Consider the following 65,200-nt stretch of genomic DNA (forward strand, 5'->3'; position numbering starts at 1 on the left):
GCTATACAGATCCAAGATACTGCAGGCTGCTGCCGCAGATAACACTTTTTCTCTCTGTCTCTCTCTCCAAGCAAAGATGAGCAGATGCATATATCCAATCAAAGAAGAGACAGTAAAGAAAAATCAGAAGAGAGAAGCTATCAATTAAGGCGTTAAGTGTCTTCATTTCTCAGGAACCTTAAATTCATGTCTTTACCAGTATTAATCGGCTTGTACAGTGCCACAGAGTAATGAGAACAGCAAGCAACAAGTTTGCTTCATTTTAACATGGGGTAACAACTCTGGTGGCAGAACACTGCTCTAAATCAGAACGAGGGAAGTAGTTGAGATCTTTTGAGAGCATGCAAGTTCACTATGGAACACTGCTAAGGACTTAATCTTCAACCTTTACTTTTTCCCCAAGCTAAGTGTTTAGTTCTGCAACGTTCTCCTAACAAAAAGTCTAACCACAAGTCCTTTCTTTAAAGCGTTTAATAAATTAACATCCTGTGAAGTTAAAACAATTCAAAATCAAAGTTATCCCTGGAAAAGCTACAGAAATCCAACACAAGATGTATTTCTAAGACTGGCCAGCTATGAGTTAGTAGGATTCCTATAGTAAACCTCCAAACAATATCTAAAGGAAAATGGGCAGGACAGAAAAACAAATATTTGGAAGGAATGCTTATGATTAAGAATGCTTTTTAATGTTGTGTCTAGCAAGAATTCTACTTTTATTTCACAGCTGTTGGAAAACAGAAGACCATTAAAGGTAGCTGCTGGACTGATTTGGAGTAAGCATGATGGAAATATGAACATCTAAATTATCTAAAAACCCTTTTATGATGTATACTACTACAATTTTGACCCCTCAAAAGTGACCTGTAGTCCTTCAATATCCCAGTTAGCTATTATCTTCCTGACCTAACTTTTTAACATTTTATTAGATCTTTGGATTCTCAGCTTTAGAGGCTCATGAACACCTTGCCAAATATCTTTTAACTCTGATTTTTTGTGAAACAGCCTGAAGTACACTTCAGATTTGGGTTCAGAACAGAACCCACACTGCAGCAAAAGCAGATGTAGGAACTACCTGGAAAATGACTATGCTTGCAAAAATAGAAAGCAAAAAGAATTCAGAGTTCTTTTACTTTTCCTGGAGAGGTACAAAGCAAGTTTTGTACACAAGTGACTGCAAACTACATGTCTGACTACAACCATCCTTGCCAATAATTATCTTTTTGTCAAAAAGGATCAGCTGTATGTACGTTCTTGAGTTGCTCCATTTCTCAGTAGTGGATTGTTCCATAAATCTGACAGGTTTAAACCTATCTACTGTTGCTACTGCAAATCACGCTGCCATTCTCATATACAGAAGATGATGATGCCCAATATGAAGTGTGCTGTGGACGTGGCCATGTTAGCTTTTCTTGCTTTTTAGTAGACCTGCAAGCACTTAATGCTAATTTAATAGAACTGGGAAAATTCTGAATGAATATTCCACTGATTCTTCAGAGTTTGAGGTAGCCAAGTCCATTTAAACCTGACCCAATCTCACAAGTTATTTCAACTGAGACTAAGTAGTTTTAACTTTTGTAAGCTGTTATAATTTGACACTTACAGGGAAGGGAAAAAATAAAAAAGAAAAAAGGACTAGATTAGAAGTAGCCTTTTATATACTATCCAGCACTGCTAAGATATACTGAAGGCTCAATTCTTCCCAACACAGTCTAACTCCCTTCTGTCTCTCAGGGAAGGCAATCAAGCACTAGATTATGAAATTTTCCAAGAAAGTTGGTCTTAGCATTGCTAACAGTTTGACATATAATGAAGTACTTCAAATTGCTAAACTAGAAAGAAGTAATTTACAGCTGAACATTTTGAGCACTCTTTTCAGGAAAGGGCAGAGGAAGGTCTCTATTGGTTCTCCCACACCCCAAGTAAGTCCTCTGAGATCCCATTTTACAGGTTGCATCAATTTTGATGCACCTAGTCCACCTTCTGAAGGCGCCAAAATTCTCTGCTGTCAGTTTTGAATACTGATCATGTGACAGTTGTTAACTGGAAAATAGATTTGCGCACAGAAACTGTACAAACTAACTAAGCTGGACTGCATTGCTTTAGTTTATAATACAAGTACTTAAAATAAAGCTTTTTTAGCGAGAAAGCTTTTTGCTGCACCCAAAACAATTTTTTATAATAAAAAGCACTTTTAAAGACACTGTTGTACAGTTCTGTCATCAAGCTTAAGAAACTGTTTACTCAGTGCTTCGAGGAAATATTTCGAGGAATATAAGCAAGACTAAAAAGTCTTCATAAAAACCTCTTAATGAGGATTACTGTGTAAACCAAAAGCCCAATTCACTCTGCGAAAGTCACTGACACGTACCTGCTTCCACAGACACGCACCTGCTTCCACATCGGGGGAGCCTTTGAAACAGGAGGAGGTCCTCTTTTGAGCACTTGCTTGCCCAAGGGAATGTAGCCTCTTTCTCTCTTAAGGTATCAAGGTATGGAAAAGTGCCCTCTAGTGACTAAAAACATGACCCAGTTTAGGTTTCAACTTACTTATTCAGTAAGTACATTGTAAGGGTTTATATGTAAAGCTTTAAACGAAGCAAAATCCTGTAACAAGCAGGAAGATTCCTCAAGTTATATTACTTAACTTTTCTAGGTAGCTTATTGGTATCAAACATGTCTATACATCCCAGCACACAAAACCATTACCTTCTTTCACTGAACACTGCCAAAAGTACTCCCGATGCTCAGAAGCTCTTGATGAAACTCAGAAGCTTTTCAGAAGTTGATAGACAAGAACTAATCCTATCTACTAGTCCTTTGCTAGCATGCGGGTATAACGTAAGTAGCAGCCAGACAACAGCCTAACTAGTCTGTGCAAGATGCTAAGTACACTGCTTTGATCTCCTCAACACAGCACTCAAACTGGAAAGGTGAGCAGCGAACAAGTTTAGCAAGATAAAAACAAGTTTTGAAAAGGCCTAAAACTTAGCAGATCTTAGTTCTGTGCAATTCACCAAAGACCAGAGATAGGACATTAGTCAATTTTCAAAAGGATGTACATCCCTTCAACAAAATTTGAGCTGAAGTGTCCCTGTGCACTTATGCATGTGGCCGTAACCAAAGGCTCTCCTATTAGCATAATACAAAGATGTTAAAGCCTGTCCTTTACGCTAATACTGATCATTTGGATCAGACAATTTAGTTAAATTTAAGAAGGAAACGTGGAATCTCCTAACAGATTTAACAGATGGCTTATATGCCTCTCACAAAGCTATTCTTATTTGATGTACAATACCTAGAACCAGTCTGAAGACATCCACAGGACAGTTCACTTTGCATTTAACTAAAAGAATAGTTTATTCCTTTGCACCTAGAAATTTGTCTTAAGAAGTACATCCCAATCTTCACAGCAGAAGACAGTTTGCTTCCAGTACACTTCCCACTCAAAGCAGGATCACAAAAGAGCTCTATAACAAAGATCTGTTGAGAAGTGAGCAGTGCAAGGTCAGTGGATCTGCTTCTTTTCTGGGTGAGGTTTGTACAGAAGGCAAAGGAGAGAATTTTCTATTTAAGCATAAGCAGGACCCCTCAAGCTACTGATGACGGGCTTGCTGGCTTAGACTTCCTCAGCTGTAAGGTTTTTCTACCTCTCCTAGAGGCTTGGATCTCTCCTCTTTCCAATACCTTCAAAAGAAGGGATAAGCAGAACACATTTGCTCCCACTCCTCCAACTAGAAATAATCTAAATACCTGAGTGCATGGTCACAGCCAGCAATCCAGTCACAAACAAAGAAAACAGGAAAGGCAGGGAAGACGAGGATACACATTTCATGCCCACTGACCAGCTACTACTGCTACTTGTTCAAGGCGAGGGGGGAGGGCGGGGGCAAGGGAGAAAGAAATTAAAGAATTAATTATAGAACTAACAGGCTCAAGCCTACTGTCTCACAGAAAGAATCAGCTATGCTCAGTTCTACGTTTTATTAGGTAAGGGATGGCATTGAAGACTGATAACTGAATTGGTGGCAACACTTGACATATTGTCAAATTGCTCATAAACAGCTTATGAGGTTGTTTTCAGTTGCTTATAACCAACTTTCCAAACTGTTCAAACTGGAATCTTCCATGCTGAATATCTGCCTCAGCCAAAATATCTGAGAAAAGTCATTTAACTATAATAGTTCTCATGTTGAGATCAACAGAATTTCAACATAACTTGCAAATAAACTGTATAATGACTCTGGTATTTGTATGTTTCAGAACAAAAGTCACTCAGTTAAAATTTGCATGAGAATAAAGATCACTACAGAGGTTCTTCCCAGCTGACGTATTTTCATAGATGGACAGTACTGAGAGTCAGAGGAACTCCTATGATCTCAGTATTGCTACTGCCAGCACTTGAACAGAATGAAAAGGAGAAAGGAGTGCTCCCAAAAAAACAGGGTCAGGAAAAAAAAAAAAGTAATTGTAATCAATTTTGACTGAAAATGCACAAGAACGTGTTCAAAACTTCTGGGCTTATAAAGCAGACATGAAACTTGCAGAGTATTCTTATCCTTTGTGGTGTTTGCTCTTTATGTGATTACAGTAAGAAGTAACACTAATTCTCTACCTCACTTGTTTCATATATTCAATTTTAAAGCCTGGTTACTTAAAATGGGGTTCAACATGGCACCTAACATTGTTTTTCAAAGAATTCTTCCGATGAGTAGTCTGCAGCCAAAAACTGGTTAAAGAAAGCGAAGATAGTAAATATGAAAATTACTGCCTGTGCAAATTTTATTCGGTTCCCAAGTAAATGTATTATGATACTATCTTCAATCATACACTTGCACTGTTTTTAATTACAGGACTTCTAGCCCGTGCAGTGCTTCACTTCCCCCTTTTCTGTGGAAGTTAAAGCAGCACAGTGAACACAGCAGAGAACTTCTAGAGGGAAAGAACTGTTCATTAAGACAGCCGAATGCTCTCCAGAATTACATTTTCTTTCATATTACAGAATTTGTTTGCATTGCATCCTCTCTTATGTTGAAATTGTGCATATATTTTCTGGATGCCCAATTTGTAGTGTCTGAAAGTATGCCTGAGTAATGTCATGTAAGTGGGTATTGATGTAATGGATATTTAAAATTAAAATGGAAATAAAACTCTCTCTCAGAGGCTGCTGTGAAGACTGAAGAAAAAAAAAAAAACATAATTGTGTATACCACACTGACAAGGCACTATAGAAAATTCCATGGGAAAATTAATGAGTAAGACTGTATGGTCACAGGTTCTGAGGAGGAAGAAAAGTGAACCTGTACTTGAAGTGTATGCACAAAGAGGGCAGATCTACAGTTAGGCAGATGGTCTGCTCTTCATTCTTTCTTCCTTTTTCTTTTTTGCATTTAATACAGTTTTGCAGATTATAGCCACAGAAATACATTTTGAAGTTGTGTTTCAAGTTCTTAGAAGTCACTGATAAGAGAATGATGTTTCCGGTTTATGAAAGTATGGTCCATTGTATAATCCTATTCTTATCTCCAAGTTCCACAGGTGCAAATACTAATCTACTTGCTTTGTTTCTATAACATCCTTTCCATCTGCTTAATTTCAAAGACAGTCCACCTGAGCATATTCAAGAAGTCCCACCGAACCTTCTATCTCAGTACTCTACGTGACCATATAGATTGGAGAATCCAGCATTAAAAGAAGAGATCCTCATATTTATGATGTTTAAAGTCTTTTCAATGAAACAGCACCAATGACTGTGTGATCAAAAGCGTTTTCAGAGCAAGGTTTTCAAGCAAGGTTCATCTGAGATTAAGTAAATACCATTTTAAATCTGAGGTTCTTACAAATACCTCTACTCATCAGTAGTATTTCTTTTGTAGTTTGTGTCACTGTTAGCACTGGCATGTTATTAAAATTCTAAGATAAAGAACGACTGAACTTGGAATACTTCTACAGCCTAGTAAACTGTTTCCACTTCTCTGTGCCTTTTAAAGTTCTGCATAAATGTAGAGTCAGGAAAAAAAAAAGGTCTTGACACTCCTGGCTGAGGAAACGTGTAAGAGGAGCACGTGCCATGAAGGATTCCTCCTATTCAACATATTCAAGTGTTTTAAGTTTGGTCTGACATACTTACAAAATCTCTTCTTCAGCTTTTGTTATTTGTTAACATATCGCTCTCTCCACAAAAACACGATTAACAAAATCTAGTGGTTTTATAATGGGACCAAATACAACAACTGCCCTTTGCTTTAATTGCAATTCTTTCGCAGTAAATGCCTTGTAAGCATCACCACGTTCAATAGATAAATGATCCAAATACATTTTACACTAGTTTTTCATTATTCTTAAGATAAAATTTTATTATTTTACAGAGATCTACTCAGGATTATTTCTTATCAGCATTCTTACACTTCAAAGAAGTGTGCTGTAAATTCTTAGCTTTTTTCATGTTGTTAAAAAAAAATGGGTTTCATTACAGGGGAAAAATTTAAGCATTCAAAACCTTTTATGCTTCCAGCATCCCTGAAATAGCATCTGTTTTTCTTTGAAGCACAAATATTGTGTTATTAATAAATCATCTTTATTTTCAAATTGATTTCAGTTGTAAGAACCTATGCCATGCTCCTCTTGGACATGGACCTGTTGGATTTAAATTCAATTGTTACCTTCAGTTCTTGGAATCTCTCCATGGTAATGGTAGATTTTCAACAAGATTCCAGTGATCAGGTCCGTGGAGTTTATCTCCTCCCTCCTCCCCACCCAAAGCCCTTTGATCTTACTGAAGAAAATTAGAAAGAAAGTTCTCTTACCGATAACTCCAAGGTAACTGTCCCTTGCGAACCCCACCTAGCAAGTCGACATCATGACATGTCAGGTCAGCCTCAACCACGCTTCCCTGATAGTCAGGTAAAAGGAAGGAGTTAAAATACAAAATTGACACTTGCAGATTTCTGGACAACATCAGAAAATGTGATGCAATATATTCTGAACTGCCTTTCAGAGCTTCTGGTAACCTCCGAATTGTTAAAACATTTCTTCAGAGGGATTCTTCCGTTCTAAAATTTCAGGAGTTCCTGATCAATAACCAAATACTGCAGATATACCTTGACCATTTTGTTTGAGTGACATCAAAAGCTTAAATTCCCCTAAAGTAAATCATTTTTTCTACTCCACAGATTTTTATCAACTAAAAATATGCTAAACTTCATCACTCTGGATTTCAAAAGATGTTTCAAGCCAATAGATTACATCTCAAACAGCTTCATTCAAATTCTAAGTTAACAGAAGCTCTAATTTTTGGAAAAACAGGAAACATGTTGGCACACTCTTTCTATAAGGCTCTAAGCCCTTTACAAGTAGTTCACACAAATGACAGAAATCAACCTGGCAAGCCTTCATTATCCAAGTAAACCTTAATCACACAAGTACTCCCACTCAAGTCAAGCATGAACAACGACAGATTTGTAGGACCAGGTCCTTATTATTCTACATATGGACCAAGCTCATTTTTGGCTGACCGTTAAGTCTCATTAAAATTAATTTATCTGCATTAGGTGTAGATGACAGGTTGCCAAAAACACGCTTTACTAAGAAATTTAAGACTCTGGGGTCAACACCTCACATTTATTTTACTGCTAGCCTTATAGTAAGAGTGGTTTGTTTTGTTTTGTTTTCTCTCCTCTCTCTGTGTAGTTCAAAATACAGAAATGGGCTTTGTGTCCAAATCTAGAGTGGACAAAAACGGTCAGCTTTTTATACAGCCACCAAAATTATGTGGTGATCATCTACTTAGACTTCAGAGCTTATTCTGAAAATGCTTAAGCAATGCAGTTGTCATTCTTTCTATTAATCAGACTATAGAAGTTGACTGCTGAAAACAAACAATTGATAGAAAAAATTAATCCTTTAGTGCTTTAAAAAAATGCAAACTATGTTTAATGAATTAGTAAAATTAATATCTGAGTTTTGTAAACTGATATTGTTAATAATATGTTACTACAGACTTGCTTTCACAACAGCTTTAAAAATATTTTGTTCAAAAGTTTTTGAAATGCTAGAAATCTGGCAACCTATTTTTTTTTTTTTTTTTACTTTTAGTCAAACACTTTATCAATACAGACATTTAAGCAACTGCTATAAATGAGTGATCAAATGATTATTAAAATCCCATTTCATGGCTCCTCCTCCAACGCCAGCAGGACACTCATAAAAGTTTTTAATATTGGTTAGCAAGTTGAAATCCATTTTCAATATACTTTATTCTATGAAAGGATTTTTGCTAAGTTATACTGAAGAAAAGATCAAAACAGATGCACCAGAGTGAAGTTTAAATTTATTTTATGCTTTGATTATATATCAAAATTGTGCTGAGAATATAGTGTAATATTCTTTCCTTGAGTATCTGTCATCAGGCATGCTAGTATTTTCCACTGTGCTACAGTATCTGTTGAAGTTTTTTTTAAATAATTTTGGTAAAGCTCAAGTTCAGTGTACACCACTACTTGACTAAGTTGTAGTACGCGTTATCTTTAAGAATTCAGTAAAACATTTTTGCAAATTTAAATGGTGAATTTGAGTATCCACGAATCACATAAGTCAAAAGAACTTGATATAGCTTGTAAAGAAAACTTTAACTGAATTTCATTGTCAACTGTGGAAAAGTATGGTTCACTTTTCATATTCAATGAAAATATTAAGATAACTGGAGATTTTTGGCAGAAATAAATACAAAATGCAGCTTTATAATTCTTGAGGAAGACAGTTTTAACATTTTTGTTCCTTATTTGCTTTGTAAACATTATAATTGAAGTGTTAGCTTTTTCCCCCTCCCCCATAAACATGCATTGGCATTTCGCCTCCTGGGCTAACACTTGAAATATGAAGTAATACTATCTTCCTTCCAGGGTGCACAGTAATTTAAATTTGATTCCAATTAAGCCTATACCAGATATACCCTATACCAGATCCCCTTCACAATGATTACTGAAATGCAAATACTTATTAGGATTATAGTGTTTTGTTCAATGCCACAAGATATATATGGTAATTTTTCATTAAGACATAAGTACTATGAAGTCATTATTGATAGAACAGCAATCCCTTGCATTAAAACAGAATTACAAGCCAGATTCTTACTACAAGCAAAAGCCTGAAATATATACCCAGGCAGTAACCCTCTGACTTCACTGCTCAAGTAAGGAGCAGAGAAGACAGGATTTGGCCCATTATCTTCATGAAGTAAAAAAGAAAGAAAAAAAAAGCCTAACATACTAAAATGCTAGTTTTGAAAAGCACTTTAAGCTATTTTATGGCCAATTACATTAATTTGAAAAGAACAGAGCCCGACCCAAGGGCAAACCCATTTTTGAGAACCAGCTATATATCCTCACTTCAGGTCAAAACTCAAACCATGCACTTATATACCAAACCCACAATAATAAAGTGTGGGAAGGCTAACTGTTATCATTCTGATAAAATACAATTTTTATGAAAGACACCAGACAGGAATAGAAGACAAAGGGAGGAGTATGACCACTGAAGTTTAACTTCCCCAATAGTCTGTGTTTAGAATGTTGTAATCAAGTATGAGCAACATATCTGAGAGAGAGATGTGTTAATTTGGATGTTTAGAGGTCCGGAAATAATTTTCTTTAGAACAAGTTTTAATCCTTTTGTTTTTCCTCTTTCTTGAGAAGCAAATGTTCTTCATTGGGGTACAGCATGGCTCAGAAGCAACAGAAGAGTACTGTCATGACTTGCCAGTTAAAATTGATATCTAGGATTGTCCAAGGGTCAATAGAAGCAACACATAATACCCCAATAATGTAGCTACTAATTTCCCCAAAAGTTAAGTTTGGGGGTTTGGGTTTTTGTTTTTTTTTTAAACAGCCTTTATTACAAGGCATGAGAATTCTAAGGCAAATTGTTCATCATGGCAGAACATCAAATCAAAATGTCAGTGACAGAATTAAGCAGAATATAGAGAGTATGTTTGTGTATCTGTAGCAAAAGTTTAGTCTACTGTGCCACAGCACCTAATTTATAATTCTCATCCCTAGACAAAAATTAGTTCAAATTAGACTAAAATGCTTAAGATTAAAACCATTTCCCTATGTGTTTGTACGCCGAATAATACAATAGGGCTGGATCCTAACAGAACCGCCTCTAGAGGGACTCCACAGTACATAATAAAAAGGAATAAAATTAACACCATTGTAGGCTCTGCTTCCTCCTCCACATTACATTAGAGGATTATATTTAAACTAGATCTCCATGAATGTTTGGGTACATTTCAACACTTTTTAAAAGCAAAAAAAAGTTTCAAAATTAGATGCTGTTAAGTTACTGAACACCAATTAAACAAAGAGTGCCCTTTGGGCTATCTGCAATTTCTCCTACTTTTCAGTCTGATGTCCACAATGCTACATGTTGGAAAGCACAAGAAATTTTGCATGAATTTGATCACTCACATAGGCAGTTATATTTTGAAAACCAATGTTTTTCGCAAGAATTACCAATGAAATAATGTTTTAGGACACAATTGAATTTGAAATAGGTAATGTTTTGAATAGTTTTTTGAGTTTTATTGAAATCTTACATGAACAAGAAATTGGAAATACAATCACATCAAGGAACAAATTGCCACGGCTTTGACGTTTTAAGCCAAACAAATTTTGTAGGGCAGATTTTCAAAAAGGTGTGAAGTTATAACAATTTAAAAACACAGTTAACCTACTTCTAGGAATGCAAAACATACAATCATGTTATTTTCAATACAAGAAAACTTAATTTGTTGTAATTTCTTAAAACTACTAAGACAAAGCACTAGCTTTTACTTTTATGTACAGCATACTCCTATGTAGTCTATCCCAAATCCAAAAAAAAAACAAAAAACAAAAAAACCTGTCCAAAACCAGAGGTTCTGCAAAATCATGATTGAACAGTGTGCCATTCCTGCTTTTAAACTGCTAAAATGAAGCCTAAAATGATAAAAGCATTGAAACCCCATATGGAGTTCAGGAATTCTGCAAGCCCAGTAATGTCCAAGTGCGTTTATGAAAAAGAAAACTAAGAGACTCGAGTATATACACAATAGAGTGATTCTTCAGCCCAATACAAATGGCAGCCAATCGCTACTGAAGGATGAAACATTAAGCCAATTTTGTTTTGAAGGATGTAGAGCTATAGCCAATTCTATGTTGCCAATATTCTCAATCCCTCCTCACTTGTCTACTTCCACTGTTGCCCATAAGTATCCTGATAAAATTCCTGGTTGTCATTATTGTAACCATAGTTACCGGCATAGTCACCACCTTGCTGGAGCGGCTGTTGAGCGATGGGTTGGGAGCCCCAGTTCTGCTGGTTGTTGGTCTGACGGCGCTTGGAATCAGGTTGGTTGTACCCATCTGCCTTTCTCTTGCCTCCTACGTTGCCCCCACGGTTGCCCCTGGCTCCACGAGCACCACGTCCTCTCTGCTGCTGTGCAGGACCCCCTCTCCCACCCCTGGCTCCTCTTGGCGGTCCCATGGGTGCCCCCCTCTGTGAATAGCCAGCTCTACCTCTTGGTGGTGGTGCTCCCCGCCCCCTAGGTGGTGGAGGAGCGCCTCTCCCACCCCTTCCTCCTCCTCCTCTTCCTCTTATAGCATAGCCATCATCATAGCCGTAATAGGGATCTTCATAGCCACCACGGTAGTCATGATAGTCATAACCATAATAATCATCATAATAATCTTCATAGCCATAGTAATCTGGGGGATAGCCATATCCACCTCTCCCTCCACGGCCTCGGCCTCTAATAGGAGGTGGCATGCGAGGCGGAGGGTAGTAATAATAGTCTTCATACCTATTAAGAAAAAGAAATATGCATTAATTTATCTTCAAAAGTCTCCAAAAATAAGCTACAATTTTTTCCTGTCTTAATTAACAAGACACAGTATGGAGAAAAGTGATTCAGATTCTTCTAAGCTAGCTCATACTGAATGGAATTCTGCTGCAAAGTATTTAAGCAGTGCAAAAAATGAACACTCACGCAGTGCTTCTAGAGGCTTGTCTGGCAGCCTGACGTTCCTTCCTTTTCTTATCAGGTGGTTTTGCTAACACTATTTCAATTTCTTCCCCTTCTATCTCTTTTCCATTCATTTCATTCATAGCCTGTACAAAAATTAGAAGAGAAACATCTAAAAATTCACTTCCATTCAACAGGAAAATAAGACTTACTGGAAGAAAGCAGTTGGGCTGCTGCAGATTAAACTGCTTTCTATGCTTTATTTCTGTGCTACTTGAATAGAATTTGACATATCGTCCTTTCAAGTCCCTCTTTATCCATCAGCTGCACTGAAGCAGAACTTATATATATTTTCTTTGTATCATAAAGTTAAATAATTGGATTAAGACACACTTATTTAAAAAAGCATTTCAAAGAAAACATCAGCAGAAGTTCTCACTACTCACTGACACAAAAACTCAGCTTACTTGTAAACCAGCTAGAAAGAGCGCACAAGAAAAGGAGCATTTATACATTTGGACTTCCTAACTAGTCAAATGGGCTATCTGAATGCCTCCAAGGACAACAAGTATTTTACACTCAGCTGACTCTGAATGATTTTTTTTTTTTTGGGGGGGGGGGGGAATTTGAGGCCACATGTTGAGGAAAAGACTACTGAAACTTGGTGATCTCATCAAGTGAGGCAAACAATCTTCCAGAAAAGTAACGTGTATGTGAAATTTGTAGCTATCAAATGCACATACAGAACTTAATACAGGTGGCACACGCACCAACTACAATCAGGACTCTACCTCCAATTCTGATCTTGGGTTATCTACTTTGCATTTAGTATTTCTGGGTAAAGTAAATGCATTAACAAAGACTTCACACGTCTGTACAGCTACGTGCCTCCCCAAAATATTAAAGATCATGGCTAATTTATTCCAAAGGAGGTATGAAAATAAGCTGGCTCTGAAATCAATGAGCCAATTCTGTTTTCCATGCATTAATATCTTAATAATGCTTTAATTAAATAAACCAAACACCTATTTACAAAAATGTGCAATTTTAAAAAGATTTATAAATCAATTTAGTGGCCATAAATCAGAAGGGGAGATGTGGTAATATTCCAGCTTGTTCCAGAGAAGAAGATTATTAGAGATGCTCTAGTACTGATTTAGGTCTAACTCTTCATAGAAGGATGTCAGTCACTAGCAGTGTTCAGCTGCTCAAATGCAACAGAGAATTTAGAATAAAGATCTACTGGGAAGTTTGGGAGAAAGGGGCTAATGCATTTTTAAGATGTACTACATTAAAACATGTCAGGAAATAAATGTCACTGACTTACCCTTTCAGGGAACATTCAGGCTTCCTTACCCTCTCTTGGACAGGGTCCAAGACTATCCAAACTGGCTTCTCAACTTCATTAAATATGAATGACATACATGCTAAAGCCATATTCATAAAGCATTTCTGAAAAGACTTCAAGATACATAACACCTCCCTCCCACCCCCACAAAAATCTAAGTAGGTATTTAAAAACAAGAGAGGCAGTGATTTCTATAAAATTCAAGCCCCTGTAATACAAACAGTAGAGACTAATGACTTTAACTGCTCTCAGATACAGAGAAAAAGATGATTTAGAACTCCTTTGAAGCTCAAAATAACCATCTTTAATGTTTAAGAATCTGCATAATGAAATGCTCAAGGGAGCATGTATGGTTAAAGAAAAGAGATAGATGCATTGAAGGAGTTGCTAGCATCATTCCTCTCCCTTTCACAAGTTATTTGTTGAAGTACCTTGCAATTTCTGTTCACTATTTTGTCATCCTAAAAACTACACAAAGCCTTTAAATAGGGGTCTTTGAGAGACAACTGATACCTTCTGTGAGTGTTTCCTCAGAAAAACTGTCTAGGTTGATTTTTTTTCCTCTCTTCTCTAGACTCTCCTGCATTGGTCTAGATCTCTTTTCCAGTCTATTTGTTTGCTACAGTTTTGTCCTTTGAAAGTTTCACATCCTCCTAGCTACTGAAATCACAGGAACAAAATCCTTACGATTAAAATTCTTGCAATGGGAACGTTATTAAATGTGTTCTACAGATTGTCTCACCAAGTTATATATTGCAAAGAAATTCTTAAAAACATTTGCAGAAAATAAACTGCTCACATTTGATTCAGCTAGGGGAAAAAAAGGATAATCAACCTACCTTCACTGCTGCACCTCTGTCCTCAAAATGAACAAAAGCATAATCCTTCAACTTTTTTACTCTTTCCAGCTTTCCAAATTCAGAAAAGGATTTCTCAAGAATTTCTTCCGTTACAGTAGTGGCCAAGTTTCTTACAAATAAAACTTTCACCTATTGAAAGATTAGTAAGAAAGTTGCAAACTTTAAAAATCATGCATCGAAGGAAATGAACATTAACTAAGATGTTATTACTCTCTTCTGTTCATTAACAATTTTTAGTTAATCCTATAAATTCAGTGCCTGCTTCCAGAAAAGATAGCCTTGTAATTATCTGCATGAAATTTCTACAACTTCTGTCCTTCCACACTTCCCCTCCATGATCAGTAGAATATCCAACATTGATCTTCTGCTTCTGGGATGCTACAAGTCCCAGTAAAGTTTTAGTAATAGACTTCAAGAGCAGCAAAGAGTTATCCCAAAACATGGTGATAAAGAGCATAATGTCATTTCCTGTGCTGCACTTCACCAAGTCATCTCCCTCTGAGAAGCGCTCTTTCAAAATATTCACCTACTATTCATTAACAGGAGAAGCAGAATGCTAAGGAGATAGACTTGTGTGCCAATCCAGCGGCATAATTCTGTATACTATTAATTTAAATGTGAATAGCCAGTTAGAACAGCACGTTCCTGATGTGTTACACCGTCAGCTGATTTGCAGTACTTAGACCATGCCAGAGTCTAGTGTGATGACTATGAAAAAGCCCTCAAACTGCCTGCAGCTCCCCGCAAACTAGTATTGCTTCCAAAACACAACAGCATCCGACAAAGTTTCTAATTACCTTTGCCATGACTTCTGGATCAGGTTCCTCTACTGGGTCAGCCCATTCCACTGTCACAACATTTCCCCAGACTTTTACTTTCCCACTCATCAGGCGGCGTCGAGCTTGTGCTGCTGACTTGTGATCTTCATATTCCAAGAAGCAGAATCCCCGATTCTTCTTTTTATCATCAGGTTGGTGATAGAGGATTACATCCACCAAACCCTCTGAAAAACATGCCTTTAGTATTGAGCTTTAAAAAAAATAAAATAAATAAAAAACCTCCTAGATTCTACTCTACAAAGTAGAAATTAAATCATTTTAATACACAGCCTCTGAACTTAACATCTGAAGTGAAAGAAAAAGAGATAGTGTGAGAAAATGAAGTAAACAAACCAAAACTGGATATCCACATACAACACATCCAATTTACCTACAAACCAGTTGCCTAGAAGGTGAAATTCTCCAAAACAGACTTACCTCAAAACTAGGCCCTGCAAGACATCAGCACAAACAGTTCACACAGTGACAATTTGCTATATATTCTTTTGCCACTTTTACTTTTGTGAAAAGCAGTCAGCACTACTACATGGTATCTCCCCTGCCTCCAGGGGAAGCTGGAGAGAGTTTCTTCCACATCTCTCCAAAAAGAGGAGAGATAAGGAAATGAATATTCACCTTCTGTTTTCACCACTTCCCTGCAGTACTTATAAATAGCAATCCTAAAAAAGAAGCAATAGATTAAAACTTTCCTACAGGAAGAAGAGCAGGTGATCAAGATTTCAACCTCTCATATAAAGCAGAAGCATCCTTCCAGCGATGAGCTGATTGATTTCTTCCTACCTGCTGCATATACTGGGGAACAGTAAAATTCCCTCTAACCCGATTCAATATTGCCTCTCAGCTGGTTTCTTTGTGCTGCTTCCCTGTCATTCTTCAACATACTTTTTTTTGAGGTTCCTCAAAAGCTTCTCAGACAAGAATATTGTAGATCTGATGAAAAATACAGATCCTTAAACACTAAACTAGAACAGATAACAGAACTAGGACTTCCACATCTTTTCCAAGTTAATTCATGCTGTTTCCATCTCAAATTGTAATCCTACAACATCAATAATTTCACAAGCAGTAAGACAAAGCAAACTCACAACATAGCTAGTCCCTTTATACTCCATCACAAAATACATTTGATATATAAAATCTCTACCACAAATAAACCTGGAATCTAACTTGAAATAGTTTTAAATGATATCTGAAAGCACCTGTCACATAGCTAGAACTACAAAAGAGAGACCAAAATGGTATTTTGGAATCAGTGCAACAAACTTAAGACGCTCTTTACCTGTGACTTTACTGAACTCTTCCAGTATGTTTTCCTTGGTCTTGTTCTTTGGAATTGACCCAACAAATAACCTGTTGTTTGCCACAGAGATGCATACTCCAAGGTGCTTCCCAGGACGAATTTCATAGTTGTCACACTGCAAAAACAAGTCGCCATTCATTTGCATTACTCATTACAATATGGTTGAAAAGAACCCAAAAAAATCATAGTCAGCTATTCCCTTCAGACTCTCTAATCTTTATACATTGATACTGAATTCACATGGCAAAAAAATTATTACAACTGCAATTTGGTCTGCATTGAATTAGAAGAATGTTGGCGAGCTTAGGTTTTCCATTGAAAACTTTGAATATTCTGTTGAAAGGGAAGCTACAGAAATAAACTGATGTACAAGGAACAGGACCTAGATACAAACTGTAGGGGGTAGACTCATTCACATACTGTTCATCTCACACTTGAAAGCTACTTCTAGACAAAAAGGTGGCTTCTTCCTGTATTTGGGCTGAATACTGATCACTGCTGCTGTTGCTGAAACACAAATGCATAGCATTATAGATACTGTAAGTACTTCCACTTTTTTCAGTTTGTCTTACTTTGATAGCTTCTCAACACAAAGCACATTTGCTCAGCAACAGTCATAAGCCTAAATTACAAGATGCTTCCTTGTTTCTTCCCCTCCCACTCTTATGGCAGAGATTTTTTGGACCCTGTAAATGGTATACCTCTATTGTTTTAACTTTCTGTAAAAAAAAATTAAAATGCTGTCATTTAGCCCATTTCTTCATATCACACTTCTAGCCACAGTTAGATTGTTCTGTGGACAACAACATTCCTTGAAAGATCTTTAAAGACCAGAGAATTCAACCTTTAGAAAAAAAAAAGGTTACTAGAATTCAAGACAGACATCATCATCTTTGGCTTAGATAGGATTTTCAAATGGGCATAAGTTTGATCACCAGCCAGCTTCTGAAAATCCACCCAATTTTTTAAGAATAAGTTTTCAGCCATTTTTACCCTGAGACACGTCATACACATGACAGAGCAATACCCTCAATAACCTTTATATTCATTAAGAATTAAAACAAAGTTAAAGTACCACAAGCTATCAAATAAGATCACTTTGGGGAAGACAAAAACATTTCAGAATTTTGCCTCACATAACACAGTGCTTCATAACACAGTAAAATTTTGAGCTTTACTGCCATGAAGTTAATCTGAATCTGCCTTTCAAATTATAGTTCATAAAGCCATTTTACCCCAAATCAATCTTATTCCCACTGGTACATACACATCTGAAGCACAGCATTCACATGGTGTAAAGAAGCAAAAAAACCCTTGAAATTTCAACTTATTTTCAGTATTGGAAAAACCTCATGTTTCTATCAAGGTTGAATTAGCACCAAAATTTTGAATGGGCTGGCCCCCATTACTTTTCCCCTACTAGCCTGTAGAAAACCTTTGACAAGCCTGTCCCAGATAATGAAGGTTATTAAGGCTGGGGAGGGGGCAGGATGGAGAAGAAGTTTTTCTCCTTCAAAAGTGAAAGTAACTCAGTATCCATCATTCCTCTTCAAACACTGAAACCAGAAGCAATCAATTTCAAATGCATACTTCATGTGACTTTAAACGGGCATTCAAGCATGTATTAACAAGAAAAATAAAATAAAAACAAAACAAAAACCCAACACCCTAAGTGGGGATATACAAATCCTAATCTTAGAGCCCAATACAACAATTGCAACTACATCTCAATACATGAAGTATTTGAGGGAAATGAACACTGGAACATTTAGATGCAGTGACTCTTTCTGAAACCTTTACATTGGGCTAGTACCACTTCTTAAATTTCTTTATTTTCTTTTTTCAGCTTGAATAGATGTTTGGGGTCACATTACACTGCTATGCCAGTGAATAACTTCATAAAGTCAGACCTTAACTATTCAAACTCTAGTACATTCATTTTAAAACTTCTGGCAGAAAAATATGCCAGCATATCAACAGCAAGCACAAAACTCATCTATGGCTGACATCTCTTAGAGACTACCTTCAGAGGCCAGGCTAAGCAAACAAACCAATCTGATGGCTACCTCTCATTTTTCTTTTCTGGGGGTTGCTCTATGTGCTTGCCAAACCCTCTAGATGCACACCAAGTCAGGTTTGCATTTGAGCTAACTGCATTGCTGTTATTGGAAAGAACCAAAGGCCACCGTGAACCATAAGGAGGGAAGACACGTAGTCAGAGACCTCTTCCACTGGAGCAGGAGGAGGACAAAGCATCTCCAATTAGTTCTTTATAGTAGGAAGGTGACGGAACTTAAACACAGTGAAGCTTAAAGAATATCTTTTCAAACTGTAACCAAGTAAACTCTTATCCTAATCACCCAAGGACCCTAACAGATGGAGGGCTACAGTTCTAGAAGTAGGGCTTTATTTGTATACATCAAATCAAATTGGGAAACGATTTTTAAGAAAGTCAAATTCTGAGTCTGTCAATAAATGCTTTAATGAAACACTTCCTTATCTAACAGATTTTCAACATGCTTACTGTTTTCATCATCTTGTCCTATCTGAAAATGAGTTACTCACCAGTTTGACCGCTTCCTGTGCTGCATCTTTACTACAAAAGGTAATGAAAGCATAACCTCTGTTTTGACCAGAAAGAGGATCCATCATAAGGCGCAGATCCCAAATTGGACCAGCCTTCTCAAAGAGCGGTACCAACTCATCTTCGTACAAGTCTCGGGGGATCTTGCCAACAAAAACCTAAAAAAGAGGACGCTTAACTAAAGATTTTGCAAGAATACAAACTTGCTTTTAATGTTTGAAAGTTCCTTGGAAAGTAAGTACATTGCAGCATAAATCATCACAGCAGAAACACTGTAGCCTTAACTGTGGACAATATTATTGCATCTCCTACCAAGTCTTCTAAATCTCCCACTTATAGTACTAGGTTTTGCATATGAAAAATGTGGTTTTGTTATTTATAATTAAAAGGTCAAATTTCTACAACTGAAGAGGTAAATGGGCCTTACCTGGTTACAATTTTGGCAATTAAGAACAAAAACCTTACAGATTATCTAGTAAAGTATCCTATATTACCCCAGGCCAAAGCACTTCCTTGTTCTTGCAGTTTTCCCAAATCATTTCCTAGTCCAATCTTGATTAGGAAATTACAGACATGGAGAAGTCTACAAACATCCTTAAGTAAGTTGCCCCAGTGGTCATTTTCACTTTTAATATACACTGTAATACTATTTCTAGTCTGGATTTCTATTTCAACTTACACCAACTGAATCTTATCATATTTGTCTGAGAAAATCTGAAGTCCTCATATTTTTGTTCCTTATGTAGAGCGATGACTATTCACGTTCGTTCAAGTTTTTGTTAAGCAGTTTAACCGGTTCAGCTGAGGTCTCACTAGAAAAGATTTTTTTCAATTGTTTAAACACTGTAGCTCTTCACTGAATTCTCAGTATCTTTGAACTGCTGATACAGGTAAGTTTTGCAAAAATCCCAGTAAGATCAAATTCTATTTATTTTAAATTAAATGCCCTTCAAGTGACTCTTTCCTACAGCAGGAATTTTGTTACCATGTCTGCCAAAGATGGATCATTTTAAGAGTTGGTAGCACTGAAAACATGGAAATAAGTTCTCTTTAGCTCAAGAGTAGGAAGGACTTTACAGATTATTGTTTTCAGACAATTCAGTTTTCTAAAACATTTTAATCAAAACTTGCAAAACACACACTTTTATCCACCCGAGTTACAGACAAACTATTAATAATTTCCCCAATATTTACAGACACTTGCTAAATTGACTGTTTTAACTACTGTAAATACTGCTACATCACACAGGGTTTTATTCAGTTGTGGTACTACCAATTTTACCCAAGCTTCTCTCCAAGCTGACTGAAGACATGCATAATTTTTTTTCTTCTAAAAATGTAGTCTAGATAGAGCTTCTAACAACATCTTTTTAAAGATTAGTTTGGACAATACAGTTTACCAAGGTAAAGTAGAGTTCACTCTTATTTTTGCATATTTTGGTTTTAACTCTATCATCTAAACATGAGTTAGGTTTCTTAACTTCAAACATTAGTCATAGTAAAACAACCTAGTAGAAGCCAGCCTTTCCCATCTAGGCAAAGCCTTGCCAATAATCACATCCTGTACTGAAGACTTGGCAGACAACACCAAAACTGAAGATACCCAGAATACCCTCATAAGCACAGATATGAACAAACCTCTGAGGACAATATCATGACTCTGATATAAAACAAACAAAAAAGTAGAATACAAGTTATTTTCCTCCAAAGGAAAGCTAGAACCTTTGGATGTTTGTATTACACATCTTCCTGAGATTCTGTTTTCAGAGATTCAGTTTCCAGAATGTTTCTTTCACGTAGCTTGGGCTCTCAGGTCACTGTGAACACCAACTGGCCAAGCATTATTTGCTATTGGGGAAAAAGGAACGGCACTCTCATACTGAACAAAAGTTTAATGCCAGAGCCAAGAGGCCTTTCTTAAGAAAGGCTAAGAAATTGCTGCAAAAAATGTTTCTACTGTCATTACATTATTATCATAAGCATTTCATTCCAAATCCCACATGCAAAGTTCAAAGACAAAAAATGGTACCTTCATGGAAGTGCACAAAACAGGAACTGCAACTGGCTATTAAGGCGGTGAAACTGTCAACAGAACAGTCAAACTGAAACTGGTCAGTCAAATGTAAAAAGTTCACACTAAATTCTTTGCTTCAGACTTCAGAGTCACTCAACAGACAATGATGTGCCAAAACAGATGACTACTCTGCCTTAGAAAGAAAAAACCCTACCCAAATACAAAACAAGCAAACAAAAACAAACCACTACTTTTCCGGCTATTTACCTTCCTTAAAGCTTCTCTATTTCCTTGTTTCTTTCCTGTCTCCTTGGTTCACTCTCTAAACTAAATATTATTCTCTCTACAAACTTCAGACCACCATCAAAGCTGTAAGATTGCTATTACAATTCAACTCAGGTAATACACTCCAGGAGCTGGGATGAACAAAATTAAGGATTTCACTTGAACAGATTGATATCTGACCTATACTCTAGAGTAGCTTCACATCTGTTCTGGGAGGACTAAATGTCTCTACGAGATTAATGATAATTCTAAAGTGAATTCACTCTGAACCTGTAAGCTTTATATACCAACTATATGATCAATACTAAACATGACAAATGCAACATAGATATCTTGCAAGAGTCTAAAGAAACATCCGCAATAACTTTCTTTAGGTATGCTAATAAGTTTGAAAAGAGTTTCTGAAATACCAAAAAATGTAAATATCAGATGTCTTATTTCATTGTACAGTTCTACCACAAAAGTACTATGGAAAAAATTTTGCAAATGGGCATTACTAGTGATGCAACACAGATCTGGTTTAAGTAGGATGCAACTGCCTCACCTCTGTGCCTGCACTGAGATCACTATTAGACTGACTTTTTCCCGTTTGGCTTCCTAAAGGAGCTGTACATCAAAGTACCCCATTTTACTTCTTTCTTATTACTGTTTTAGATTAAATAAGAAAATTCTTTCAACTAGGAAGGATTTCAATTTGCTTCATGAACAACGGACTTTCCAGGGCATTACGCATTATTCAGGGAGGCAAACCACTTCGGCATTCTAGATGACACATCTTTCAATTATTTTAACTACTGAGCTGCTTCTGTTGCCATCCCAAACCAATAAAAGCGTACATTAGTGTTGTAAGAGCTTCTTCAAAACTTCATCTCCTTGTAATAGTGCTTCATGTTCAGTCAATCCTTTTTAAATGACAGATTTAAATGTTAAATTAATGTAGGCCACATGACTGCTTGAATTCATCCAAATCTACAGCCTTCATAAAAATAAGGAAGTGAACAGAAATTCTGGTACTTACAGTGCAAGAACCTTTCAGTGGAAGAGAGACATTCTAAGGAACAAGAGTTTTAGCTAAACCTCCACATTCTTCCAGTATAAAAGTTACATTCTCTGTACACTAAATCCAGCAAAACCTTTGTCTAGTTCAACTCCCACCAAGTTTATTATACCACTGGTTCCTAAGTTAGAGAATTATTATATCGTCTGAGTCTTCCCATTCAATTTATTACTGACAAAAGCAGTTTACTTACTGCAACATCTTCAGCATATAATGTAACATTTTCCAGCTGACAAGTTAACCTCACAATCATTCTCTGACTTTACACAAATTCTGACCATGCACTCATATAGGAGCAGATGCAATACCAATTTACCATTCATAGAACTAAAAGTAATTCTGCATTTTTGCCAAACACATTCAAAGTCCATGGTCATCATATATTTATCCAGTAAATTTCAGCTCTGAAAAAGACATGTGGCCTCAATTTTATACAGCCTAAACTGTTTCATAAATTTATAACCTTATATGTGATCAACTTAGCATGTATCAGGCAAATAATCATCTATTAAGAAGTAGTTTCAAGTTTTCATTTCACATCACTGAAAAACGTTGAATTAGAAGTCTCCGAAAACTTTAGGAACAAAACAAAGCAGCACTGTACAAGCCTCTTGAGGATAAGCAATTACCAGCATTTTCAGATGTAAATGAGAAAGCAAGTGTAAGGAGAGACTAGGGAGAGGAAAACAAAAAGACCACATAACTGTTTCCATTCTCATCTAATAAACACTTTCATAAACATCTAAGTACCAACTTCTTATGACCTCACTATAATGAAAAATGCTTTACGTTGTAGCAACAAGTCTTAAAATAAGTTCATACTAAATCCTGTTTCAATTACATTTGCCTCCAAATTTCCACACAGCTGTAACTGCTTTGTCCTTTTAAGTTACAGAATCACATCCCCAAAAGATCCAGCTGCTATTAAAGCCCACCCACTTGCATATATACATTAGACAGCTTCTCCCACATAATCCTTTCATCAAAACATTCAGTGTGACAATTTTTAAACGTGAGTGTTTGACATGCTGAACATCCATGAAGGTTAGTTTTCCTAAATAGAATATTGAAGCAGATCTTGAAGGAGAGTCAGAAGTAGAGTTGCCATGTAATGAATTACACTTCGACGCTGAAGACTCATGACCCAATAGGTTGGTCCATGGAATTGTAGAAAAGCCGCATCATGCTCTGATGCGTCCATCTCTAACTGACAATGCAATTTACTTCTTCCACCTACTAGCTTCAAAATCAGGGCATGTTAACTAGAAGTGGAGAAACCCTTCCTAAATGCATACTTCAAACGCAGTTTCATAAGCAATACTAATATAGCAGCTCACGATCCCCATCATTTAGCCACAGTCTCCTGTTGGTTACCTTATGGCAGCTTTTAGGCTCAGAACCTTTTGTCAGCTGATTAAGCTTTAAAACTTTACTAAAACAGTAGAAAACCCAGCCAGCAAATAAACGAACAATGAAAAGTTTCCTGCCTGTTCGGCAGATGTAATCTGTCCGCAGAAGAGTAGCAAGCATGCATGCTCACACTGGAAAGAAGCGAGTCAGGCAAGACAAAAACTGCATCAGCGCAGCTCCCCAGTAAACCACAGTCTAGAGAAGTAAATCTGTGCATTTCAGGTTAGCAGATGCTTGCAATACTTGTCTTTAGCTAAACCCTATAACTAACCCTTTTCTATTAGCTAAGCCCAGAAAACAGAACAGCAAAAAAAGCCTACAATAAAATTAGCATTCATGAGCTAGAAAATTAATTATTTGATATACAAATATTTACAGCAGAAAGACTCCATAGGTCTGTGTAATTAAAAAAAAAAGATTACCTAACACACATTTAGTCAAAATCAGTTACAGTATTTGGATACCCTTAAGAAGAGGTTTGCCATTACTGACATCAGTGACAGTTTTGGCATTGACATATCTGAGCAGCTGCAAGCTGTGAGAGCTATAGCACTGTTTAAAATAAATTTCAGACAAAAGATTCACTGCCACAATCGAAAAGGCTCTATCTTGCGTCTTTTCTAATATTGTGGAGAAAAATATGAAAAGCAGCGTTTACACTCCTATATGATTGGAAGTGGTGAGGATAAGACAGAAGAGGTCACCATATGCTTAAAAGAAAAATCTCAGGCTGGGAAAAACTGCCACACAATAACCTCCATGCATTTGAACATGCCTTCCTAGTCTGCCAAATCTTAATATCAGGCTTAGGAGGTTGAGTACTATGCCTTGGAATCCAACAGCAAGAGCTAAGCCTAAATATAATAAAGCATATACCAGTTTAGGCAGGGTGTTCAGCATCTCAGCCAGTCAAACCAAGCAGTATTCCTAAAGTAATCAGTCTTGAAATAATCCTGCAAAACGCTAGGATTAATTTAATTTGGTAGAGGTATGATTTCTGTAAATTGTCAGTTCACTTTTGCTACAGACTCTAACGCTGATTCATCGGAGAAGCATTAATGTCCTTATCTTAGGGGAGTTTCCACAAGTTACCCGTTCCAGCAAACTTCATGAGACTTAAAAGGATAAAAACATACTGTTAATAGTATAATAGCCTAGCCAACTTCATACTCTTCCCTGTGACTTCCTAAAGATGCTAATCATCACAGACAAAAGAAAATACCTTCAGTCATCAATCCAGTATTTTCAGTTACCAGGCACAGTGCATTTAAGTAACACTTTTACCAGCACTTAATCACACTGGCACACAACACTCAACTGGTTAATGACTTCTAAACCATCTTTTAAAACACAGAAAAGAAAAAGTTTAAAAAAGAGTCCATGTAGCTTGTTTCTCAATTTAGGACATGGATACTGTTGCACTAGGGGCATCTGTAACGTGTGATAGTTTCAGTATCAGTCCAAGCAAGCTTCACAGATGTTTCTGTATAGATTGAAGCAAATGCAAATAAACCATTTACTAATAATTACTAATGCAAGCTGCCCTCTTCAAAACTTTGTATAAGAGTACCTTTATACAATACTGAAAAGTCTTTTTCACATTCAGCACACTGCATGAAATAATCTTTGCTGCTGTCCCTCAAATCGTACTTACATTATGAATAACAGCCAAATACTTTTTAGTTATGCTTTTAGATATACAGCTAATACCTACATTAGTCATTTTATTAAGCTATGTTAAGTTGGACCATGGAGTCTGACAATTTAGTGATCTAATTTATATTTTAGGAAATTTTGTGTAGCCTTCCCCAGTATACTCCACTTTCATTTTCCACCAAACTATTATACTGTTTTCCACAAACTACTCAGGAATAAGAAACACTTGTTAAGACAAAAACATAGAAGCACACTTTCCTCTACAATGCTTTAAACTTTCACTTGTAATACAGTTTATTTTCCAGTATTTTTAATATAGCACTTCAAACAAAAATACAAAATAACAATCACGTTAGTCTACATATACTAACCTCTGTTCCGATACCAGGCTGAACACCAGAATATACAGTATCTGGAGGAGGGCCTCCATATTTCCTCTGTCCTGTGGTTACATCCAAAGTGTAACCAGTCCTCTCTAGCAAAGCCTGAAAAAAAGAGTCACATTAGTTAGGGGATAGGGGTAGCAGATGTTAAAAAACATGAAGAATAAAATAAAATGTTCCAAGACAAACACTTTCTTATTTGCTCTTTGCCACATCTGAGAACAAAGTGCATACGGATCAAAAAATATATATATTTGGGGGATTTAAGAAGCCACACAAATAGCAAAATCAGTTTCATACTGACAGAGGTGACTGGGAACAACCCATTTTTCTTTTTCTTTATTTACTGTTTTACTCTAACATTGTACATAGCACCTTCAACACTCCAGAATACCAGGCAATTTTTTTCCCACCTAGTTTGTACCTCAGTTTTTGCATAACTGAAAAATTCTAATCGTTTCTTAAGACACTGACTAATACAGACTCAATCTTCTTGAATTGTCCAATTAGTCTCATAATAATTTTATATGCTCATATGAACTTTAATTTAAAAGACGAAAATGAATCTTCTCAGGCAGACCTCTATGTTTTCACAGTCCTTACACAAGATTAAGTTTATGTATTTTGGTAACTGTAAAATCAGGTAGATTTGCATTTCAAACAAGCAGACACTGTCTCTTCTGAATTTCTATCTTGCTTAAATTTCTTTAAAGCATAAGCATGAACATACTTATTCTGATAATACTGATGGTTTTTAAGGACATCCAAAATTACTTCAGTCTGTGTACAGGTAATATATTAATTCTCCAGTATAGAATAATATTTTTTTTTTTTAAATGTTACCTTGATCTTTGCTTCATCTGGTCCCTTCGTTGACTCCTGTACTTTGCTTCCTTGTTTCTCTCTTTGCCTGTAGGTCTTCATAACTCCACATAAAAATGCACTTTTGTTCTGTAGATACAATTTATAGAGTAATTCAATTGGGTGTATGAAAAGCCCTGGGAATCCACCGAATCTTACACTCCATACTGTGAAATCACTGTATCAAGCCAATACAATAAACAAAATGCCAAAAGAATTCTTTAGAAGTTTTCTAAAGGAATTAATTGAACAAACTTGTATGACTGAAAAGACTATCAGGTTCCAAGTAGTATTTTTACCTTATTTTCTCAATGGCACACTCATTTTACCACCTGAGAGTTTTTGCTTTGCACTCATTACCTACACATTTAAGGCAATTTTTAACAGGCTTGTTATTTGGGTCTGAAGTATTAGAATACAGGAACACAAATGAACTTTTAAGTAATAACTCTCCTGTGAGTAGTGTCAGAACACTATTTATACTTATGTGCTCATACTCCTGGAGCTCTCACCTTACCTGTACATGCGACAGGTCACTTTCTTTAAACTGCTGTAATACAGAGAGGGCTCCTTCTTCATTAAATTCCCTAAGAGCATCAATTGCTCTTTCATCAAGATCGACATAAGCTACCAACCCTAAAAGTTAAAGATAAAGAAGTTACAGATTTCTACTTAATTTCATACACTATGCAGTTTGCTTTTAAAGTCAAAAAAGTTACGTTCCATATCAATAAAGAGAATTATACATTTAATATCAATTACATATTCCTACACAAGCATATGAAAGAACATGAGTACAATGAAAAAGTTAAATTAAAATGTATATACCTAAGCACTAACTGAAGTGCAAGATTATACTCCAGTGTAACAGTTTTCGAACATTTGGGAATCAAATCTGCTGCACAAAAGCAGTATTACACATCAGGGTTTGAAATAATGAACTCTGGCTCACTTCTAATAGATTTATGAATTTCAGTTTCACACTTCCTTCTCTTGAATAGAGCTGTTCTAAAGTAAGCTAATATGTGAACATCACATGTATCCTATGTGAAAAAGGAGCCACCTGACTGAGGACCAAACACTTACAAAGCACTATCCCACAAAATATTAGGAAGTAGAATCGTTTATTCACTTTCCTCCAACTTCAAAAAGCAAAATCAGTGAACTTCTTACATGTCTATTTTTTAACTCGTTTTGTTGTCCATGCAGTTCAACAGCCAGAATTCAAAAAGGTATTATTTCGAGCCCTGCTATGTACCCAAACAGGCTAATGTTAATTTTACAGGTGCAGTCTCCCCCAAGAAACATTGGACCAGTTCTGAAGCACTTTTTTCAATTTAAGAATCTTTATAGGTTCTTTCTTTCCTTTTGTAATGCACTTGCATATGCTGTGGAGTGCGAGAACTATAGACATTAAGATTTGCACTTTCTAAACCACACAGTGAAATTTAGGGACAGATAATCAAGAACTCCACACACTTTACAACAACTCTATCTCCAGAATACACAGATTACTTAACTGCTGCTTGAATTCAAAAATGCACAGTAGCGCCAAGCCCAAGGACTACATTTCAGAAGTGATCCTGCATATTGGAAGGCACCTGCATCCTTCAGATAAGACCTCAGCAGATTAAAAAACCCAAAGTTCAATCCCAAATTTAGCTCTGGTGTCAAAAGTAGTTTGTTTCACTGACAAACCCCTGCACAATGCAAATATCTTCAGTTGGTATTAAGGAAATGTGAATAAATGTTTTCAGAAGTTGCTCATGCAATGGAATTATACTAGGCAGTCAGGTTCTGGGCTGAAAAGCTTTAACTCCTTTGAGAACTCCTCACAACACAACCTAACTGCAACACAGCTAGAGCCCCACGAGTTCCTCTGCTCAGGTATTTACACCTACTCTCAAACCATCAAGTGCACATTGTCATGATCACAGTTCAAAAGTGCATGTCTACAGCCAATAAAAGCTGGCAAAGGCTTGATGAAGCTCACTGTGAATGACTTCCAAAAGACATCATCCATGTGAGCCAGAATATCATACTGAAGATGGATAAGGTATTGTTTTTGAACTGCCTTCACTTAGTCAGTGGAATTTTGACTCTTTTCAACAAAAACTGTCATCTTGCCACCAAGGCATTCGAGATAAACACATGAAGCAGTTCTACTGCATCTTGTATATCTGTTCACAGAACACACTCTAAAGAGGAAAAGAAAGTTTCTGTTTATAGGACAAAACAATAAGGGCATTACAAAAACAAAATAGAAAAACCTTTTTCTATAAAGAAGCCTTCTCTCTAGCACTTGCAGAGACCACTTGCTACCAGCAAGGTATTACTCAAGTTGCTAGATAGCTTAGTCCTCAACTTTGTCAAAAAGCAGTCTGTGTCAAACTGAACATTTCAATGTAATAACCATCATGGATTCAACTGTCCACTCAGAACTAGAGAGAACACAAAATCCACAGGCAGACTCAATTCAAATGTAGTCCCAGGCAAGACAAGCTAGTTGCTTCCCTCACTAAGTCACCTATCCAGCCTTCCAGTATTTAAGAACCACTGTGAGGAGTTGACAGTAGAAAAGTAAAAGCAAAATGATGATTTGGACTGAAGAAAAAAAAAATGTACAGTTTAGTATGCTCAAACACACATCTTTGTTTGACAAGGTCTAACAAACTAGTGCTCTGTGCCCTAAAGCAACTAAGATATCACATACAGCACTAAGGATGTGTCAAGTAATTAGTCAGTGTCAAACCCAATTTGCCTTTAGGGAAGTCAAAGTAGCAAAACATTCAGAGCTACACAGATCAAAAACAATGAATTTTTAAACCTTAATCTATAAAAATTTGAAAATGGTATGCCCTCACTTTCATAACCAGTCAGAAACAAGAAATGCATATTATACCTGTCTGAAATATTTCATCAAGTCTCTCTGCCACCTTCTGTGGGAGGCCTGCCTCTATCAGTGTCTTGTAGTGTTCTGTGTGAGTTACACTGGAAGTATCCATTGGTTCTTCCTCTTCTTTTAACTGTACCGCATTACCATTCACCTGATTAGCCATTTTATTATGCTGCTGGAAAAAATTCAGGAGCTATATTACAATAAGCCAGAAATAACTAGTTTGTAGGACAATGCATGATTTATCTAAACTAATTTGTATACATGCTGCAAATGAACTGTATCAAAGTTTTATTTAATACTTTCTGGATGCAGCTGATCTAAATTTCAAAAGAAATTACAACCCTTAATACTTTGGAAAATGTACATGGAAGAATTCACATTTTTTTTTTAAATGTACTTCATGTACATAGCAATGTCTAAACTTTATCTGCTGATTGTCAGTAAGTTCACTGGTTACCATAGCAGCTGGAAAGTACTGGGATACGATATAACATCCTTTAAAGAAGAATTAGAAGAGCTAGCACTATTTTCATCTCCCATTCCTCCAGTTTTAAAACAACGATGTAAAATTTAGTGAACATATAACCCTGCAGGGTAGCTTAACATATCAAAATGTCAATACTTCTTTGCTAATTTTCACTTTCTTAGCTTGTTGCCATGTCTTCCTTCAAACCCAACATGTTACATAAGACTAGCCAAACACTTTCTCACAACACTGTCAGAACTCAATAAAGATGAGTAAAAATTGCACTCTGAAGCACATTATAATTTCAATCTACAACTGAGCTGTTTCCATGCTTTCAGATTTATTTGAATAGAAGCTCTACAAATCACAGCTACTTTTTAAAATCTATAACTTACTGGTTTAAAAGGAAGCCATGACTGCAGCGTCTTGAGTTCTCGTATATGTAAAAAAACTTGATGCGAGAATTAACAAACTGATTGCAAATACGTGCACTGAAAAATGCACAACTATCTTCTCAGACAATTCCAGTGGGCTTTGCCCAATTGATTAAAAACAGTTTCAATTTCTCAGTTAGCCAGCCAACAGATATTTAGTATTCTCAAATAAAAAGGCTGACAAGAGGCAATTCAACTACCCAGCAGAGAATGTTAGGATGACCAATTATTAAGCTCAGAAATGAAATGAGCCTCAGGCTTTAAAAGATAGGGAAGAAGTAAATGATCAGCAGTGAAATGATAACCAGAGAGACATATGCAGCATGGTAGGAGCAACGCAGTAAGTACTGGAATACAGATATGAAGATGATTCAAGAACAGTTTTTTTAAAACATTGAAGCCTCAAGCTATTTACTATGCTAAATAGTTCTACTGCAGAACAAGCCTCCAAAAATAACCACACCTAAAACAGTCACTTTGTATATCCACCCCTTCTGAACTAAAGCTTATGAACTGTTTGGGTGAAGATTTGCAAGCTTTAGAAAGGAGAGAGAGAGAGAGAGAGAGAGAGAAAGAAAAAAAAAAGAAAAAACCTTTTCTTCAGACAGAAAAGTAGTGGAATTTTCTAAAACTGTATTGACTTGAAGGGCAACTTTAGAATGCCATAACAGAACCTAATGTTGTTTCTCTATCAGATGTCACTCTCCAATATTCAATTGGCAAGGAAAAGATACAACGTCTTCCGTAGCTACATGGCACACGCACATATATGTATGTATATACACATATATATACACACACACATATATAGATATACATACACACACAGATACGTGCATACACACATACACACACATTCCGTTTTTTGACCAGGAGAAATTGCTTTCTAACCAATTCAGTTTAGTTAGAAACTGAAAATTAATTACTTAAAAGCAACCATGACTATATCCTAATTACAGGAGAAAAAAACGCTACCTGAAGGCTACAATCATGCTTACCTATCATTAGAAGTGTTAACTGAACTCTCAAAACACTAAATCAACATAAAGTTTCTATAGGTATGGATAGAAAAAAAAAAAATCAGGGAAAACAAGATCAGCTAGATGTCTACTTGTTGGAGAGCCTCTGCAAGATCTCAAACTTTAAACAACGTGGGGGCAGGGAAGTTTAGTTAAGCTGAAAGTGCTCAAGGTACAATACTATTCTAAATCCCTCTTCTTAAAAATGCATAGGATAATATACATAAAAAAAGATATACAAATGATGATACCGATTTTTTTCACCTGTTTACTACCTCTTATAAAATCAGTTACATATACATCTTCTCTGTACAGAGAAGGGGGGGGGGGAAAGAACCACGAGATTAAACAAACATGTTAATATAGAAAAAAGTTATTTGAAACAGTTAAGCACTTTTTAAACGACAATGGCTTATGGTGATGCTCCCTGAACATATTTGTGTTTTTTGTGAAACCAGATTAGTTTTCAAGTGTCAACATTCCTACAAGTTTAGTCTTGCTAAATATGTTCTATCTTGCTTATAACTGAACACAAGGTTGACAGCTACTGTTTCTAAGTAGAAAAACCTCATCCGCAGTTCAACTCAAAACTTATGACAGGCAAAATTTGCAGCCTAATGGCATGAAAAGATAGCTTTATTACCTTCATTACAAACATACATTAATATGGGGGGGCTACATGTAGCCCAAATATACATCCAATTACTATAGCACTGCAGCTGATCAAATGCTTTAAGTTTGTATTTTACTACATAGGTATGTAGACAATGTAAATTAAATTATCAGCATTTTAGTTTACTAGATTTTGACTTAACTAATTAACTAGTATTCTCACAAAGAATTTAAGTCAAATGCAGTGCATGTTCACCATTCCAAAGTTAAGAGAGGTGTACAAATTTTAGCTATTTCCTGTAACACAAACTTAACTAAAAAAAGTTTCTTAAAGAATTTAATCTGGAACATTCTGAAAGTGACATAGCTATAAAGAATACTTAAGTCCTAACAGCACCCAGAAGAAATACATTCCTTTTCACAGTTATAGTAATAGATTCTCTGCTGGCTTTGCAAGTTTGGCCTGAAATCCAAGATTAGAGTGATTTTTTTTCTTCGTGAATCATCACCAACAAGTAAAATTACATCTCTTACAACACCAGAATCTGTACTCCAAGTTCAGAAGTGATGTACAGGTGAAAATGTAGCAGAAAGATAATTTAACTCTCCCTCTAGATAATGTGAGCCAGATGTAGCTAATAAGAAAAATAATAATTTTTCCTGAATTTTATCAGTAAGGAAAACATACACAAAGATTTTTAGTATTTTTGCTCAATTTAAAAGGGTTTTTTTAAAAAGAAAAAAAGAAGAGTGATATGTATCTCTGTTTACACGTGCAGTATGTCCACGTGACTCAGCTTATAACAGGCCACAAAAAAAAGTACATATATGCAGACAAAATTGATATGTATACAAATATTGCACTCAAGACCTTTTCATGTACATTAAGTAACTCAAACATCTAGAGAAGAGGGAGACTGGTTGAACTGCAAAGATTTTAAGTGTGGATAATAGCAAAGGATCATGTATATATTAGTATGTGTGGGATATGCATTTGTTTTTAAAAACATGCAGAAGTGGATGAATTTAAAAGCATCTACATAAAAACGTGCTTACCAAATGAGCAGCAGTAAGTACATATTAGCGGCAACTTTAGATTGCCAAAAATGTGTTTTAAATGCCATGAATATTCAATGATATTCAAACATATTTTTAGCCTTCCAATACCTTTTGCTTGGAATTTCTGCTCATCCTACATCTCAAAAGACTAGTTTGCCAAGTGACTAGTCCCTCTCTTAAGAACTAATCATACAACAGGTAGCAGGTTAAGAACTACAGGTGCTTCTAAATTACCCAGAAACAATCCCCCCGCCCCCGCCAATGCTTAAATAACTCAAATGGTTCAAATAATTTTTTCTTGCTGGAAAAATACTAATTAACATACATCTGACCATGATAGCATATGGCATATGATCTCAGCTCCTATCAGACAACACTGAGGAAACAGCAGTGATGTTACTACTCCCAATTTTTAATACTATCCCTCCAACAGAGGTTGTCACCCTCAGACTATCTGAGCATACTTTCATCCAATTAATTATAAATTCAGTCTAATTAATTCAAAACATGTTTAGTAACAGCTTAAACAAGCAGAAATGGCAATTTCTGGCAGAGGGATTTTAAATTGTCATAACCAACTTTGCAGTGATTATCCAACAATACTGTTCCCAGTCTTCTGCTGTTTAACTTTGATTTCATGAAGAAACTAAACTGTACTTGTTCAGCTCAGGTGAACAGGAAGCATAGGACATACATAAAAACTCTGCCCCAAAGCCATTTCAAGTTGCTTATGTTACTAATCCTCCTAACGAATACATAGCCTGCAGGTCTAAAGAGAAAAAATAACCATTTGAGTTACACTGCATTAAAAATAGAATTTTGGGGGGGAGGGTGTTAGACTGAGTTTTTTTTCTTTTAATGAACCTCAAGAAAACAAATTTAGTCCCCAGAAAATTATCATCAGTCTTGCATTTAATGTTCTTGTCAAAGCATGAAGATGAGAAATATATAAGCAAGGGGAAGACAGGATCTTAGATTAGGAAACTGAACTGGGAGTTTATTAAAACCTCACTTGCTCACAAAAGTGATTAGCACATCCCTTAACATTCTTTGTGTAAGCATTAGAGCCATTTCATTTGTACCGTAGCCTACTTAACCACAGAAAATGTATTTTAATAGTTTAATTATGATATACTAAAATGTTCATTGGTATGGTATATGAGAAGACTTTTTTTGAAGTCATCACACTTTTAAAAGTAATGGCCTTTACACATTAGCAAAGTTTTCTTACCAGCATCTCATTGACAGACTACCTTTACAGCAATGAGTAGTTAGCACCCTCACCCCTCCAGCACAGAGTTTTGTCTTTCTCATTCCATAATGCCGTGGAAAGAAAAAACTGAGAACCTCCAACATTATCCTAATCAAAAGACTAGCACAGCCCCCACCAAAACTATGCTTCAGTATCTATGCAAGTATAAACAGCCCCTCCATCAAGAGATGACTTTACCACAACAGGTTAGCAATGTGCACAACAGCCATCAGTGCCATTAAAATACACATACGGACTGAATCAGTACCTACTACATTTTGCTAACCTGAACTATAAAATCTATATACCCTCACTTGTCCTGGAGTTGGCCATTTATAGCTCACCTGGTTGAGTTGTACAGAACAACATTCATGACATTCTAGTTCAAAACAACACTCCAACAAAAGTGAGCATAATTCTGATAAACTTGCCCTTTATAGAGTTTTGCAGATCTTTGTCTATGAGAGCAGAGAGTATTGCTTCTTCTGGCAAAACTATTAAGCTAAGTATTACTGGGAGGCTCAAATATTATCCCAATAGGGATCTCATCTAGACAGAAAACTGAGAGGTAAGGATATTAAGTACTCATGGAAAATACAGTTTCTAGGGTACAAAATTATCAAGTAGTCTCTGCTAGTTTGCAAACACTACAGTTTACATAGATAAGGAAATTATACTGTAAGATGTAAAACTCTGGTTAGATGGTCTTTACTTTTAGAAGACACATAAAATAATTCAGTGCTATACAAAGTGTAATCTCAAAAAAAAAAATACACACTTCATATAACCCCCTTTGCAGCACAAAAATATCAGTGCTGATGGGATCCTTTAGTGAAGTACTGGGGAGGAGGGGAAATCCAAGCAACTTTCCACAGAGAAAAGCATAGTCCAATATAGCTTAAGTATATGATTAGCTACATTCAAGAATTAATAGGTAACAAGGCCGCTAAGATCCAGTAACCAGAACCCCATTAAAAAAAAAGTATTTAAGCAAGACTTGGTTTAAGATTTGGTAAAGATCTTTTGGTAAGAAACATTTAAGAAAAACAATGTCCTTGCAACAAGGTTCTAGAAAATTTTTCCTTCAGAGTATTTGGCAAATGTTACTGTCTCAAGCAAAGTACTAAGTGCCAACCTGACAGCTGCGAGAAGGTGCAGTGCAGTTCTCCCTCCCTACAGCCAGCAGTATCAGAACACACGCTACACAAGATTTGAGAGACAGTTATTCACAGCGCTGGCAACAGCTATGCATTTTCTGTCAAAGTCTTTTCCAATCCCCGCACGCATAATGCGGGACAAATCGGAGAGTAACCATGAAAGCTGCCTATCAGGGCGTCTGAGCTGTTAAAACACTGCTTCTCCGCACTGCCCGGAAAGGGATCGAGAAGGGACTTGAATCCCAGCACAGAGGAACGCACAGTAGCCATCATTAGCAGCACCGCAAGAACAGCTCCCGCCACGCTTCCTCCCCAGCCACATGCAAGGCTAATCCGCGCGGCCGGGCGGAGCCAGGGCGGCCCCCAGCCGCGCTGCCCTCCCCATGCAGGGCCCGCGCCGGCCCGCCGAGCCGTCCTCCCCCCACGAGGCCGCAGGGCCCGCCCCCGGGCCGCTCCCCGGCGCCCGCTCCCGCGCGCGGCCTGCCCGCCCGCCCCGCCGCGGCCTGCGCAGCGGACGCCGCGCCCGGGCACCGAGCGGCGCCCCAGCCCCGCTGCGCCTACGCGGCGCGGGCGCCCCAGGCCCGCCTCCGCCAACGCCGGGCCTAGGCGGAGCCCGCGCCTGCCCACCCCGCCGCAGGGCCTACCCGCGAGCCCGCTCTCCCCGGCCGAGGAGCCCCCCAGCCGCGCGAGGCGGCCCCCCAACACCACCGGCGCCCCCGGAGACTCACCGGAGCGGGGCCTGCGCGGCGCAGCTCGGGCCCAAGCAGCGACGGCAAATGGCGCGCGCTCCTCCTTCTCCTCATGGACGGCGGCGCGACCCCGGCAACACGCGGGGTTTCCCGGAACTGTTTCCAGGGACCACTGCTTCACCCACTCAGGAACTCGCGCCTCAGACAGGCAGCCGGCGGCGCCTGTGAGAAGCGGGAGGCGGGTCGCGCCGCTACTCCCAGAGGCCGATGAGAGGGAGGCGCTGTAGCCAATCGCGCAGCGGGTTCAGCCCGGCGCGCCGGCAGGGCCGGCGCTGGGAGGATTTAAAGGGGCAGCGCCGCCCGCAGCCTCGCGAACAAAGAGAGCGGGACGGGCGCGCGGGGGCGTCTCGCCCTAGGCCCTCGCGCGGCGGCGGCCGGGCGCCGCCCAAGCGCTGCCCGGGGCGGCTCATCCCGAGCGGCGGCCGGGGCCCTGGGGCAGGCAGCCGCCGGCCGAAGGCGTTGCCCGTCAGGGTTGGTCCCGGGGCCGCATGTGAGGAATTCGCAGCGCGGCCCGGGGACCCTGCCTCGGCCCGGCGGCCCTGGTCGAGGCCCGCCTCGGGCGTGAGGAGCAGGGCCCTGGTATCGCCTCTCCTGGAAGTTGCCTGGTGCTGCTTCTCGTTGAGTTATGCTTTCTGTGCAAGCGCTGCTTTTCTGCCTTGAGGAATTTGCCGTGTGGGTGGGTGGGAGTACCCTGCTGCTCCAGTAGCTTTTCCTTGGCCGTATAGGTCTGTCTAGTAAAGTCCTGCAAGCTAGATAAGGTAGCACACACTTTAGCACAGCACTGTGTGTCAGTTGCAGAGTTTTTTGTTGCCAGGCGAAGCCACTGTGGGCCTCGGTCATGCCAGGAAAGACTTTATTGGAGCTGAGAGCCAGCCTGTATTGATAAATCCTGAGGCCATTAATAGATTTGGCTTTCAGGTCTGGAGTGAAAAGGGAAAGATGCGTAGCAGCAAAAATCCTGGTTCAACTCCTCTAAAAGGACATCGGTGGGAGGTATGCTGGTGTATAGCTCTGATATCAGATAATACCTCTGTGATTATATGCAACTTGCCTGCTTACCTGGTCTGCTTGATGGGTGTAGACCTGATGCATTAAACAGATAATTCTGTGGGAAGTCAGCTTCTTGGCAGTGATGTTGTTTTTCCTAGGCCACAAAGAGTTGTGCTGTCTTCCGTTTCCTCAGCCTACAGTTGCATGATGTGAAAATAAATGTTGTGTGCTTTATGAGGTCAAGCTGAGTCCCAGAATATTGTGTGAAAGTCAGTCCAGAGGATCTATATATATATAGACAGTCAGGTGAGCCATCCCCCTCGAGTCTGGTAAATAAAGAAAAACAGTAGCCTCTCATCCTCTGAGAGAAGGTCCTTCCAACAGCTTAACAACAAAGTGACTATTCAGAAGACTGCATGTATCTGTGCAATGTATTAAGTGTGCATATTTCCATCACCCTTACGTGGAACATGGATAAAAATTGTATGTGTTACCTGATGTAAATGAAAAAAGCTTTTTGATCCAGAAGTCAGAAGCAAACTCATACAGATATCGGAGGTGAGCAGTCTGTCTTGCTGAACCTGTCTCGTGCCAGACGTGTTTGTTCTCTTGTGAAATCTGCACTGGCTCTATGAATTCTGTCTCCAAATTTGGCAGCAGTGACAGCTTTTCTTTGTTGAATGTAGGGTCTATTGCATAAAAATGCAAGGGAATATAATTATTCATTGCTTCATCCATACAAGTTCACTGCAGCAGCTGATCTGACTGGGAGTCAAAAATAATATGTTTAAGAAGTTCTCACAGCACAGAAATTGAGAAGAATTGAGGGATGTTTACAAGCACACCTGTCACTTCAGTGGTGCTTAATAAACATTCTGCAAAGCTCTTCAAAATATAATGTAACATCCAGGAGTGAAATACAGAGTACTGACATACCTACTATCAGCTGACAACTGAACATGGTGAGACTATAGCAAAATTTATATTGAAGTATGTACACCTTTGGTAATGTAATAATTTCAGTTACTAAGCACTACCAAATCTTACAGCAGGAAGATTCTTAGGGTAGTCATTGCCAAAGCATTTCTGACACTTTCTCATCTGTTCTGTATGGGTATTTTCCAAGGTATTTTCCAAACTGTTGGAAGGACCTTCTCTGAGAGGATGAGAGGCTACTGTTTATTTACCAGACTCAAGAGGGATGGCTCACCTGACTGTCTATATATACAGATCCTCTGGATTGACTTTCACACAATATTCTGGGACTCAGCTTGACCTCATAAATGACCCCCTTGTGGGTAATTAATTGTATGCAGGCAGTTGTGAACACTAGCAGGGTGTGGGTTTTGGGGTGGGTTTTTTTTTTTTTTGGTGGTTCTCATTTCATAACCAAAATCAATATTGATTCTGTGTTAAGCCTGCCATGTCTTTGCCAGTACAAGACTCTAGCAAGCTGTTTTTCTGCTACAAGATTAATAATTTGAGTCATAAATTGGTGTTCATAGGATGGAATTTGTAATTAAACATGGATTAAGTCTAAACTGCCATGCTTCCACCCCACACTCCTTAAGAGGATCTAGCACTGTTACTTTTTCACTGGAACGTGATACTATTGATATGATCACTGAAACTATTTGCTTTATAACACTGGTTTCATCAGACAGTGCAGTTCATAATTTTTGCTGCAACAAAGTCTGTAAGCTTTGATTCACACAATGGTAAAACCATTGTTATTCTGAGAAAAACAGCATGAAAATCATCTGCAATGTGATGCACACTGCACATAACATTGGCTGTAACAGATCTGACCTTATTCTGACATGATGACACAACTGCTGGTATGTTTGTGGTTATTGGCCTATGCTGACTCATACTGGTCTTTGCTCCTGGTTGAAGATGGCCCTTCCCTCCGTTTTCACCCATGGAGGTTCTTACTTCAATGTTTTGGGGGTTTTGTCTTCTGGGTGCTTGGCTGTTACTCTCTTCTGATGTCCAGAAGTGTCTATCTTCTATTGTATTGCCATCTAGTGTAGAAGCACCAGAGGTTCAGACTGGTTGTAGATATCTCTAGCACTTTGGCTTTCAGACCAGATTCTGGTACGTTACTCCAGAATATCTGCAGCTACTATCACCCTGGTGTCTGCATGTTCAGCTCTTTGGTCTCATGCTCCATACAATAGCCTCAACTGAAAAAGTTCTAAACACTGAACATCCTTAGACAGGAACAAGCTATGGCCTGCAGGTAGTAGAGGTAGTCCAGTGCCAGCCAGCAAGCTGGGCCTGAAAGGAGGTCCTAGATGCTCTGGGACAAAGAATAATTTCAAAGAGCTGTTGCTAGAAACTCCTGGAACAATGCTATTTACAGTTCTGTCTGGTTGAAAATAAACAGATGCACACAAGACCTGAACTATCCCTGGGCCAAAGCAAGGCAGAACAAAGACTATCTTAGAACCAAGAAAAAGGTTAATCTCTGCTGCAGAGAGCTGGCTTGCATCAATCTGGAAAGGCAGGCAACAAATCTTGCTGCCTCATGGACATTCAGAAAGTTATGATGTCTTTGTGGTCATCAGTTGATAACGAAGTGGAGAGCTAAAACCACAGCTCCTGGTGGTAAGGCCATCTTTGCTTCTCTGGTCCTTGTAGCACCCTATAATCCTTAGGATTTTCTGCTGTGTAATTTAGGCTTCCTCGTGCATAGCAGGCTGGCTATAATGTGGATGCTGGCAGGGAACAGAGGTGGGCATGTCTGCTGCCCTTAGATGCAGCCAGAGCAACCTGCCTGCAAAGGAGGTGAACAGAGCATGCTGTTCAACAGCTGCATATATTTATGCTGCCACTTGCTGATATTTTCCTATTTTTTAACGGCCAAGACTGAAGTTTTGCTTGAGCTCAGCCTATTCCCATCAGTCTACCACTTCTCTTGCCAGGTTTACAGTGAAATTCCTTTTTTTCCACATTAGTAGCAAGATGACAGAGTGATTTTGCTGTAGCTTGCATGTGAGCTGTTAGCATGTATATGGAACATGACATTTTGCAATGCTTTAGATTTTTTATTCTGACCTACCAGGAATCATCTGTGCACCCAGTATGGATAATGAGCAGTGCATGTGCCTGCCTCCAGGAAACTTCTCATACTGTGGCTCTTTGCATGTAGCGCTTCTGCTGCGTTTATTCAAGTTGAGAGGAGGCCTGTCTAAAAAAAAATCTACAGCCATTATTTATCAGTGAGGAAGCCCCCAGCAAGTTCTGCCCCCTTAAAGCAGGGAAATGCTCACAAAAATTACTGCCTAAAGATGCCGTGGTGCCAGTATTACCATGCTATTTTCTGCACATAAGTTTATTTTGCCTTGCCTGGAGCCAGTGTCTTTGATTTTGGGGGAAAAAACACATCTAAAATATAAGCGTTTGCTTTGTCATACCTCCTTCCCCTTGTCTGTTCTGGAGTGGGGTGGGCTAGAGCAACAAAACAGCCCAAAGAAACCAGAATGGGTAACCTGGGGACCTTGCACTAAAACAAGCTTGTTGAAGATCTTGGATACATCAAAGGCAGGCAACTTTATTTGCTAGAATTCATTCCTTCATGGTAATACAAGTCAATACAAGCAGATTGAGGAGGTCCCATCAATTTAGAGCTATGGTTTCAGACCCTCTCTCCTCTTGTCACTTCTGCCCCTGCCCCACAGCCAAGGATTCTTTCCAATTTCCATCAGATTTGTGCAGAATGCAGCACAAATTAAGCATCTTGGGAAGCAGCTTGTGCTTAGATGCAGTGGTAATCGCCAGCTTGGTTTCAGCTGAAGGAGTGCATTTTCATTGCTTCTGCAGTAGCTGAACAATGTTTGGCAGTGATCTATAGGAACAAGATATGGACAGAGGATTTGGGGGCAGGGAAGGATATGCATCTCATTGGAAAGTAAGGGCCACTCTGAGAAACAAGGCTTTTTCTTCGTAAATCTGTGTTGTAGGGTGGCTGTTGAATATTTGGGTGTTATGAATGGAATCAGTCCGACCATGAAGAACAATAGAAGAATAACCTGGATGCACCACTGCTGGCAGGGTAAAGAGAAGAGAAGCCCTTTCTTTGACACTTCAGCATGCCTGCAGGACAGAAGGGAGGGCTATTCATGCCATCAATGATCCCAGTGCAATTGGGAAAACCAAGAACAATAAGCTCCCTATGCCCTGCTGTATAACTGCAGTTTGAAGGTGATATAGCACCATCTTCACAGTCTTACAGGTCTCAAATATCAGCTTCAAGTGTTGGTCTGGTCACTCAGCACCAGAATTGCCCCAAAACAGCTCACAGTTAGGGGCTACTGATTTCTAAAAGACAACTGCCCCCTGTCCTCTGCTGTCACACTGGACTCTGGAACTCCTGAGCTCCACTAACTCAGAAGCCAGGAATTTCTTTCTCCAGACCTGGTTCTGTATCCTCCTTGCAATCCCCCCCTATCAGATAAATGTTTGGTCCCCTACTTGTGCTTTTATTCACCACTAAAAGGAAATCACCCCTTAAAAGGGCAGCAGAGACATGTAGCCATCCTAGAAATACTTGATTCATACAGCCCCGGTGCCAATACAAATAGGATGCAACGTTTTAGTAGTCTGCAACAAACTACAAGCACTGAAGTGGCCACGGTCCATAGCAGGTATCTCTCTCTCTGCTGGCCCTGGAAGTAGATGACTGAAGCACTGATAAACTGCTTGCTCCTAGTCACGCCAGTGCTCACATAATTTGTCAGAAACCCTGCAGTGTTGCAATGCACTCTAGGATACCAAACCCCATCAGTAAAATGTGCATCCAGTCAAACAAATCTCTTAAATCATCTCTGCCTTCTAGTTGCTGAAATGCTTCTGGTAAGAGGCCTGTCTGTAACTCATACTCGGACAACTTTCACATTACCTGCCTCTTGTGGCTTTCATCACAAGCACTGTCAAAGGAGCTGTAGAAAAGCACGTTACAAGCTTCAGAGCTGGTGCTATTGCCTTATCACACTCTACCTAAGAGGAAAACCTTAGTAAAACACCCCAAATCCAGTATACTCACAGTGATTGATTACTACTGTATCTTAAGAATCAGTAACAAGCAACATACATTTATACCATTTAGTCACTTGCTGAACAGAGACTAACAGCATAAAGTTCAACAGAAGAAAAAACATTTTCTCTGAAGAGATACGCTGATCATGAAACTACACAAGATGATTTAACAACTCGTTGTTGCCAAAAGGCAGAGGTTTCACTTGAACTTTTTACTTTGAACCACCTTTGCTACTGGCCATACACTTCACAAACTCATTCACCTCACTAACCTCAGGGGAGAGGGAATGAGCTTTCTGCACTTAAATCAGTTCATTAAAGGTTTTAATGAGCACCAGAGTCAGTGCAAGAGAAGGTATGGGATGCTGTGGCCAGGACTGGGGCATAGGGAGCAGCAACAGCAAGCACTTGTAACTGCTCAGAGAACCACACTTTGGAAGGAATAGGTTTGAGGGGGCTCACTACTTGTAGAAACAAGGAGTTGCTAACTAGTCAAGTTTGAGTCTTTTATTAGGCAAAGATATTTGCACCTCCCAGGAAGTGAAACAGTGCTTGTGTCACTAGGAATGGCCGGAGTATCACCTGCATTAAAGTAAAGCAAATTAGTCTCAGGGAGATTCAGGTTATCAGGACTCCCTGGAAGTCTCCAAAAAGAGAGGTCAGTGGAATACAGTAGAAAAACCCCATCGCAAGTAAAAACTGAACAGTTGCTACCCAAGGCATTAAGGAGTCATTGGTAGTAAGACAGCTGCAGAATCTGTATCAGGCCAGTTGGTTAAAAAGAGACCTTTCTGATATAGTGAAGGTAATTTCAAGAGACAGACGACTGTTTGCATCCCCACAAACACACACCTTCTTCCTCAATTCTTCTGGCACTTGCTCAGCAGTGATTCTGGCATTTGTTGGACTCCACGAGCCATTCAACTTGCTAACCTAGCAAAAAAGTAATTGGGCTAGAAACGACAAAAAACAAGGTGCTGCTGGGTTAACAGGCTGAATGACTCCCACAAGTCTGATTCACTTGACACAGTGAAAGGGAGGGGAAGAGGTGGAAGCAGGAAGGAGACATTCTGCTTTACACAGCAGCATCAGTAAATCAGTTCAGTTTCTCCAGCACCCACAGTTTGCAGGCATGGCCTTATAATCATCTGCCAGTCCAGCTACTGCAGAAAGGGACTTCTGCTCTCCGCAGTCCAATCACGCAATTGTGCTGAATCCCTAGGATGAGGGAGGGCAGGACTGTGTTGCTCCTGCCAACATATATTTGCATATTTCCACCGTGAAAATAGATTGTTGGTTTTCTTTCATTTCTGTAGCAGTTTTTTTGTAAAGATCTACAACTGTCTGTTCTTACTGTTGTGAATGCTTTTGTTGCCATGAACTGATGGAAGTTAAGGATGATTTCAAGGCAGTGAACTAACAGGACACTCCTCCCCAGAGAACAGGATGGGTTTATGAACAAAGACACAGTAAGGGCCCAAAACACAATTCACCGGCATAGCACAGAAATCCCCCCAGAAGCTCATGCAAAGTTGAAACACAATGAAGAAAGGAAGAGATGTCTTTCAGCAAGCACTCATAGCCAGAAAAGCTCTCTGCTGTGTAGCAGGATATTGGACAGCACACCTGAACCTCAGGACTCTTCAGAGTTTGTAACACCTTTCCTGTAGGCAACATAGATGATAGTTTTCCAAACCACAACACTCTCCACAGAGCTTCCCAGCAGATCCCCCTCTACCATTACGGACACTCGGGCAAAGGCTCAGCAGCTGAACTAGTTTGTTTATATACCACCACTACTTCAACCTTCTCAGTCATTGCTGAATGGCTTTTACCCATTTCAAACACAGACTGCACAGCTGGAGCAAGTCAGAACTTACCCCCTGCTGGCATTCAGTTCAAAGGTAGCTCAAAGTACAGGCCGGATCTCTTCTGAGACATGGCTACAGCTAGTTTTCAGATGGGTTCTAGATATCCCACGGTCTGGGTTCTCCCTTCTAGGGAACCAGTTTTTTTTCCTTTGAAGAAAGAGCATTATAGGGCATCTACAAGACATAGTAACATTCCAGTGGTAACAGGGTGATGAATTCAGACAAACCAACTGATCCTGTGTAGAGATACATACCGCACCTAAAAGAACTCTCTGGGACTGGACTCGGCAAACAGCAGCAGTGGCTGGCAGCTCTTCAAAGAACATGAGTTTCACCTACGTGGGATGCCAGAATGCAACCTAATGCACAGAAGACTGCATAGATGTTAAAGGCAACATCACATAGATACCATCCGCTCAGCTCCTTCGATGGGAAATTTAAAAGAACTAGCCATTTCACACCCAGAAAGTGAGCAACTGCACCCAATAGAGTGGCCCTTATCCATAAAACAGCAGCCTTCAAGGAAAAAAAAAAGGTGCACACACATGCAGAGGAGTAGGATCACAAAACCATGAATTTAAGCCCTGATCTGTTCAGTTCAGAAAATAAAATTGTCCTAATATTAATTTCAACTATTCCATAGTCCACTGTAGCTGTGACGATAAGAAATTGCTCTTCAATCCTGCCGTCTCACTAGTGACCCCACAGCTTTTGCGGGGAGCCAACCAATTCACAGATTCAGGAAGAAAAAGATGCATCCTACTTGAGGATTTTTAAATGGGTAAACGGATCAACTGAAGTATATTCTATTCCTTTTCATGAAGGAGCTCTTCCCACCAGGTTTCATATTCCCAGGGAGGTGGGGAAGGGGAAGGTACTAAACAATGTTTCTGGCTCAGGTTAATCAGCCCCAATTAAAAAGAAGGAACCCCATAGATAGCTCCACATACATTCTCTGCACAACTCATCATAACACTGTCTCCCACAGACTGAAGCAAGGCAATGAATTATTTTTACAGGGCAGCCTTTCTCTTCCCCATCTGATCACTCAGATTAGGTTTTCCTTAAACAAGAGTTTCAGGGCATGGACTTCTCATTAGTACTAAAGGACACGGTATTATCATTTACTCTGCAAATAAAAGACAAAGCCTACATACACACTAGCTGCACTGTTCCTCAGGTGGAAAAGAAAGAGAGTGGCTCAAGAAGAGAACAGCTGTTTGAAGATGTGCCAGTTTTTAGAGAAATCTTTGGTTAAAAATTACTGAGTATCTACTACATAGCAGGATACTTTCATTAGGAAGGAAACCATAACAGAGGAGAATCTGTGACTGCATCCTCAAACAGCTAAGGTAGACCCTTGTCAAAGGACTTTCTATATCAAAGCTTTGGATTTGCTTTCTGCCATTTCAGAAAGATCAGTTCCAGCCACATAATTCCACAGTCAAGCTTTGACTTCACAGTGTAACAAATTGTAACGCAGGATGCCTTCTTATAAACCCTAGAAACACCAAGTCTCTTCAACCATATTTACAGACAAGGCAGCTAAGGTGAGTAAGGAAAGCCTATTTTCTTACCTGTCCATTCTTATTTCATACAATCCCCCTCTTTTCAGGGCTTAGCACCTTAAGGGCACACTATTTCAGTACATAATTTGACATATGTTTTTTGTTGGATTTCTTAAATCAAAATCTTAGAAGCAACTATTGCAGTACAAAATTCATCTTAATCCATCCCTCTTTGGAAAGGGACTTGGATAACAAACATCTAGAACTGGAGACAGACAAAACACAGTTTGGCAATTGAAGTCTTTTGTGAAAATGAACATTCTGGCGTGTCAGGATCTCAGCTGTCTTGCTCCAGAAACCTGCATCATTGCAAGTGAAATCACTGTGACTTAGGATGGGATTCTTCCTTCACAGTTTATGGTACTAAACATGAACTGCAATGAAAAAACCTTATTTTTATACATATTCTGCCAGTTCAACAGAGAACACTCTTCTCCCTTCACCACAAAGAGTGACAGTTTTCTTCAGACAAAGGTCTTTCTATATGAACAAGTCTCTATATAGGTACTATTTTTAACTTTTTTCCACTTTCCTTGCAGCTTCAACTGCAACAAAGTTAGCACACTAAGTATGAACAGTCAATTTTTTTCAAAGAAATCTAAAGAAAATAGTTATGTACAGGACTACCTACTCAAAGGTATGCTCTTATGTTGGAAGAACAATGCAGCTTAATACCAGACAGTGGAGTTTTTCGAGTAAACAGCTACTGAACAGAAAGGAGAGACCGAGTAGTTTATTTGACATTTTTGCAGGCCATAGTATAACAGGACAAATCTGGATTATATTGGCCAAAGTATACAGTCTTCAAGGCTGTTTTACACTGCGATCAGTATTGGCTGTACACGGCAAACAACATTCAGCAACAGCAACAGCTTAGTCATCATCTTTAAGCTTCTTGATCTTATACTTATGGCGCTCAATTTCTTTCTGCAGGCGCTCTATCTCTTTCTTGTGATGATCAATCTCTTCCTCATGGTGTTTCCTTAAGGCAGCGAGCTGCTCCCTCTCCTTCTCCCTGCGGGAAAGCACAGCACAAGAGGCTTGATGGCTCTCAGTCCCTCCAGAGCCCGCACGCCTCAGGGTCGCTGCAACCGCTTAGTGCGGGGCTCGGGAAAAGGCGCGGCGGGGAGGGTCTGGCTGTACAAGGAGAAAGCTACAGGCGGGGGGAACAGCCGGTAAGGGCCCAGGGCACAGGCCTCTCTGCGGGGCCGCGCGGGGAGGACGCGGCCGCGAAGCCCCCCGCGCCAGCAGACGGAGAGCAGAGGGCCCGGCCGCACCCGGGAGGGCCGCTGGGGCCGGGCTGGGGGCCGCCGCGGCCCTTGGAGTGCCGCGAGAGGCCTGGGGCGGGCCCGGCCCGCGCTCACCTGAAGTACCGCTCCTCCTCGGCCGCCTGCTTCTTCCCGAAGGCGCCGCCGGCCTCGCGGATGGCGCCGCCGCCGCCGCCACCCTTCCCGGCGCCTTTGCCCAGCTCGCCGAGCTGTGAGGGGAGAGACGGCGGTGAGAGGGGAGAGACAGCGGGGAGAGGGGGAGAGGCGGAGACTCCCTCCCTCCCGCCGGCCCCGGCCCCCGCCCGGCCCCGCACCTGGTCGGCGCCCGAGCCCGAGCTCCAGGCGCGCTGCTGCTGCGCCAGGAAGGCCCCGCGCAGGCCGCCGCGCAGCACGGCCGCCGCCATGGCCCTGCTGCCCTTGGATCGCGAGCGCCGCGGACGCGCCCCGGCCCGCCCCGCGCGGCGGGGAGGAGCCGCGCCGGCCGCCCCGCCCCGGCGGAGCCGCGTCAGTCAGCGGCGGGCTCGGGCCGCTGCCCGGTGGTGGGCGGGCGGCGTCGCGGCTTCGCCGGGCGCTCGGTAACGCCGTGCGGCCCGCGTAGGCCCGGCGGCTGCAGAGGGGGCCCTGGGGCGCGCTGCAGCCCTCCGCCTCTGCCGCGGGGTCCCCGAGCCTCCGGCCCGTCCCCCCCGGGCGCTGCCGGGCCGGCCCTGCCCGCAGGGCGCGGGGGCTCCTCCGCCCCAGCTGCGCCTGCCCATGTCACGGCCCGTGGGAGCTTTCCCCGGGCACGGGGGAACTGGCGGTGCAGCCAGACGCGCCGCCCTTCGTGGTGGCGGTGAGACAGCGGCCGCGGCCCGGGGCCGCTTCCTCAAGCCCGCCGCACCTTCGCGCCGGGACCGGCCCGCGCGACCCCGCGCAGGAGCTGCGGCCTTCCGTCCCCCCCGCGGCTCGTCAGCGCGGGCCGCCGCCGGGCCGGGCCGGGCTTAATCTACGGGCCTTTCTCCCGGGGGAAGGGCTGGGCCTGGGTGAGGGGTGGCCACGCACGGGGAGGGGTCTCTGGGGCAGAGCCGCGCTCTCTGCGCGCCCACGCGAAACGCCGGCGGCCATCGGCGTCCGCCCGTAGGCCGGATCCCCGGCGAGGCGCTGGGGCGGGCGGCAGGCCCGGGGGCGTGGCCTGTTTCCATGGCGCGCCGCCGTGGTCACGTGCCGGGGGCGCCGCCCGCCCTGCCGGGCCTCAGCGTCGCGGTCACGTGGGGGGGGGGGCGCGTGGCGTCACGTGGTGGTGGCGATGGCGGCTCCGGCGGAGCACGGGGCGGGGGGCGCCGCCGAGGAGGCGTTCCTCACGTTCTACAGCGAGGTACCGGCGGGGCGCGAGGCAGAGGCCGGGGGCGGCAGGGTCCGCCCCCCGGCCGGTGCTCGCCCGCCGCCCGCCCGCGCCCGCCGCCCCTGTCAGCGCAGCGGCCTGGCGAGCGGAGCGGCGCCTGCCCCGCCGCTGCGCGGGGGCCGGGCCGGGCCTTCGTGGGCGACCCGGCCGGCCTCGGGAGCCGGGCGAGCAGCGCGGCCCCCCGGGCGGCGGCGGCGGCGGCGGCGGCAGCGCGCAGGCCGGGGGGCTGCTCGGGGCCCCGGGCGGGGGGAGCGGGCCCTCGGGGCCGTGCGCGGCGCTGCTCGGGGAGAAACGTGAGCGGGGCAGGCGGCGAGCCAATAACTGAGCGTGCACAAAGGGCAGGTGCGGGGCTGGTGCGTTTTCAGGCCTTGGGGTGACTTTTTTTCCGAATTATTATTGCTGATGCCTGGGGTTTCTTTCTCCTTCATAAAAAGCTTCTGTTGTGGCTGGTGGAGGGGGTCAAATGTTAAGCTGTGCCTTCTCTCAAGAGGTAAATCTGGTGGGAATTGTGTGCTCTACAGCCTTTTTTGAAATCTCTGTGCATAGTGCTTTGTTATGTTACATGGCTTAGCTTTTTTGTGGATGAGCTACCGTCCTGGTAAGCTACATGAGGTCCCTTTCCCTTTCTTTCACCCTCTGTTAGTCAGTTAGTTTGTGCACCACTTGGATTTATTTAAATGAGCTTGCCCATAGCTGTTTATTCCTTTAAATAAAACTGAATGTTGAGTATAAATACACAGTTTGGTTTGGCTTAGTACTATAGAGAACAAAAAGTAAACTGAACTGAATCAAATAACCTTTGGTCAGAATGAAATCTACATTTGTATTTGCACCAGTGTGACTTAATGTGTTTAAGGGCCTGTCCCCAATACTGGGTTAAAAGCAATAGTGGAATAGGTACCTAAAAAATCATGATGATAGTGCTGGTAAAGTGTAGAAGTGAGGTGAGGGGAAAAAGGCACAGCTGTTGAACAGGCATAGGGGAGACATGTTTTCTAAGTTTTTGTAGTTTAAAGGTAATGTTGAAGACACTGTCATGCTATAGAAAAGGATGAAAAATGTTCCCTCCTAATGCTTGAGGAAGATAGTGTTACCAAATAGATAGCTACAGGCTTGGAATGAGCAAGATATTTTGTAAATTGTAGTACAGGATAATGATGACTGTTGTAGTAATCATTCAGGAAAGAGTTAAGCATGCTGTGATGGCCGGTGGATGAAAGTTTCTTTTGTTTTTCAGGTAAAGCAAATTGAAAAACGAGACTCTGTTTTAACATCAAAAAACCAAATTGACAGGCTGACCCGACCTGGATCTTCCTATTTCAACTTGAACCCCTTTGAGGTTAGTCAGAGCATTTTATTCTTCCTTTTGACTTGGTATACCAACTTCCTGGTTTGTCGGGAGTTTACTTCAGTAAAAAGACCAAACTTCAGAAAGAAAAAAATTCTCCAGCTGTAGATTACTATGATCAAGGCTTACAAAATACAGAAGAATAGAGTGTATGTGCTCACTCCCTTTTTACTGTTTATTGTGAAACAAGTTGTATTCTTTCGGCAAACTTCCTTCATGCAATAACACTGAAAGATTTTGTCAGATAAATGCCTAGTGCTTTTTGAATGAAAACATTAACAGCTACAAGTGATATGCTTGTCAGGTTCTGTTCCTAATGCTTCTGGCTCAGCATTTCTGATTGTGCCTTTTGTTTTGGATGTTTGTGCTACTGAATGTGTGTAGTGCATTGAATGAGAAAGGGACTCTAACTTTATAGACCAGAGAGCAATCTTTGAAGAGTCAAAGGAAGACAGACAGTTCCTTTCCACGTTATTATAGTTTCATTCCAGATGCAATTGGTTATAAGTCTGTATAAATCAGTATAAAGTCTTAAATAATTTGAAAGGCTGAGAAAGAGCAGTACATAAAATATAATCTGATGTTGCACTGGAGCCAGCTTTTCATGTGGCTATTTCTTCCTGATATCATCTTCAGTTGCCTTTTTGTATCCTCAGATGCTCAGCTTTTTGTAATCCAATATGAGGCTGGTCAGCAAATTCACTTTGACATGTTCAGTTATTTGTAGTATCTTATTGACTTGGAGAGTAAATTGTTAAGAAAGCCATTTAAAAGTAGACAGCTCCTTTCCTGCAAGGCGTTTGGTGTTTGTTTGTGGGTTTTTTTTTAATTACAGATTATTAGTGTCAGACCTGCATACATCTGCATTGAGTTAGCTCAGTTGTTCCTTAGTGCTTTTGGTTCAGTAAATTAATTCACAAAAGAATTTCTAAACTCTACCACATCCCTAAAGATCAGTACAGTGGGTTCATTCATGGAAAACAACCAGTAAAACTCTCCTGTCTTCTCTTAAAATGAATACATTTTTACAAAATAGTGTGTTTCCTGCCCTAAGTTCCCAGTTATGAATGATTCAACAGTGTCTCAAAGCTGTCCCCTGATCTGCTTCCATTTCTGCCAAACTAAGCATTGCTATAGAGCTGGCTGAAGATTTAGACCAAAGATTTAGACCAAAGGTGACTATTTAGGGATGGCAGCTGTCTATACAAAACTCAGGTGTGGAAAGGTCCCTGGCATAGTCAAGAGCAATGTATCATTGTTAAAAAGTAGAATGCTCCAACCTGGTGTCCTCTTAAAATGTTTCTGTGCCACCAGGTGAAAATTCATATCCTGAAGCAACTTCCTGATGGGGGGGAGCTTTCTGACTTTGTGTCTATATGCCAGTGAACCTGAAAAATGGAGCCTGTCATCAAACTTGCCCTGTTGTTGTCTCTTTTAGGTACTGCAGATGGATCCTGAAGCCACAGATGAAGAGATAAAGAAAAGGTTCCGGCAGGTATTTGGCTTTTGCACTGGAAGCCTTTGGAGGGAGAGTAGAAGCTCAGTAAAGATTAGGCAGCTGCATTTGCGAACAAGCAAAATGGTGGTAAAGCTGTATTTGGATTGATAAGTAGCCTTTTCTTTCCTTTTTTTTTTAAAAAGAAGAAATACATAGAACAATCTTTGTATCAACAATGTGAGAGCTGCAGAAGTGTTTCTGATCCATGCCTGGTGTGCTGCTTTGCCTGTAAAGTGCGTGGCTGGGCTAGTACAAGTTGATATGCCTATGTGTAATCATTTTGTTGAACATACTATTTTAGCCTAAAGAAAAGGTGAAAATTTATCAGAAATCAAGATCTGAAAAAACATATTTGTCTTGAATATTTGGACTGCAGTCCAGAAATATATTTTCTGCGAAGTTTCTTTAATAATTTCAGTGGTTGTTCTTTGTTGCTGGGTTACCAGTGACAGCAGCAGCCCTGCTCACTGACTCTTCTGCATTGTTCCATAGCCTTTTCAACACAGTAACTGGGGTAATCTGCAGAAAAAAAGAGTTTTGTCAGTGCATCCAGCAAAGAAATGCAATGTAAAGAGGGTTACAGACTACTACCTCAATTAGTGCAGTAAACGTTAAGAGCTGGCTTTAGACAGGGAACTGTGCTGGCTGTCTTGTGCTGACAGATCAACGTTCCTGGTGAGTTGGTTATGGGATATGGGCTGTAGGAATACTTGAGGAGTGGTAGGATAACTTTTCAGTCCTTTGCTGACTTTTCATTTCTGCAAATAGTAAATTGGGGCTGCCTTAGCTTCAGGGTGATAGATTATGTTCTGAAGACAATAAGATGAAATAAAGTTCATGGAACTATGTATTGAAGAAACCAAATGCCTAAATACAGAAGGTGGAACAGCTGAAAGAAGAAAAAGATACTGGCTATAGCAAATCACTGAATAAATCAGCAGCATGCTGCTGTTGGGGATGGGAGGCAGACCTTTTCCTGTGAACTAGAAATTGTCATGTGTGGAGTTCAAGAAGTAATTATTTTGCATTATTTAGCATTGATGCAATTTCAGTTCCAGCCCTATGTCCAGTTTTGAGCATCATGGTAGGAAAGAAGCAGAAAAACTAGAGTGCAGACAACAATAGCAAAAATAAGAGGTCTACAAAAAGAAATGGGGGAAAGTCTGAAAGAAGTTTCTTTTGCCCTGGAAAGGGAAGATGGTGAACATGTGCTCTCTAGTCCATTAAAGATTGCCATGAGGATGGTAGTGATCGATGTCCTGTCTCAGCTGGACAAAGAGTGCAGGATGGAGTTTTCTTCCCCTTCAGTAGAGGAGCCTAAGGAGAAATTTACCCGCTCTTTAAGTAGTTTAACCTCTGAACAGCCTTAGAGATGCTGGAGAACTTCCCTCTTCAGAGGTCTTTCAGTAAAAGGTAAACATCAGTGGAGGCTGATCTTTGTAGATTTGTTTCTACTTAAGACCAGAGACACGCAACTTGAGTGACCAAGGGTTTCATATCAGCCCTAGGCTACTGCAGCTCAAGGCTATTTGTATTGCTTTGTAGATCCAAAGCTGCAGCTTTTCTCAGACAGCATGTTTGTAGCTGCGGTTGTACTTGATTTTCAGTTAGAAATCTCTATAAGCCTTTGCTGAGGCAAACGTGTTGTCAGCTTATTTGCCTGTTTGCAAAGGAGTGTGATCCATTAAGGTTCCTTCTGTCTGAGACTACTTCCCTCCTCTCACAGAAATCTCTGGAATATTATTTATCTTCTAGAATAGTCTTGGTATCAAGATCCTTTCTCTTGCAGTTGTCAATATTGGTACATCCGGACAAAAATCAAGATGATGCGGATAGAGCCCAGAAGGCCTTTGAAGGTAATGCTCTCACAACTTCCTTATGGATTGCTGCGTGATAGTAGTTGGTCTGGTATTTTTCTGTAGCTGGTTTAAATGATTTATTAGGACTGGAGGCCCCACTGAAGGACAGAAGAATTGCTGTAGAGTTGTTTCAGGTGAGGGAGATGTGTGGGGTGCCATTTCAGCAGCAGAATTTCACTAGGTGGCAGTAATGGCGTTGTTAGAGCTCGTGGGGATAAACTGGCCCATAATGTTTATAGACTGAATAAAATCAAATGCATGAATTAAACAGTTTTTCTTGAACAAAGACCACAGGACAGAAAATGTGTTGGCTTATGCCTTGAATTACAGCTGGGAGTCATGCAACTTAAACCTACCTCATGCTTTGTAACTTGCAACACTTGTTAGAACTGACACTTTCACCCTACGAACTCCAAAAGGGTGGCTGACAGTCTCTCTCATTACTGTACTCCAAATCTCATCTGACTAATCAGGATATTGCTTGCCTAAATGTATTAAAAAAATAAAAATAAAAAAAAGCCCTAGGAAGCAAAGTTCAGGTAGTTACAAGTACCAGTCTTGCAACACCCTGCAAATGCGACTACGATGCTATTAATGTTGATGCTTTTCATTAGCTGTAGATAAAGCGTACAAGTTGCTACTAGATCAAGAGCAAAAGAAGAGGGCCTTGGATGTGATACAGGCAGGAAAAGAATATGTGGAACATACTGTAAGTATTCCATATGAACGGCCAGAGGTGGGGTGAGTGGGTCATAAGTCCTTTGTAATTTGCTTTTATTTGTACACATGCTGTATGTTTAGGTCATTAAAAGGTGGGCTGAGCAGAGCTCTTAACAAAGCTGTGCAATTGGACTGTGAGCGTGAACAAACATGCTTTATCCAAGATTACTATTGAGCTCAGCACAGGATAATTCAGTGAAATTCAGTACTTGCAATAATTAGGTTAGACCATATGATCCAACCTAAATATTTCTTTTGAATCTGTGAATGAGTGATGCAGATGAAATGTGTGTAGGTGGAAGAAAATAGGTGATGACAGCAGGAAACTGGGAAATTTTGGGGAAAATGACCTATAAGATAAGGAAAGGAGCTCGGATTACACTAGCCTAGAAGTTAGTTGAGTGATATGAGCAGACTAAAACGCAACAAGCTTGAGAAAGCAAATGATGTGGGAGAACTTGGGTACTCTAAACCAAGGAGCACTTTATGTTGCTTGATGCTGTTAGTCTTTCAAATATTGCTTGATGCTGTTAGTCTTTCAAATATTGCTTGATGCTGTTAGTCTTTCAAATATTGCAAAGCAAAATAAACTTCCTGCTAGTTTGGGTGCTGCATATTGGATATAAATATATCCTTCTTTAAAAAAAAAAAAAAAAAAGACTCAAACCAGAGGGATTGTGTTGAATGAACAGTACCTAACAGTGTTTTTAATTATTAGGGGTCAGGTACTAGTGATGTTGTATGTGTCTACCTGGACCTAGGGCCAGGTGGTTTGGATCTAAAATAAAACATGATCCAAATCAACATCTTGCTGTCATCTGTAGCTCTTACCCAGAGAACTAGGAATGCAGAAATACTTAGGTACTATGATGGAAGGCCTGTAAAACTTTTCAGACTCCTACTTTTGTTCTTAATCTTTAGGTGAAAGAAAAAAAGAAGCAGTTGAAGAAGGATGGAAAACCTCCCATTGTAGAAGAGGATGATCCTGAAGTTGTAAGTTGCATGGTGTTCAAAGAGGCTGGGTATTGCACTGGGGTTCTATAGAATGTGTTTCAAAAACTTAGGAATCAAAGCCAATCAAAAAGTTTTTATTAGATTTGCTAGAATGTTGTAAATCCTTTGACTTGCTGAAAAAGTGTAAAAAGTAAATTCATCATGAGATTCTGTGGATCAAAGTATTCAAATTCTTTTCACGGAGCAAGTCTTTGCTACTTGTGCATCACAGTTTTTTTCGAATTGAATTTCTTGTTGTAACTGTACATTGAATGCTGGAATTGCGGCATTTTTACTGCCAGCAACAGCATGTATAGAACCTATAGCAGCATGTGTGATGTGTGCTCTTAATGCCATTCTGTAATAAGAGCTGTCTGGGCTGGTTTTTCTTTACAGCATTTGAGGATAGATTTGCTATTCTGCAACAAATCATTTACTCAAAAAGGTATGACATGAGACAGCTCTTCTTTCCCAGTTCCTAGTCTGAAAAAGTCAAGTGATATTAGGGGATTAGGTGATTCTCAAACACTGACATCATTAGGCTTAGGGGCTTCACCCTTTTTTCCTATAAAGCAATTTTTTTTTCTATTGATGTCATCACAGTAACCCCTGAACAGTCTTTTTTTTCACTGATTTTTGGAAGTCTCTTGCTGTTCTTCAGTAATGAAGTTTGTTTTAAGTATACTCATATTTCCCACTAGAAACCTAGTTCTAGATTGTTGCAACAGCAAGAAGATCTGCTGGAAAATTATCATCTAAACAGTGACTGTCTCTTGTGTTGTGTCAAGTATCATGACGTTGCAAGACTCAACAGAAGAATAAGAGAATTTGAAATAAATGGTTCTGTTTATGCACAGCTTTGTGAATACCAAATGGAATGAGTCTTTAGTAGCATAATAAGTAGTTGTTTCTAGGTGTCAGGCCCAGAATTTATTCAGCAGTGTTTTATACCATTTCCTATGCCTCTGCTACTAGTTACTATGAAGGCAGGATATGGGCATACATATGCTTTACATTTTTTTTCTATGCTGCTTACATTCTCATGTAAAACAGGCTTCTCTAACTGTGTTAATGTGCATTATTTTGAGACCAGATTTGTGTTTTACAGTTCAAACAGGCTGTATACAAACAGACCATGAAGCTCTTTGCTGAACTGGAAATCAAGAGGAAAGAAAGAGAAGCTAAAGAAATGCATGAAAGGTATGAGCAGCATTCTGTTTCTGCAGTTCAGGCTTTTCTTCACCCCTCCTGTTTCCTCAGAGAAGATGAGAAATCACAGAATCATAGAAAAGTCTGGGTTGGAAGGGACCTCTGGAGATCACCTGGTCCAACCTTCTGCTGAAAGCAGAGCCTTGGTTTAGGTTATTAAGGTCCTTGTCAAGCTGTGTCCTGACTATTTTCAGCAAGGTAGATTCCACCACTTCTCTGGGCAACCTGTTGGTTGTAGAACTCTGTGTTTGAGAAATGCCTATTGGAAACCTGGCCTCCTGTATTTAAGACGCTATGTGTTTGGTATGCTTATGTACTCTATGGAGGCCAGCCAAAACAGTGAAACGGTGACCTTTTTGCATGTTGTTAGCATATAAAGAATTGATTTTTAATTTTAATTAAGTGTAGCTATACCCCGTGGCATGTGTGATCCTGAACTATCTTAGGTGTTTTCATCACATGCTGCTTGAGTGCTTACTGTAGATGTATTTTTGCACTTCCATAAAGCAGGGCTTTTCCTCTAGTGATCAATGAAGGCAATCTAGGGGATGGTTGCAGGGCACTACTTCTAAATACAGATGAAAATGAGGGGGGAAAAAAATCTCTCAGTCATTCCTACCTTGCACGGTAGGTTTATTACCTTGCATGAGAAATTTATTAACCTCAAAATGTGTGCTCTCAACAATTTCAGAAACTTATCACTTCAGAGGCTGAGAGCATGACAAAGGCATCCTATGCAAGAGAAGCTGACTCACTGGTCTAGTATATGCATACTGTTGGTGGTGCCAAACCACCTTTTCTGCTCACTGTTCACCTCAATTTGAAATAAAATCCTATTTGTTGTGTTGTCTTAGGTGTTTTATGTAGAATGTGTATGTATCTCTTCCGATAAGCACTTTAATCTGCCAAGCAATCAAAAGAGCTTTCTGGGATGTTCTGAGAGCATTACATGTTTTTCTAATGTAGATGCTTGTGGGTTCATAACTTTTTTGTGATCTGCCTTCCAGGAAGCGGCAGAGGGAAGAGGAAATTGAGGCACAAGAGAAAGCTAAACGAGAGCGAGAATGGCAAAAGAACTTTGAGGTAATCAGCAGCTTAGCTGGATGCCACTTACAGGAGGGACCTCAGCAATTCTCAGCCATGCTGTAGGGAATACCCCTAGAGAAAAGAGAAGCTTCTTATCTGCAGGTGCTATAAGATAATTTAAGTAGACATGTAGTAAAAGATCCCGCAAAAGCCTTGTTTTTGTCTTTATATGTGGTGAAGAGCCTGTGGATATGACTTTGATATCGCCTTTCTGGAAACAGGGATCAGGTAGATTAAGGTGTAGTATTTTTCAACTTTGTTAGCAGCTTATTCTTATCACAAGGCAGAAATTTGAATTGTTTAGCCCCAGTCACCGGTGACCAGTGACATTTAATCTGGCAGCTATTCAGCCACTGGTGCGGACTGAGTTGGTGTTTTTCAGTCTGATTGCTAACACCTACATAATCTGTATCTGAGGTGAATATCAAAGACCTGAATGAGCGTCAATTCTCTTGGTCCCTTTCACCCCATATTCAAGGTTCAGGCATATCAGAAATAGCTTGTGGTGGTTGCACTGCTGTTCTAGAGCAAAAGCCTGCCAAAATAGTTGATATGGCCTGCAACTCTTCTTTCATTACACAGCAGAGGTGCAGTCCCATGACAGGAAATTACATGGGAGGGTTGCAGGAAGGAAGTTAATGAGAGTGTGGAGGACCTAATGAAAAGAATCAGCTGTGTTGTTCATTTAACCCACAGTCTGATCCCAGTTCATGTTTGAGAGGCCTTTAAGAAAGAGGGCATCTGGGAGAGCAGTGTGTGAGCTGGGCTGACATCCTGTGGAAAGTGGTCAGCTAGGATTTTGCTGGAGGCTCAGTTGGAAAGAGTTTATGTGTGTTTATGTGCTATATAATGTGAATGCAGGATGTTGGATGTTCTGGGAAACGCTGAATCTACTGTGCATGCGTCATGCTGCTGTGTTGAGTGTGCGCTATTGGTATTGTCACATAATAGGAAAGAGGTAAATGAGTGTGCTACTTGCCTTGCTGCTGGCAGAAGTTCTGTGGCCAGCCTGGCAGGAGAGGTTGCGCATCAATCGCTGTAGAGACGCATTGAAGGTTAGAAGCTGAGGACGTGAGCAAACATCACAAGCAGGTAACAATGGACCAAACAGAGAATCTACTGAGCTGTTGAAGTACCTTTGTTTCCTCAACCATTCCTAAACAGCTGAACCACTGCACTTGCAAGTATCTTCTCCAGCCTTGCCAGTGGCTATTTAATCTATGTGAAAAGACCATATCAAAGTTAGGTGTTAATGTTGAAAATGGATTGTATGACTACATAAGAATAGGAAGCTTATTGGTGCTAGTGACTGTGACAGGGAGGATGATTAGAGACAAAATAGCATATGAATTCTTGGCTGCTCCTGTGTGTGTGCTGATTCTTGTTTGTGAGAATAAGAGTTCTGCATCTGTGTCAGTTAAAAATGACAAAAAAAAACCCTCTTCCTTCAAGGTGCTCGCACTGCACCTCTGGATTGTTCTTCTGTGGTTCCCTGCTCCTGTTTTTTTGATTCCAGTCCTTTCTCTGCATATTGCATTCTAGTTCTATTCAGCTCTCCTGTCTCTTTACCTCAAAGATGTGTAGATGTGTAGGTTTCCTCCCTCACATGTGTTCTACAGCACTTCTAAATGCTCATAGGAATATTCCATCATTCAAGTTCTTGTCTGCTGTTTCTAGGGGCTATTCATAGGCTGCTCTGAGAGCTGAATCATGTCTTGGTCTACCACAGAAGGAGCAGGTTGGAGCATCCAGTTTCACCCACCCTGCCCCAAAACAAGAGGGTTAGAACAGAAGTTGCCATTTAGCCTCATCCCTAGTAAAGGTGTGATCCTGCCCTGGGGGAAGGATGGACGTGAGTGAGGTAGGCTATCTTAGCCAGAGCCCAGTATACAGACATAGCTGTATTCAGGTGGGCCTTGAGTATACGGATCACACACTTCAAAGTGGATTGTCCCTGGACTTGTTCTGTCCTAATGTCTGAACCTTCAGCCTGTAGGAATGATAGGCGGGGTCTGTGCAGAGTCCTGTTCCTTCAGGAAGGGTTTCTGCTGCTCCCCCGATAGGCAAGGGAGAAGAGAAAAGAGCGCAACTGAGACCTTTTCTTACTGTGTCTTTGTGACGAGACCTGGGGCAAGAAGCATGAGAGGAGACAGCAGTACACTTCCCTTCTCTCTTTTTTCTCCCTGCCTTCAAGCTGCAGCACAGAGGTGTCACAGGGATGTGAGACAGTAAGGAAGTGGCAAGTTCTAGGCTGACGGATTGGGAACATCCATTGGAGATGAGGTTTCTTGTTTGCTCAGTCAAACAGAGGGTTTGGTAGGCTATAGTCAGGACTGCACATCCCAAGCTGGTTGCTTCTGAAACAAGAAAACAGCATGCTACTTATATTGGTGTTTGTAAGCTCAGTTGTAAACCTCTACTCCGGCTCTTCGCACTGTCTGTATGTCCCGGCTGCCAGAGTACTACATGCTGGGTAAGGGGGAAATTGCTACTGATCTCTTGAAAATGGTACACACGGCCAGTTCTCTGACTCTTGCCCTTGTTAACCCTCCCCGTCCTCTCTGTTGTCCCCAGGAAAGTCGGGATGGTCGTGTGGACAGTTGGAGAAATTTCCAGGCAAATACAAAGGGGAAGAAAGAAAAGAAAAACAGGACCTTCCTGAGACCTCCCAAAGTAAAAATGGAGCAGCGTGAATGATCCTGGCAGCACTGCCCAAGTGCAGCTCCTCAGTCCCCTCCCTGCTTTTAAGGACTCATTGGCACCTAGAGTAAGAATAGCTTTTTAGTAGACTGTTTGTTTCCAGTACAATTAATTATTGGTCAAAGTATTTTTTGTACTCTGTCCATTTGAACTAGGGCCATAATATGACCTTGGCCAGGAACCCGCTGTGCATAGAACACTTGGCTTAGGAGGGTCCGCCATTATTGCTGTCCTGTTTGTCTGCTGCCCTGTAACTCGATGTTTTGTACTTCACAGAGATTGTGCTGTTTCACCTCTTTCATTTCTAGTTTGAGAGCTGAACAAAATGTCTGAAATGCATCAGTACCTTTCCAGGCGTCGTCTTTCTCAGCAAGTCCAGCTTTGGAAAGGTCCGAACTGGCTCTGGGAATCTGCTTCCAGCACTGTGCAGTGCAGCTGACCTGCAGTTAAACAGGCTGCAGCTCCTCACTGAACTCAGTGGTGCTTGGAAGACACCGCCCCTACCCCCACCCCCAAGATCTGATTTCCAAACTAAAATCCCAGCTCTCAGGCTTAGAGTTCTGTTAATCTCAGATGAGCTGGTCACTTCCTGTAAAGAAAAAGTAACTTCTCTTGATTAATAGTTAGTTGCAATGGTCTGTATGTAAAATAAATTTTTACCCAAGTTATCAGGTTCTTGCTTAGAATTATTCAAAGATGCAATTGTAAGGGTGTGAGTTGAGCGCTGGCCACTGAGATGTTATCGCTGCTCAGCATGAATATTTTCCCTGGAAGGGTCTGCTGTTATTTCAAAAGTCTGTTCTGACTTGAATTTCAAATGAGAGCCTTCCAGATAGGCACCAGGGAGAGGACATCTCTTCCCTGACTGCTGCCTGAGTGGATGCAGAGATGCCAGAGTCTGTGCTGAATCTTGACTTCATTGTTGTGCCTTTGGGGAGTGTGAAAGGGGTTGGGGGACTTGGACGCCTGTGAGAAGGAGAGACTGCTCAGAGCTATGGGATGAGCGTAAACTCATGCGTAAACTCATGCGTTTTTATATATATATATATATATATATATATATATATAAAAAAAAATGTGTGTGTGTATATATATATACACATATATATATATATAAAATCTTTGGGTGTGTATTACAAGGGTTTTTTTTGTTTTTTTTTTGTTTGTTTTTTGTTTTTGTTGGGTTTTTTTAAGAGCTTCTCAACTGTTTGAAGGAGTTCAAAGTGACATGTACTACAAATTCACATGTGCCTGGCAGACTCCTCTGGAGACCTTTCCACAGACTCGTCCCTTCTATCATGATGGCAATCCCCAAACCTGGGTCCTGTGGGTAGCTGCCTCTACAAAGATACTGCTTTTCTTCCTCCTCACTGCCTTTAACCAGCTCCCTTTACTTGGCCTTGTTGTCTTATCTGCCCTTATCTTCAAACGTGCTCAATTTTTTGTGCTACTCTTTGTGTTTCTAGAGCCTTGTCCACCTCTCCCTTCAGAAAGGTTGGTCTGGCTGTTCCTGAAGAGTTGTGCCTGTCTTCTGATGTCTCAACCCTTAAGTTTTGATTAATTGCCTTTTATTTCTGCCTCCTAGGGAGGAGAGGACATGATGAAATTATGTTACTATACAGACTTCTGCAGGAAAAGCAGCTGCTGAGCAAGTAGTACTTTTTGACAGGCCCAGGGCTGAGATGAATATGCCAAAAGGTGGCCAGTGCTCTCCACTCTGTTCTGATCCCTTCAGAACAGTTTTCTGTACAGTTTTTTCAGGTAGCTCAGGATGAGTCCTCTGAGAACCTGAAACATTTCTAAGACTTGAGTTAAGTTCCTGATTCTGCTTCTCAGCAACATTTATGTTTGTGATAATTTCACCAGTGGAGAGGCTGCTTCTAGCATTTCTGCATTGCTTACCACTTGCTCTAGAAAAATGCACTCTGTGGCTAAAGTTACTGAATGTTAGTCGTGTAGGTTTCTGCAGTTTGAGTCATTTTTTCCACTGGGCTACAACTTGGTTGGGGCAGCCGAACATGTAGCTTCTAACAATACTGTTTCATTCTAAATTCAGCTGTTCCTGTTTCTTCCTGTCCTGCCTATGATATGTTTATGTGTCTAAATACTCATTATTTCTTCGTCTTACCTACTCAGTCAAATCCCTTGAAGCTTCCCATCTGCTAGGCAGTCTTCAGGAACAGCAAATACCTGGCCCTTTACTAGATGTTTCTCTGCTCCACTGAAGGGAACCTGGGAGGGCAATTTTTGGTCTCTTCATTTAGGCTTGGTAAAAGCAAACTGTTTTGAATCACGTTGGTGCATCCCCATAGGTGGAAGTAAGTAAATGCATAACCTGGATCCCTGCAACTGATGCAGGCTATGCTATTGCCTGCCTCTGGCAGTGCATCCCCAGGCAATGGGATAGACTGAATGAAGCGTTGTTTAACTTCAAGAGGTAGAGAGATTGTAATGGCTAAAAGACCTCAGATCTCTAGGACTCCCTCCTTCCATGGAGCTGTTTTTGGGTCAGTGGTCCTTGAAGACTAAAGTACTTTCGCCTTGATATGCAGGACAAGAAAATACATTGGTGGGTTAACTATTTTTCTTTGGGGAAGAGACAAAGTACCAGATAACTATAGAAATACCTTTCTGTATGGTCTTGGCTTTAGTTTTCGGTGGAAATAGCTTGTCCTTCTTGGCCAGTCTCCACAGAATATACACTGTGGTCTGAGCCCAGTTCATCTCACTGCTTCTTTGTAAGAATCTAGAAAATGTTCTTGAGGCTTTTGGTTCTTAGGCGGGGAGGTTACCTTCCCCTTTATCTGTAATTTGCAAGATTTTATCTCCTATTCAGTAGCAGTGGCATGGGGAAGGCCTTTTCAAGGCCTGCTTAATCCTGAAGTTGAAAGGGAAACTGCAGCAGGAATCTACTCCCTTGAGGATTGAAGGGGACAGGATGCAGGACCTTCTCCTCTGGTGCTACTTCGCAGCCTAGGGATGAGATAGGAGGGTTCCCTGAAGTGTGGATAGACGTGGGTCTAGATTTCACCAGATGTTGACCAGATACACTAGATTTCACTAGATGGAGAAAGTATTTGGTAAAAACTGAAATGATGTATGGGAAAGCCTGTGTGATTAAGATAGAGATGAAATTCATTCTTGATAAGACATAAACCGGTATGTTTTGTAACATTTATCTTAGTTCTATGAAGACAGAGATGAGCTCTAAATTATCTACTCCTGCTCAGGAACCATCTTTTAGTCACTCAGCCACAGAGGTGAATAAAACGTGAAATACTGTTGGCAAAGACATAGAGTGAAATGGAAAATAGTGTCTTCCTCCCTATAAAGCCATGTTGTGCACATGCCTTAAAATTTACATATATGTCCATTTATATACATACTTAACTATATCCTTTTAAAAAGAGCATGTCACAGCCAGCAATGGTACAGAGGAGAACCAGGACAGCAAAAGCTGCGGGCTTGCTTCCCCTCTATTCCTGCACCTGAGCACAAGAGGTTATGGGATGAAATCAGCAAGAAATAGGTTGAAAAGAACCTGCAGTGGATTATAAACTCAACGTAGAATATCACTGAGGCCAAAAGTGTCTAATAACTTTTAGTACATGTATGTGTTCACAGAATTAAATGCCACCAAGCTATTTAAAGATCTCAATGTAACAGCTAGCTGAGAAAGTCTGCCACACTTTGGCAGATGCTGGCAGTATAGGATAAAGGACGCAGTGCTGTATGCTTGCTTTCTTTGCTGATTGTCTTCTGCTGGCTGTTGTTGGACATGGGGTACTGAACTAGATGGCTTGGATCCAGCATGACCCTTCTTATGCTATCCTTGTGGCTCCCAGCCCTCCTCTCCCCCAAAGAGATAACCTTGCCTTCCATGTCTTTATAAATGCATGGAAAAAAACTTCTTTTTCCCACCCCATCTCTTTGTGCAGTAACAAACCTTCTTTTGCTGTATGGGATTTGTATTTTAGGAGCATAACTATAGCTGTGGGAGATTTATTATAGTCAGTGTAATGTTAGAGAGAGAGACCCGGGTGGGAGAGATCAAGGGCCAGCCCCTTCCCCTTCTTCCAGATGAGAGTTCTTTTTGCTGCCTTTTCTCTGCCCTCTTAAAGCAACTGAAATTCTAGAGAAGCTATGAGAGCTTGGGCTTAGCACAGGAAGTTTCTTTCAGAAAGAGCTGGGCTATTGCATTTTTTGTTATCTGGAATAAATGGGCTGTTTCAACTTCCCTTTTCTCTTAAAAGCTGCAATGTAAGACCTCCTCTGCTCAGAGGCAGCTGAGATGTAAGCATTAAAATCCACGAGCAGAAAAGGGATGCCACCCCTTATCTTGTGCACACCCACAACTGTTTGGCCCAATAGCTTGTGTAGCCACCCAGTGGGTTTTAAACCTCATCTCATTTTCTGGAGCTCCTGTTGGCAGTGCACTTCCTGCTGCTGCTGACTCTTCTGTTTTCGGCTCTGTATGTGACTCCTTTCACTCCTCGAAAGATGAAGCTCTTACAGCCCTAGCAGGATGTCGTGCACAAAATGGGCAGTGCGTTTAGGGGTGCTGCTCCTCTAGGCTGGCCTTGTGGCTTTCCCACCATGATCGCAGCATTCACACCTTCCTTAGATCTAGGGTATAGCTGAGCTACCTGACTTGTTACTGGAGCATTGGTAGCCTTTCTATTAGCAGGTCTCCCCATCCGACCTGCCAGAGGGCTTCAGACTTCCAAGGCAAGAATGGGCACGCACTTTGGGGGAATTAGGCCTTTCATTTCTAACGGGAGCTCCTTGCCTCGGCCTCTTCAGTACGATCAAAATGAGTTCTCCCACATTACCTGCCTCTCTGCCAGCCTGCTTCATTCATACTGCCCTTTCTGGACTATTCAGTTGTCCAGCAGCAGCAGGGAAGTCCAGGAAGAGCATTAACAAATGTTAATGCAAATGTTAACATTAAACTAAAGTGCAAAGTCCACTGCTTCACAGCTGCTATCATGTTCTCACCTACGTAAACAAGGATTCAACCTGAAAAAAATTCATGTGATTTATGTCAGCCATGTTCTTGGGTCTGGTCTAGCTTCCATCCTTTTCAAAGGCAGGGCAGGTCCTATTTGGATGCTCTTGTAGCAGTTTATCTGGCCTGGACTCAGTTTGCACTTGTGAATTATGATAACATGGAGGGTGCCTGTAAAGGAAAATTACTCTGGCACATGCCAGTGCGATTGTTATAATTTGAATCAGTCACAGAAATGTTTTTGGGAAGAACCTCTATAGGTCTCTAATTCAACCTCCTGTTTGAAGTGGAGCTATCTCTAATGCTAGATGAGGTCAGCTGTAGCTTTATCTAGCCAAGTCCTAAGAGTGGAGACTCCTGTATCTGGGTACCCGTCCCAGGACAGCACCACCCTTCTAGGGAAAAACTTTTTCCCAATGTAT

At 40.6% G+C, this 65,200-nt stretch overlaps 3 protein-coding genes across 5 annotated transcripts; 1 reads left to right on the forward strand and 2 right to left on the reverse strand.

The window, feature by feature from the left end:
- Positions 1 to 10,534: 10,534 nt before the first annotated feature.
- HNRNPR (heterogeneous nuclear ribonucleoprotein R) lies at positions 10,535 to 36,332 on the reverse strand. 3 transcript variants are annotated; one of them, XM_067311662.1, is made up of 11 exons: positions 36,222 to 36,332; positions 29,498 to 29,666; positions 27,113 to 27,231; positions 26,578 to 26,685; positions 25,723 to 25,836; positions 18,911 to 19,087; positions 16,325 to 16,460; positions 15,004 to 15,209; positions 14,186 to 14,335; positions 12,023 to 12,144; positions 10,535 to 11,836 (listed from the first exon to the last, which is right to left on the reverse strand). In XM_067311662.1, exons 1-11 carry the CDS (start codon positions 36,294 to 36,296, stop codon positions 11,224 to 11,226), a joined length of 1,989 nt encoding a protein of 662 aa, XP_067167763.1. In that variant the 5' UTR covers positions 36,297 to 36,332; the 3' UTR covers positions 10,535 to 11,223. The 3 variants fall into 3 exon arrangements, with proteins under 3 accessions (XP_067167763.1, XP_067167764.1, XP_067167765.1); XM_067311663.1 differs by having other exon boundaries at positions 29,498 to 29,663; positions 36,222 to 36,331; XM_067311664.1 differs by lacking the exon at positions 29,498 to 29,666 and having other exon boundaries at positions 36,222 to 36,329.
- A 10,097-nt stretch (positions 36,333 to 46,429) lies between these two features.
- On the reverse strand, positions 46,430 to 47,428 carry ATP5IF1 (ATP synthase inhibitory factor subunit 1). Its single transcript, XM_067311429.1, has 3 exons — positions 47,294 to 47,428; positions 47,076 to 47,188; positions 46,430 to 46,726 (listed from the first exon to the last, which is right to left on the reverse strand). Exons 1-3 carry the CDS (start codon positions 47,381 to 47,383, stop codon positions 46,585 to 46,587), a joined length of 345 nt encoding a protein of 114 aa, XP_067167530.1. The 5' UTR covers positions 47,384 to 47,428; the 3' UTR covers positions 46,430 to 46,584.
- An 809-nt stretch (positions 47,429 to 48,237) lies between these two features.
- Positions 48,238 to 60,438, forward strand: DNAJC8 (DnaJ heat shock protein family (Hsp40) member C8). Its single transcript, XM_067311419.1, has 9 exons — positions 48,238 to 48,330; positions 49,595 to 49,696; positions 51,144 to 51,200; positions 52,993 to 53,059; positions 53,677 to 53,771; positions 54,704 to 54,775; positions 55,884 to 55,975; positions 56,992 to 57,067; positions 59,645 to 60,438. The coding sequence occupies exons 1-9, from the start codon at positions 48,262 to 48,264 to the stop codon at positions 59,765 to 59,767; spliced, it is 753 nt and encodes a 250-aa protein (XP_067167520.1). The 5' UTR covers positions 48,238 to 48,261; the 3' UTR covers positions 59,768 to 60,438.
- The last annotated feature ends 4,762 nt before the right edge of the window (positions 60,439 to 65,200 follow it).

The sequence above is a fragment of the Apteryx mantelli genome, chromosome 27 (genome assembly GCF_036417845.1).
Source record: "Apteryx mantelli isolate bAptMan1 chromosome 27, bAptMan1.hap1, whole genome shotgun sequence".
NCBI lineage: Eukaryota > Metazoa > Chordata > Aves > Apterygiformes > Apterygidae > Apteryx > Apteryx mantelli.

Bases quoted from the DNA above. Each gene is read 5' to 3' on its own strand.
- HNRNPR (XM_067311662.1), bottom strand. From the start codon at position 36,296: ATGAGGAGAAGGAGGAGCGCGCGCCATTTGCCGTCGCTGCTTGGGCCC. The intron at 29,667-36,221 runs GTGAGTCTCCGG...AATTTTTTCCAG, and splicing joins GCCGCGCAGGCCCCGCTCCG to CAGCATAATAAAATGGCTAA. The intron at 27,232-29,497 runs GTATAATATGCA...TTTAACTTTTAG, and splicing joins TGATGAAATATTTCAGACAG to GGTTGGTAGCTTATGTCGAT.
- ATP5IF1 (XM_067311429.1), bottom strand. From the start codon at position 47,383: ATGGCGGCGGCCGTGCTGCGCGGCGGCCTGCGCGGGGCCTTCCTGGCG. The intron at 47,189-47,293 runs GTGCGGGGCCGG...CTCCCCTCACAG, and splicing joins CGGGCTCGGGCGCCGACCAG to CTCGGCGAGCTGGGCAAAGG. The intron at 46,727-47,075 runs GTGAGCGCGGGC...GCTTTCCCGCAG, and splicing joins GAGGAGGAGCGGTACTTCAG to GGAGAAGGAGAGGGAGCAGC.
- DNAJC8 (XM_067311419.1), top strand. From the start codon at position 48,262: ATGGCGGCTCCGGCGGAGCACGGGGCGGGGGGCGCCGCCGAGGAGGCG. The intron at 49,697-51,143 runs GTTAGTCAGAGC...TGTCTCTTTTAG, and splicing joins TCAACTTGAACCCCTTTGAG to GTACTGCAGATGGATCCTGA. The intron at 53,772-54,703 runs GTAAGTATTCCA...CTTAATCTTTAG, and splicing joins AAGAATATGTGGAACATACT to GTGAAAGAAAAAAAGAAGCA.